The sequence below is a fragment of the Macadamia integrifolia genome, chromosome 6 (assembly GCF_013358625.1).
Source record: "Macadamia integrifolia cultivar HAES 741 chromosome 6, SCU_Mint_v3, whole genome shotgun sequence".
Lineage (NCBI taxonomy): Eukaryota > Viridiplantae > Streptophyta > Magnoliopsida > Proteales > Proteaceae > Macadamia > Macadamia integrifolia.
Window position 1 is genome coordinate 18,338 of NC_056562.1, and position 72,089 is coordinate 90,426.

The 72,089-nt window shown below is 37.4% G+C and overlaps 2 protein-coding genes across 2 annotated transcripts; one reads left to right on the plus strand and one right to left on the minus strand.

Annotated features, from left to right (window-relative positions):
* The first annotated feature begins 21,331 nt into the window (after positions 1 to 21,331).
* LOC122081441 (pentatricopeptide repeat-containing protein At5g06540-like) lies at positions 21,332 to 24,556 on the plus strand. The gene has a single exon (XM_042648586.1). The coding sequence runs from the start codon at positions 21,534 to 21,536 to the stop codon at positions 23,412 to 23,414; it is 1,881 nt and encodes a 626-aa protein (XP_042504520.1). The 5' UTR covers positions 21,332 to 21,533; the 3' UTR covers positions 23,415 to 24,556.
* A 4,341-nt stretch (positions 24,557 to 28,897) lies between these two features.
* LOC122080783 (protein downstream neighbor of Son) lies at positions 28,898 to 54,567 on the minus strand. Its single transcript, XM_042647633.1, has 15 exons — positions 54,286 to 54,567; positions 53,070 to 53,238; positions 51,531 to 51,604; positions 51,305 to 51,449; positions 51,067 to 51,155; positions 50,830 to 50,983; positions 50,538 to 50,740; positions 47,089 to 47,303; positions 46,897 to 46,992; positions 42,642 to 42,763; positions 38,740 to 38,841; positions 38,087 to 38,196; positions 37,868 to 37,955; positions 29,842 to 30,035; positions 28,898 to 29,311 (listed from the first exon to the last, which is right to left on the minus strand). Exons 2-15 carry the CDS (start codon positions 53,193 to 53,195, stop codon positions 29,098 to 29,100), a joined length of 1,932 nt encoding a protein of 643 aa, XP_042503567.1. The 5' UTR covers positions 53,196 to 53,238; positions 54,286 to 54,567; the 3' UTR covers positions 28,898 to 29,097.
* Positions 54,568 to 72,089: the final 17,522 nt, after the last annotated feature.

The following is a 72,089-nucleotide window of genomic DNA, read 5'->3' on the forward strand; positions in this document are numbered from 1 at the left end:
ACGTAAGGGAGATTGATTTGGATTCCATCACAAATGCAGTAGGTGATATAGGCTTGAAAGGGGCTAACGGCATCTCGGTGTTCACTCTTGGGAAGGATGTTGAGTGAGACAATGTAGTAGATGATCTTGGCAAGTTTGGTTAGTTCGTTGTTTTTCGAGGCCGCCACTCCAAGGTGATTTTTCATTATCTTCCCATATACCTTGTCTTGATCCATGATGTCCTTTTGATCCTTCTTGGTGATTAGGTATTTGAGATGTCCGGTAGGGAGGACATTGAGAATTGCTCTCAATTCTTCAATCCCAAACTCAATATCAACACCCTTGACCATACTCTTGATCCTAATGTTCTCTTCGTACCCTTCAATCCTTAGGTTGCAATAGAAGAGGCCAAAAAGTCTAGGATAACATCGGAATCGAAATTGGAGTATGCCAGCCCAACTAAGAATACCATAGTATTCTTCCAGACTAAAAGTGTATAGGGATTGAGTATCAATGTCCTTACCGCTCTCAATCTTGCGGTTCTCGAAAAAGTCCCACAATTCCATTGCTTCCGTGGAGATAAAATCCAACTCAGTGGCAGGTCTCTTCTTATCGGCACGAACCTTCTTAGGAGCCATGGAGATGGAAGAAGAGATAGGGTTTGGGAGGAATGAGGTGAGAGTTGTTGAGAATCTAGGGTTTTAGACAAAGGGATTTGGGCTTCTCTGATTTCGTTTGGGGGAAATGAGAGTGGAAGGTGAACAATGCTTTGAAATCCCTTAAAAAGGGTTCAAAAATTACTTGTCTGATGGGTTTAATTCGTAAACCCGAGACAAACTGGTAGTTGTCGGTTGTAAGTGGCAAGTGCCGGTTGGTATAGAAAAATTGATTTTTGAGTATTTTTCAAGAATTTTTTGGATTTTAAAGTAAGGGTTTTTCAAATATGAAATGCAGTGAATTTATCCAAAATGATTACATATGCCCAACTCCTTCCTTAGAGTACAAAAACGGTCTTCACTAAGGGGTTTAGTGAAAATGTCAGCTAACTGTTTTTCAGTTTCAATGTACTCAAGAGTGACATCTTTGTTTTGTATTGTATCTCTTAGGAAGTGATAACGAATATCGATGTGTTTGGCCCTTGAGTGTAAGATGGGGTTCTTACTCAATTTTATGGCACTTGTGTTGTCACACATGATTGGGCATGCATCAAACTTAACTCCTAGGTCTTGGAGTGTTTGCTTCATCCAAAGGATCTGAGCACAGCATCTTCTAACTGCTAATACACAGCCTCGGTGGTGGAAAGAGCTACAAAATTTTGTTTCTTGCTGAACCAAGAAACGAGGCAAGAGCCAAGGAAATGAGAGGTAACATTGGTGCTTTTTCTGTCAATGTGGCATCCTACAAAGTCAGCATCTGAGAAGCTGACGAGATCAAGAGGTTGGTTTTTAGGGTACCATAACCCAACATCACATGTGCTCTTTAAATATTTAAAAATTCTTTTTACTACTGTGAGGTGTGATTTCTTAGGATCGGCTTGAAAACGAGCACATGCACATACACTGTACATAATGTCTGGTCTGCTAGCAGTTAGTTATAGAAGGCTTCCAATCATGCCTCTATATCTAGTAACATCCTCATATATGCCTTCTTCATCCTTGGTCAGCTTCAAGGATGTGCTCATCAGAGCGTCTGAGGACTTTTGACTATTAATGTCAAATTTCTTTAGAAGCTCCTTAGTGTATTTACTTTGATTTATAAAAATTCTATTTTTGGATTGTTTTATTTAAAGTCCAAGGAAAAAGTTTAATTCTCTCATCATACTCATTTCAAACTCATTGTGCATAATGTTACTGAATTCAGTACACATATTCTTATTAGATTACCCAAAAATGATCTCATCAATATAGATTTGAGCAATGAGTATGTCATCCTTTAAGTTCTTCATGAACAAGGTAGTATCAATTCTTCCCCTTGAGAAGCCACTTTCTATTAAGAAGGTGTTTAATCTCTCATACTAAGCTCTAGGAGCTTGTTTGAGGCCATAAAGGGCTTTCTCAAGTTTAAAGATATGGTTTGGAAACTTTGGATTTTCGAAACCAGGGGGTTGAGCTACATATACTTCCTCTTGAATGTAACCATTCAAGAAAGCACGTTTTACATCCATTTGATATAATTTAAAGTTCTTATGGCATGCAAAAGCTAATAGCATCCTAATGGATTCTAATATTGCTAAAGGGCATAGGTTTCATCATAGTCAATTCTTTCATGTTGGTTATATCCTTTAGCAACTAGTCTGGATTTATTTCTTGCAATATTGCCATCTTCATCCAACTTGTTCCGAAAGACCCACTTGGCACCGATGATGGTGTGGTGGTCAGGTTTTGGAACTAGTTCCCAAACCTTACTTCTTTCAAACTGGTGAAGCTCTTCTTGCATTGCAACAATCCAGTCACTATCCTTAAGTGCTTCTTTTATGTTCTTAGGTTCAATTTTGGAGATAAATACAGTGTGACTGCATATCTCACGAGATTTAGATCTGGTTTGCATTCCTTGGTTCAAATATCCTATTATAGCATCTAAGGGATGGTTCTTATGGGGTATAATGTCCCTAGGTAACGTTTCTACTTCTTGACTAGGAATATCCTTTTCTTTAGGTTCTTCAAGAGAGATAACATCTATTTTATCCTTTAAGAGCTCAATACCATCATCATCATCAATAAGAGGTTCATACATAGTAATAGGCAAAGATTCATCAAATCTAACATTCATAGATTCTTCAACCATTAGAGATCTTTGGTTAAAGACTCTATATGCTCTACTGTTGAGGGAGATCCTAAGAATATCCCTTCATCAGATTTTGCATCAAACTTTCCATGACGATTTTTAGTGTTTAGGATGAAACACTTGTAACCAAACACCCTAAAGTAATCTACCTTAGGTAGTTTACCGAAGTATACCTCATAGGGAGTTTTGAAAAGTATGGGTCTAAGAATAATTCTATTAAGTACATAACAAGCAGTATTAACGAATTCAACCCATAAGGTTTGGGCAAGGAGTACTCATTGAGCATGGTCCTAGCCGTCTCATGTAGTGACCTATTTTTCCTTTCAACAACCCCATTAGATTGAGGTGTCCTAGGAGCGAAGAAGTTACAGTCAATGCCATGTTTGTTCCAATATACATCAAATTGATATATATTGTCAAACTCTCCTCCATGCTCCTAATAGAGGTTACTTTATAGCCCTTCTGATTTTGTAATCTTTTGCATAAGGTTGCAAACTCATCAAAGGCGTCATGTTTATTTCGAAGAAATAAAGTCCAAGTAAATCTTGAGAAGTCATCCACAATGACAAAAGTATATGATTTACCATTTAGACTTGATATATTGATAGGACCAAACAAATCTAGGTGAAGGAGTTCCAAAGGCCTTGAGGAAGAAATAATGTTCTTAGCCTTATGGGATACCTTGGTTTGTTTGCCGTTTTGACATGCATCACAAAAATTATCTTTATTGAACTTAATCTTAGGAATATTTCTAACAAGGTCCTTAGATGTAATAGTTTGGATTAACTTGGCATTTACATGTTCAAGTCTTCTATGCCATAATGAAGACTCACTATGGTTAAAAACTAAGCAAGCATTTAAGGAACTTGTTTTATTAAGCATGTATACATACATGTTGTTCTTCCTAGATCCCTTTAATATTAAATCATTATTAGCATCTTTTATATAGCAATGAGATACATCAAAATCTAACTTATAACCTATTCCACACAATTGACTTACACCAAGTAGGTTATAGTTTAGGTTTTTGACATAGTATACATTTGAGATAGAAATACCGTTTATCTTGATCTTCCCAATACTAGTAATTTTTCCTCTACTGTCATCTCCCAGTGATACCCATCCTTTGTCGTAGTCCCGTAGGCTTGAGAATAAACTTCTGTTGGATGTCATGTGGAGCATCTGCTGTCAATCACCCATTCATCTTGAGCTTTATTCTTCAAGCAAATCTATAATAGAAGATCAGTTATACATTGGTCCCCATAATCTCATGGGTCTGTCATTGTTAGTGTCAAATGTCCCTATGGGGACCCAAGTGGTCTTGTATCTTTTAGGTCTTTGTTATGACCTTGGGTTTCTTTGAGATCTCTGAGATTCATATGATCCATAAGACTCTTGAGATATATAGGATCTTTGAGGTTTGTATTTCCCATAAGGTCTATATGACTCTTGAGGGAAGGCTCTTTGGCGATGCTTATATGATCTTTCAATAGAGTATCCCCTTTGAGGTTGGGGTCTATATCTAGGTCTAGGTTCCTCTTGTAGCTTATATTGCCTTCTTTGAGGTGTGTAGTAGTAGGCATAGTTTACCTTTGTCCTAAATCTCTAATTATGAGAGGTAGTGGGATTTTTCTTCTTAGTATTGCATTGCCTTGTTGAGTGCCCTGTTTTCTTATAGAGGCCATACTTGATATAGCATGTGGATGCTTAATTACCTTCATTCCTTCTTGGATTCTCCTTTTGTTTTTTTTTTTTTTTTTTTTCTCTTAGATGGGTTTTGTCTATAACCCAATCCCTCTCTATCATTAGGATTTTTCCTTTGAGATCCAAGAAGGTTATCAAGGTTCTTTTGACCTTGGGTAAAGGTGCACAGAGTAGAGTTTATCTTGAGTTTTCTTCCTTAAGTTCACTCACTTAGGAAGTCAAGGCATCCACTCTTTTATTAAGTGTGTCAACTTCTTTCTCTAGTTTATGTTTTTCCACTTCTAACTTAAGACTCTCTTCATATAAGTCTTCGAAGGCTTCTTAAAGTCCTTCGTTAGAGTCATTTTCTAGAGGTTCAGTTTGAGTTAGTGGGCTTACCTCTTATTCTTCTTCTCCAAGAGCCATCAAGGCTAGGTTGGTGACTTCTTCTTCTAAATCACTTTTTTCTCATCACTTGAATCTTATGTGGCTGTGTATGCTTTCTTCTTTGTCTTATGTGGACACTCAATTCTAAATTGCTTGATTTCCTACAATCAAAACATACTACATCCTTCTTGTTTGATGAAGATTCTTTAGTTTTGTTCTTATATTTACCTTTCTCACCATAAGATTTTTCACTAAAGGTTTTACCTTTATATGGCATTCTTCCCTTCTTCTTGAGAAACTTATTGAATTTCTTTGTGATGAGTGATATCTCCTTTTCCATGTCGAAGTCTTCCTCATCATCATCACCTCTTCAATGTTTTGAGACGATTTCAATGCTATGGTCTTCCTCCTTCCTTCTGAAATTTGCTTATCAGCTTGCAATTCGACTTTATGGGTTTGTAGAGAACCCAACAAGTAGTCTAGGGAGATCTTTGTAAGATCCCTTGCTTCTTCAATTACAATTTTCTTAGGTCGTCATGAAGTTGGTAGAGATCTTAGTATTTTTTTTACTTTTTTTCGCATTGGTGTAGGTCTTTCCTAGGCTCTTAAGACTATTTACAATATTGGTAAAACGAGTAAACATCTCAGTGATAGTCTCATTTTCATACATAGTAAATGTTTCATATTTTGAAACTAACTTATCTACTTTTCTTTCCATTACTTCCTCTGTTCCTTTATGAGTAACCATGAGCATATCCCAAATTTTGCTTAGCTGACTCACATGTTGTGACTCGATCGAATTCTTCTTCGTTGAGTGCATATTGGAGACAAGTGATTGCTCTGAAGTTGTATTAGATGAGGTTCACATCATCGGCCGTCCATTCACTCTCGTCCTTGGGTACCATTTTTCCTTCAACTTCTTTAGTGATGAAGCATGGTCCTTGTTCTATGGCCCTCCAAAAAAATTTATTATGACCACATACAAAATTCTTAAATCTGCACTTTCAGAAAAAAAAAATTGTTCTGTTAAAGTAAGGGGGTCTTGAGGCATTCATGCCCTCTGGTGGTCCTTGTGAAGTGGTCATAGTCTTTGACTCACGTTAAGACTAAAATAGTCCCAAAACTTTTGAGTTCCCGCTCTAATACTAATTGAAATAACCTAGAGGGGGGTAAATAGGTTATCCTAGTGAAATTTTAAACATTTTCGAATTATGGTTCCCAAAGTGTGATTGCAGAATAAAAATTATGGAATAATAAAATACTCACAATCACATAACACCAAGGTTTATAGTGGTTCGACTCAACTCGAGTCTAGTCCACTCCCTACAAGTTCCACTTGTAAGGTATTACACTAGCTCTCCCTTTTAGTACAATAGGTAGGGTAGAAAACTTTTACACAATCTTGTTTAGGATAAGATTATCCTTACAATCTCTTTTCAGGTAGAGAGGACCTCTTACTATCCCGTTTTATGGTGGAGAGTCATCCAACTCTTTTTAGGATAAGAAGATCCTTACACAATCCTAATTATAGTCTAGGAAAATATAAAACAATAGAATTAACAAGTAGAATAAATTGGTTCAAGTTTATCTCGTGCGGTGCGTGCAAAAATGAATATACAAATGTAAACTTGAATACACCTTTTTTAAGTCTTTCCTAGGTATGGTCTGATGAGAGAGACTTAGCTGAAGTCTTTGAGTTCTTGGAGAATGTGTTGACTTCAAGAATAACCCCAATAATAATAGCAGTTGAATACTCACAGTTGACTTTGATATAATTGCTTAGAGCTCTCTTAATTGTTAATTATTAAAGTCATTAATAGAGTATTTATATAGGTAAAGGCTAGGCTTAATTAGGGTAATAATGTCACCCAATTTGGAAAGAGAATAATTTCTAACGGATAGAAATTTTCCCAATCGGCAGTTGCCGCTTCTTAGCCCAGTTGTGTGAAACTAGCCATTAGACTTATAAATATATCCATTATATAGCCATTGGAGTCTTTGGAGGTCAACCGGCAGTTGCCGCTTCCAACTGAAAGTTGTCGATTGCTCTCTATGAGCTGTTTACAACACAGTCTAATGATCCGAAATTGATCTGACTAGCTGGTTTAATTTCTAAAAAAATCAATAGTTGTCAGTTCCCATCTGGTAGTTGTCAGTTGCTCTCTGTGGATAGTCTCTGATGAAAATTCCATCACAGATGTGAAGCGATAGTTGTCGGTTCCCATCCGACAGTTGCCCGTTGTCCTCTATTTTATGTTTTGACAGTCTGACAGTCACACAAGAGGGTTATAAGGCCTTGGGATGATTAATATGTATGAGTGTAGTGCGTGTGGAAGTGTGTGAATTACATCTTAATCTATAAGTGTTCAATCTTCAATTTCTTCAATTGAGTTCTTCCACTTCTTCAATGTCTTCAATTTGAGTTTTTCCACTTCTTCAATGTCTCTTAGAGCTCTTCAGTAAATCTTCGTGTTCTCCATCTTGAGTTCTTCTAAGTTGTCAATCCCACTTGCATCTTGGGCTTCATTGAAGTGGTCCCTTACATGGTGCTTCCACAAGGTGATCCTTTACATGACACTTAGAGAAATAGTTGTTAGAGCCTGACTTGTTTGTTATCATCAAAACCTTTATGGAGAGGGATATTCCCAACACAAATTGCCCTTAACTATAAGTTTCGCTATTAGGATAGCAAAGATCATGACTTTACTAAGCCAATAGGGTTCCATCTTCATTAGGTTTAAGAAAATGGTTATTAGGTATCACCTAGGGACTTTCTAGGTTAATAATCGTACACTCATGCTAATGCATATGTTGTGTAGTGCGTGTCAAGTTTGTGCTAATTACACATGACTAGACTTAAGGTCTTTGATCTTGGTTTTCTTGCCAATAGCCTTCAAGTCTTCACTATCGTCATGGCTTTACTAAGCCAATAGGATTCCAAAATTAGGCAAGGCTAAGATTGGAGTTGTAGTCATATTCTATTGTAAATTTTCAAAGTTGTTTGACCACAAGGAGTCCACTAAAACGCTCCACTTTGAAGCAAAAATCTGTCAACGGAGCTGTAATATTTGAATAATTTCGAATGAATCTTCTACAATAGCTGATGAGACAAAATTCCCTTAAGTCCTTGATAGTGAGAGGGATGGGCCAATCCAACATTGCAATCACTTTAAATTTGTCCACGGCCACCCCTTGAACAGTTATTATATGACCCAAATACTCCACCGATTATTGACCAAAAGAGCATTTTGATCATTTGGCATAAAGGGAATGAGCTTGCAAAAGATTCAAAACCTCTTTAAGATGAAGCAAATGAGAGGTCCATGATGAACTGTAAACCAAAATTTCATCGAAGAATACAAGTACAAACTTATGCAAGATTGGAAAAAAAATTGTATTCATTATTGCTTGGTAGGTAGATGGAGCATTTATGAGACCAAAAGGGATAACCAAAAATTCAAAGTGACTGTCATGAGTGCAAAAATCCATCTTTTGAACATTCTTAGGTTGAACCTGAATTTGACGGTAATTGGCACAAAGATCAAACTTTGAAAAGAAGTAAGCACCATGGAGCTCATCCAAGAGCTCATCCACTATTGGAATGGAAAAAATGGTCTATAATAGTAATGGCATTAATGGCCCTATAGTTGACACAGAATCATGTGCCATCTTTATTTTTAACAAGAAGCAGCAGAGAAAATGAGGGCTTACATTTGGTCGAATGATGCTTGTTTGTAGCATTTCAGAGACAAATTTTCCCTATCAGATTTCTAAAAATGTGGATAATGGTAAGGCTTGGCATTTATTGGGGTTGTGTGTAAAATTTCCAATTAAGTAAGCTAGTATAGCCCAAGATTTATTTTCAAAAATGGTTTGGTGGTGTTGACTACAGATAGAGTATATAGAAAGGATCTAATATAATAAGTGATCTCTATGGAAATATTGGATTCCATTAGCATACCTTAATGGTATGAAATATTTATTATTATGTGTAGACCTAAGGTATTATTTCTTTAATGGGGAAAAAATCTTAATTTCCTTGCAGAGTTGGTCCCTACCCTCACCCCTATATGTAGTTGTCACTGACCCATTAAGTGAGGTTAATAAAAAAACAAAAGGAAAAAGGGTAGATCAGACCAACATTGATCGTGTTGTACAAGAAATATATGAGAAGATATTTGAGGAGTTGTTATTCTTCAGCCATGGATTCCGGTATGTCTAAAACATATCTTTGTAGTATTTATCATGCATGCTCATCGATCTCTATGAATCGTTTCCGCATTTATTTTCTATCAATGGCATCAGAACCTAGTTCAAAGAGATCGATAGGTTGTTAATTTTATTAAGATTTTATATATGATTTACCATGGTGACTTTATGTCAATCATGTTAGTTATTCTATTTTCAAATATGATTTAGAACTCCACTAGAATACCATGATCACTTCGATTGTCTAAAATATAAATAAATAAAAATAAAAAATAATAATAATTCTAATAATTAAACCAAAACCAGATGATTCCAGACTACACTTTTATAAATATTTTAAGTCTTATCTATTTATATGGTTTCACAATTAGGTTTCATTAAAATTATAAATGAAGTAGTTTATTCACCCCCAATTCATAAGCCAAAGCTCAAAACAATTTAAAATCAACTTTAAAACTCATTACTTTGGTTTTCACTAACATCCATTAAATACTATTTTAATGTAAGCCCATTCCACCCTGAATTCTATCCTTCTAATCTAAATCCAAGTCCAAGCCCAAGCTTGATGGTGCTTAGTTCTTTTCATAGCTTGATCATTGTACCGATGTGCTCTTGCCACCACAAGTGAGTCTTCGTTTGGTCGATTTTACTTGATAGTGTGAGGGTGATGTTTTGGACTTCATAACTTTGGAGGTTCTTGTCTTGCCACCACAGGTAAAAAAATCTTCAGAGTAGTACATAAGTGAGTCAAGAACACCATATGGCAAATGATGTGCTCTTGCCACCACAGGTGAGTCTTTGTTTGGTCAATTTTGCTTGATAGTGTGAGAGTGACGTTTTGGGCTTCATAGTTTTGGAGGTTCTTGTCTTGCCACCACAGGTGACAAAATCTTCAGAGTGGTGTTGTTTTGAGCATCTTGCCTTGCACGTGAAAGATTTCAATACGTGTTGGGCAATCTTGCCACCACAGATGTGACCCCGATGACGCTAGATATTTCCCTAGTTTATATTTTTCTATAGTTATTGAAAATAATACTAAGATAAATCTGATTAATAGCCCAAATTAGTCAGGTTTAATTATATTGTTAGGATGTTAATATGCCTTCTGTTCTTGCATATTATATATTTTGGTAAATATGCATGATTATATTTGCTCACTTTGACTTCCCATCCATTTTCTATTAAAATTTTGAATGGTTCCAATTTTGAAGAATGGAACTAATCATTTAATTTTTCCCTGGCTATTATGATAATGGATTTTAATTTTAGAATTGATGGGCCTCTCAAGCCAGTGATTGTTAATTCTGTTCAAACTAAGGTTCTTTATGAAAATGAGAGGAATCAAATAGGCTTATCTAAAGATCAGTGGGGGTAAGCTCATGAATCATAAATTTCTTTAGAACTACATATAAAATAATTATTTGTCAAATAGTTAAGAGTTTGATTCCAAAAGTTTTCCAAGAGCATGTCACTGATAAGAGATTTGTTAGTTCTTTTGATGTATTTTATTAATGGGAATTTTGCTCATATATTCAAGTGCATCTGACTTTCAATTTTATTGTCTTTGTGATGCATTATTATTGTTCTCAAGAATATACATGCATCTTTATTATGACCATTTGTTTATGTGTATACATTTGTTTATTTGTCTCTTACATAAAAGTGAGACTATATATGTGGTGTATTTATCTCATTTGGTATCTGAGGTTTTAGTCAATACATGCACATCCAGTCACTAGTAAAGCCTTATTTTAGTTTGAGGCTTGATTTTAATGTATTGGGACATTCAGACCAAGTCCCAATGAGCTTCCTTGAGCATTTGGGAGACGCTTATAGTTAATGAGACCTTCAGTATCTGTCTCATAGGGCTCATTCAGTTTTCAAGTCTAAAGCAATTTGGAAATAGGTATGATGATCACTATTGCATGTTATTTTCATATCACACTTTCATATTATTTAGCCTAAGTCGGTGAGGTTATGAGAACTTTGACGTGTTTGGTCTCATATCGCTTTAGATGTGATGATCAATATGGTTGGGTGTTTGTAATTCTCATTTGGACTAAGGCATTTGGTTTAAGGTACACTCCATTCAACACTTTTCTTATTTGTGGCCACATTCAGTTTATCTAGACCAGAGAGGCGTTTTAAATAAATATTTAAAAACTAAAAACTTGTGACATATGCTGCCCAAGTGGGAGATTGTAAGATTTCCAATTAAGTGGGCTAGTATAGTTCAAGATTTGTTTCCAAAATCGGTTTGGTGGTGTTGACTATAGATGGAGTAAGCAAAAAGGATCTAATATGGTAAGTGATCTCTATGGAGATATTGGATTCCATTAGCACACCTTAATGGTATAAAATATTTATTACTATATGTGAACCTAAGGTATTGTTTCCTTAATGGGGAGAAAACCCTAATTTCCTTGCTGGGTTGGTCCCTACCCTCACCCCTATATATAGTTATCACTAACTCATTAAGTGAGGCTAAAGAAAAAACAAAAAAGAAAGAGGGTAGACTAGACCAACATTGATAGTGTTGTACAAGAAATATACGAGAAGAGATTTGAGGAGTTGTTATTCTTCAGTCATGGATTCAGGTATGTCTAAAACATGTCTTTGTAGTGTTTATCGGTCATGTTCATCGATCTCGATGAATTATTTCCTCATTTATTTTCTATCATTGTGAACCCGATTGTAAATATGTTGAATGATCTTGTGCAAAGATCAAATCAAAAGTTTGAAGTTGCTCGTTGAACTCGACATTATCACAAACGGTGGTGGTGGGGAGGCTGGATGAATTCCAAATGATATAAAGTTGCAAATGAATTGATGTCGATAAGGCAATAAATATAGTGACACTATAATTGAGAGAGAGGCTATTGGAGTCACCAACCAGTGTAACATTTGTGTCACCTGCCTTGAATTCCAATGTCAATTTACTATAATCAAACAATACGAGACCCAACTGAGCTTGCCATTGAACCCTTAAAATCACAGATACTCCAAAGAGGGGAATGTGAATAGTCATAGGCAATTGCTTGATATCCCCCCTCACTTGGGAGGCATTCACCATTACCCACTAAAACTGCAATTTTCGATAGTGCTTCAACAACTATTGCTTTGTATGAAATAATGAGTACAACCCCCATCTATTAGAATTTGAACTAGAGAACTTGTAATGATCCTGTTAAATGTAAAGTCTTCAGAGAGGCCTCCAACACCTCACTACTACATCGTTTTAGGGTTGCGTTTCTACAACTACGAATATCTGAGCGAAGTCCAGAAACAAAACAACTAACGAGAAAGGAAGGGGAAATACCAATAGAGCGATTAGCTAGGGCTTAAAATTGGGATTGATACTCTGAGACTAAAGATGTTTGAGTGAGCTTTGAGAGGGCACATTGATGATCTTCAAACTCAGAGGGACCAAAACGTGCCTCTAACGCCTGGGTAAAGGCAAGCCAGATGCGGAACTGACCATTGTGATGCATCCATTGAAACCATTAAATAACCTTGCCATCCATATGAAAAGAAGAAATTAGTAGCCACTGATCATCCATAGTGCTATGGTAGTCAAAGAAAGGCTCCTCTTTGAAAATCCACCATAAAGGATCGAGCGCATCAAAGTGAGGAAAATCCAATCTAACAGTGCGAAGTTGAATCTGATGATGTTTGGTAGTAACGTGAGTGCCAGAATTTGGTTGCATAGGAAAATAACACGAGTGAAATTCTTGTGGTGGAGAAGAGGTAAGCATGCAAAGATCTTGCTCTAATCTCCCATCCATGGATGTGAGGCGAAGAACCAGTTCCTTCATAGCCTTTTTCTGGTCAAAGAATGCAAATTGAAGGGATTCCAAGTGTTCACCATGCGTTGCTGATGATTCTTGGAGAAGCTTAATGGAGTCCTTGATTTGTCGAAAATGAGTTTGATTTGCCGAAAATGAGTTCCCTCTGCCATGGCAGAAGGACAATGTAAGCACCAATTTCTTTTTTTTTTTTAACCTAACACTTTATTAACTTGCAAAAGTACTTTTTTTAATATAAACAAAAAAAATGTATATATTTATATAAATAACCTAACACATGAGTTTTTGGTGCATTTGGCTCTGATACCAGATAACATGATCGATCTATACCAAAATCCAGAGAAATAGGGATCTCTTGGTTCTGTATGGTAAGAAGATCGAGATAGGTGCAATACCTTACTCCGATCCAACAAGGAAACTAACACTAAGATAGGTGCGATACCTTACTAAGAACTAAATCGTGCAGAATTAAGATAAACAAATAAAGGAACAAGACCATGAACTTAAAATATTTAAAGATAAAAGGATATGAAATTGCATAAAATTAAAAGCTGTTTAACCATATCTATTTCTCAGAATCAAGAAGCACGACTGTAGGCTTTGATCCAAGCATAGAACAAGAAGCAAGCTTTATGCAAGATGAGATGCAGAAAATAATGATGTAATTTGAAAGTAAAAGTAAACTTTGCATATAATATTTGGAGATTTTGATACAGAGTTCTTGGGTTAGTTTGTGTTGGAAGGTTTGAGAAGAAGAAGGATATGTTGATCTTAGAGGGACCTTTGGAGTTTGTTGGTGCTAACCTTTGAGGGTGATCGGACTTGTAGGGACGATCAGAACCTAGAGTTGTTTGAAGACCGACGGAGCACTTGGAGGTCCGGTGGAGCTTGGATGATTTGCAGAGAACAGGGGAGCGGCGAAGTTTTGCTTCGGAGCTTCTCTCTCTCCAAGTTTGAATTACAAGTTGGAACTACAAGTGGTTTGGGCAATGGGGTAGTGCTCCTTTTATAATGTAAGGAAACACATTTGAATTACATTTGAGTTTTCGGTGCATTTGGGTCTCATTTGGCACTGTTGGAAATTATAATTTTGAACAGTATATAATTTCATTACATTTGATACTGTGCACTTGAATTTTGGATACTGTTTGCAGCACTATAGGCGCCGAAAGTTAGAGTTGTTTCTGTCCTTTGATTTGGAATCTTCTATGATCGCACCACGACATTTCAAGTGTCAAGGACACTATTCTCCGTATTGGTTTGATCAAGGGTATTTGTACCATATTCATTTGAGCCTGGTATTAGCCTGACTGTCCTTTATCTTGGGACAGTAACAGTACCTCCTTTCCTTAATAGGTTGTTCGAGGTTATTTGACTAGGTGAGTTTACGACTGCACCAGTCGGCTAGGTTAAAACCATCCTAGCAGACGTTGGGGACCAAATCAGGGTTTGGTCCAAAAGGATTTAGATTTTGTGGCCCGACGAGATCTTTGGGAGGTTACTTCTTTGAATTTGTTTGAGGAAGATACCTTAGAGTTGGCAGGTTCATAACCAGGATCATCTTCATATGGATCTTGGCCATAGCATTGGGCTGGCATAGATCCTTTGATAGACCCTAGACTGTAGGCACCATCGCTAGAGCCTTCATCGTCGTCTGAGTCGGAACCGAGCTCAGCTAAACGTGCCAGAAGGGCTTCTTTTTCGCTTTTGATGCTTGATTTGGATGAACTTGGAAGGGTCGAAATTGGTTTGAGACCCGTAAGACTTTGAATGAGTACAGTTTTTTCATATTTGGAGACGTCACAGTTGTCCCACCATTTGACGTTGAAGATCCGGCAAAGGATTGGGGCGGTCCAGTCAGATGTCTGGAAGTCATATATTTGGTATTCCCAGTAAAGTATCCATGCCAGGCGGCAATGGAGAAAGAACCGGAGAAGGTCAGGTTGGTGTGGTTGTGGTGTTGAATTTTGACAAAATATTTGGAATGAATTTTGTATTTGTGGTGGAAGGATATCAATCATAGGACCATATTGACCCCACCACCGGGGGAACTAGAGGGGAGTTTGGTTATTGAATCTGTGTTCAAAACTGAAAAACCAAGAATGGCGGTGGATCCTATTTTAGAAACAGAAGGCTTTGTACCAGGCTTCCTGGTAATCACAGTATGTATAAGTTTGAGGGTTAAAGGTCACTGGAAAGTTTCCTGTGGTGAGTGGGTGACCACCCCAATCTTGAAGGGTAAGGATTTTATAGATGGTTACCGTTGTGTGGGTAACCAGAGTTTGATCCTTTCTGTCATAATTAAGTTTGAATTTGACAGAGTCAGTGTCTACTAGGATAAGCTCATAGAATTCTTGATTTTTTGCGGCGGAATCCGAATGATGGTGCCATCCTTGAAAGAAAACATTTTGAGCTATCTTGACGGGAGAATCCGTCATTTTGAAAAGAGGTTCCTCAATAGTAAAGTGGTCTTCTTTGTATGGTTTCTCATGGTATTGGCTTTTATGTATGGGGCCTTGAGAGATTTGGAGAGGTTTTGCTTGGGTAGTTTGAAGGCTAGAGCTTGCCTTGTTTGTGGTTTGGAGAGGCCCTGTAGCTGAGGATAAAACCACAGCATGGGAATGGGGTTTATTTGAGGATACCAATTGAGATTGGCTTCTTGTGACTATTTGGTTTGACGGGGCAGCAGAGGCGCCGTAACTGGATTTGGTTTTGACAAGGGAATTTGAGGAGGTGGACTCCTTGGGGGGAGCCATTCTAATAAGGTTAATTTGAAGAGTCTGGCCCTGTAGGAATTCACAGGTAAGAAAGTCAGGGACAGAGTTTGATTCTCTTTTAATATATTATATTTGAAATTCAAAAATTGAAAGTAAAGCTTGCCATCGGGCAAAAATTTGTTTTGATGCAAGGTTTGAAACATCATTTTGTAAAACATATTTAGCTGCGCTACAATCAACATGAACTAAAAATGGTTTATTTAATAATGTATTTTGAAATTTTTGTATGCAGAGAACAATTGACAAAATTTCCTTTTTAATGGTACTATAATTCTTTTGGGTAGAATTCCAGATACCAGAAGTGAATTGGACTAATTGTTCTTTGTTGTCATTTAAAAGCTTTTATTTGAGAATTCCTCCATACCCAATATCTGAGGCATCGGTTTCTACAATTTTAAAAGCCTCAGGATTTGGGTTAATAAACAGGGAATTTCTTTGACTAATTTCTTGATAGTTTGGACGGCTGTAGTTTGGGCCGAAGACCAGGGGGTTGGTTTCTTCTTAAGCCGAAGGTATAAAGGTTCGACGATTTTACTAATTTGAGGAAGAAAATCATGAACGTAATTTAAACTTCCTAAAAACCTTTGTAATTGGGTTTTGCCAAGGATTTGGTTAGGAAATTTTTCGCCAAAGGTAATGGCACGGTCGATAGAGGTAAGGGTACCCTTTTCGATCGATGGCCAAGAAATCTAACTTTGGTAAGGAAGAATTCCATTTTTCTTTTGGAAAGAACTAGTCCATTTGATTTGATTACTTGGTAGAATGTTCTTAAATGTTTGAAGTGCTGCTCTATTGAATTTGAGAAGACAAGGACATCATTAATATAGACAATAGTGAACTGTTCATAAGAATTGAAAATGTCATTCATGATCTTCTGAAATTCACTAGGAGCATTTTTTAAGCCGAATGGCATAACATTCCATTCATATAGGCCAAAGGGGGTTGTAAAGGCAGTTTTATATCTGTCTTTCTCATGGATCTGGATTTGTAAAAAATCAGATTTCATGTCAAACTTTGAAAAAATCTTTGCTTGGTTAATTCTTTGTAAAAGGTCCTTTTGGTTTGGGATAGGATATCTTACCCACTGAAGGGCATCATTTAAAGGTTTATAATTAAAGACTAACCTGGGGGTTCCTCGTTCAATTTCGGTAGCCTTATTAATGTAAAAGATTGTACAACTCCAAGGAGAAGTACTGGGCCGAATAAGTTTTTTAGCCATGAGGTCATTAATCTCTTCCTTGCATGTTTCCAAAAGATTTTGATTCATTTGGGCCGGTCGGGCTTTAGTTGGGATTTGAAGGTCTGAAAATCCTAAAGCATAAGGAAGAGAAACCATATGTTGTTTACAATGCCAGAAGGCATAAGGGACGTCAGAACAGAGATTGGACTCAAATTTAGACTTGATTTGATTAATTTGATGAATGGTTTTGGGATTTTTAATTTGTTCAGAGATTCGTTGATGAAGAAGCTCTGTTTTAAGGAAATTTAATTGTTTAATTTTGTTAATACTTTGGTTAGTAGATGTTTGAGCTTGTAGGAAGGGGAAAAAAAAATTTGTCCTTGGAATTTTATTGAAATGCCATCTTGAGTTATTTTGAAAGGTTTGATTTTTTCTAAGAAGGGTTGGCCAAGAATTATGGTTTGGTCAAGATCTTTTGCTAGGATGAAAGTTTGGGGAAGGCAGAGACCTTTGTTACAAACATGGGTATTTGAGAGTTGTATTGGACATTCAACCCAGATCCATTAGCCGTGTTAAGGTGTTAGGTCGGTGTTTCGTTGAACTAGGTTGGAATGTCACCTTCGTTGATGCAGTTGGCATTAGCTCCTGAATCAACTAGGGCAATAGCAGAGAATTTGAATGAAGCATTGATAACCAAGGTTATGTGAATATACCAGTTTTGACAGGTAATAGTAGACATAAAACTAGGGATTTGTGGGTTTGCTTCGGATGGTTCTTGGTTTGCAAAAGGATTTGTTAAAGGTTCATTATTTGAAGTTGAGGCTTGTTGATTTTGCCGATTGAGGAAGGATAATTGTTGTTTAATATGTTTGATTTCATACTGCAAAGATGCAGTGGTAGTTTCAAGGGTTTTGATCTGACTGGAATGGTCGGGTATGTATGGTTTTGATATTTTTTCTAACTTTTGCATAATTTGTTGAAGGTTGTAAGGTTGAGGAGTATTTTGCGAAGAAACATTTTGTTTGAGATGTTCAAGACAGACCTTCTTATGTTCTGGGTCTGTCAGATTATCAATATATTCGAAAATATTTGAATTGGGTGATGCACGAAGCATGCAGACAGATTTGGGAGCACAATCTTCACAACTTAAACCAATAATACAAGAATCACAAGCATAGGCTTGAAAATTCTCATTATTAGATGAACTGGAAGTAATATGCTCAGAAGCTTGAATTTGATTAAGTTTGTAATCTTCTTCTCCAGAGGACGAAGAAGATGTATCTTGAAAAAATGCAAGGATTTGAGTTTTATCTTGCTCAGAAATTTGTAAGGAATTAATTCGTTTTGTTACTCTACAAAACTTAGCAATGTGACCTGGTTTGCCACACTTAAAGCATCCCTGAGAGTTAGGATTTTGTTTAAAATCATTTTGATTTTTAGGTGCCTTGAAAGGCTTCTTGTATTTATTATATTTTGGTTTTGAAGATGATTTTTGATAAAATTCTGGGGTTGTAAATGGTTCGCGAGAAACATATTTTTTGGATTTGTAAAAATTTTTGTAATATTTTCTTGAAGATTTATGTTTATGTTTGGTCGGTGGTTTAAGGGGAGCAAAGCTGAATTGCTCACAGAAACCTCCTAATTCTTTTTTGTAAAATTTGTTTTCTTTATTAATTTGTTTTCTTAACCTAATATCAGTGCAAGGGACTAACCCTTCTTCATGAATTAAGTTAATAATTTGGCCGTAAGTCATTTGGTCGTGTGGGATAATCCCATCATTTTCTTTTCTGAGTCTTTGTTTAATTTTCTCAGAAAAAAGGGTTGGAAGACCTGTAAGAAATTTCTCTTTCCAACAAGGAAGATTAGCATCAAGTCGGGTAAGGACTTTGGTTAGGAATGTGTCTTTGTACCATTTGAAATCATGAAGTTTTTTGCATCTAAGGTTTGATAACTGCTCAGCAGATCTATCTTTGAGACGAAAGGATTTCCTAAGAAGTAATTTTCTATGCTGAAAATAAGAGTATTAACAGCATCTTCAATGGGTTCCCCTAAGTGGTTAAGCAAGGGTGTTCCATCAGGAGAAGTTTGAATTGCCGTGAAAATTTTTATTTTTTATCGTCGGTCAGGACATAATCCCACCAACCTTTGAGTTGGCCAGTAAAGCCGGAAATAAGTAAAATAGCAACTGCACTGTCCTTAGTATTCTGAATCCAGTGTACATTGCTGACCATAGTCATTTCCTGTAATTTGTTCATGAGATTATGTTCAAACAGACCATCTATGTTCCATTCATAGATGGTACCACTTTGGTAGGAAGCTTGAGGGGGTTTTCCTCGTGCTTCAATTTGAAGGTCTGGAAAAGTTGGGTTTTGTGTAGAGCTTTGACCAATTTGATTAATTTGAGGATTAATTTGAGAGAAAATATCGGACTCAGAATCAAAAGATGAATCCGAAGAATATCCTTCAAGAGTGAGAATGCCACCATTACGAATAGCAGACTCAGCGGTTGGTTGGCTTTGAATTGGTGTTTGAGGAGTTTCTAAAGAAGTAAACCGATGATTAATTTGGTCTAGGATATAAGATTTGTTAAGTAACTTTTGTTGTTGTCATAGAATATTATAAGGTTTGAATAAAGGTGTTGAAGGTGGAACCTGAGCCGGAGTCATAGATGACGAGGCAGAAGGTTTGGTTTGAACAAGGCATTCAACTCGGGAAAGTTGATCACCTAAAGTTTGAAAACTTAAATGCACTGAAAACTCAAATGAGACCCAAATGCACCGAAAACTCAAATGTAATTCAAATGTGTTTCCTTACATTATAAAAGGTACCCCATTGCCCAAACCACTTGTAGTTCCAACTTGTAATTCAAACTTGGAGAGAGAGAAGCTTCGCCATGCCCCTGTTCTCTGCAAATCATCCAAGCTCCGTCGAACCTCCAAGTGCTCCATCGGTCTTCAAACAACTTCAGGTTTCGATCATCCCTACAAGTCCGATCGCCCTCAAAGGTTAGCACCAACAAACTCCAAATGTCCCTCTAAGATCAACATATCCTTCTTCTTCTCAAACCTTCTAACCCAAACTTACCCAAGAACTCTTTATCAAAATCTCCAAATATTATATGCAAAGTTTACTTTTATTTTCAAATTACATCATTATTTTCTGCATCTCATCTTGCATATAGCTTGCTTCTTGTTCTATGCTTGGATCAAAGTCTACAGTTGTGCCTCTTGATTTTGAGAAATAGATTTGGTTAAGCAGCTTTTAATTTTGTGCAATTTCATATCCTTTTATCTTTAAATATTTTAAATTCATGGTCTTGTTCCTTTATTTGTTTATCTTAATTCTGCACGATTTAGTTCTTAGCAAGGTATCGCACCTATCTTAGTGTTAGTCTCCTTGCTGGATCGGAGTAAGGTATTGCACCTATCTCAACCTTCTTACCATACAGAACCAGGAGATCCCTATTTCCCTGGATTTTGGTATAGATCGTTCATGTTATCTGGTATCAGAGCCAAATGTAATTCAAATGTGTTTCCTTATATTATAAAAAGAGCACTACCCCATTGCCCAAACCACTTGTAGTTCCAACTTGTAATTCAAACTTGGAGAGAGAGAAGCTCCGAAGCAATGGGGTAGTGCTCCTTTTATATATATATATATATATATATATATGTATATATATATAAATAAGGGTCATATATTTGAAAGGAAACGCTTCCAAACAGACCCTTAGAAGCAGATACTTGTAATGTTATATTAGAACCGTTTACCTTCCTAGCTTCAAAGCAAGTCGACTATCCTGGTTGGTAAGCGTAGCACTGAGCAAGATCTGCACATTGTGGGCTATCTTCAAGCCGATGGTTTTTTTCGAATTAATAGTTTAAGAGGATCTAACAGGAAATCTACATTTAGAAGCAGAGGAGAAACTAGCTAGGGGTGTCAATTCCTAAACCGAACCGGTAAAATCGGCCGGACCGAACCGATAACAACACGGACTGAACCGAACCGAAGCCTTATTGGTTCGGTTCGGTTTCGAGTATTGCAACCCCAAAACCAAACCGAACCACACCGAAAACCGGATGAACCCGAAACCAAACCGAAATCGGCTCAAAACCCAGACCGAAACCGAAATCAAACCGGTAAGAAACCGAAACACTCCAAAATTCATTAAAAAAATCAAAATTTGCATAGTTTTGTATACATTTGTATGGAAAGTCGAATCCAAACTAGACCAAAATTCAAAACCAACCCGGTTACAAATCGATTTAAGAAACCGAAGTTCAGCAGTTCAACATTTGGTTGTTTCCTAATGGCTCCATACCGGTTTAAAAAATCGATCCAAACCGAAATGAACCTGATAAATCCAAACCGGTACCAACCCGAACCCAAACCGCACCGAAGCCGACACCAGACCGAAATCGATAAATCCTTAATGGGTCGGTTTCGGTCAGTTCCAAAATCACACCGAAACCGGTGAAACCGGACCGAAACCGCACCAACCCGGACCGTTGACACCCCTAAAACTAGCAAGTAGCATCACATTCATTCGTTAGCAAATCTCTGATTGAAACTAGAGGTTCCAAAGCCATCTAGTTAGGACAATAACAGAATCAAATCAAATCAAACAAGAACATCTGGAATTGGTGGAAAGAAAAATCCCCCTCTCTGGTTTGATCACATTTTTAGGCTTTCTCTAAAGATGTCCCAAACCATTGCAGATTTCTAACCATGAATGGTTGTATTAGCAGTAGCAGCACCAGCTCACTGGTCAGGACTCTAAGATCAAAAGACCCAAAGCTCCTATTAGTGGAAACCTGCTCCAACCTTTCTCAGCTGAAAGAGATACATGCCCACTTGATCAGAACACAAATCATTCCAGATATACTCGTAGCCAGTCATTTGATAGCCTTCTGCACTAACCCCAGATATGGAACAAGCTTACTTGATTACGCACAACGACTCTTCCCCCATATTCAGAACCCCAATCTCTTCATCTACAATGCAATGATAAGGGCATATGCAAGCAGCAAAAATTCAGAGCGGGCCCTCCTAATGTACAAAGAGCTCCAAAGGACAGGTCTTCTTCCGGACAATCTGACCTTCCCTTTTTTAGTCAAATCTTGCACCCAATTTGGTTATCTGCGAATGGGTACACAAGCCCATGGTCAGATCATCAGACACGGCTTTGAATTTGATGTGTATGTGCAGAATTCTCTGGTTCATATGTATGCAACATGTGGTGATATAAAGGCAGCGAGCCAAGTCTTCCATAGCATAACTCATTTGGATGTAGTTTCTTGGACATGTATGGTTGCTGGGTACAGCAAATGTGGAGATGTTGAATCGGCACGCAAGTTGTTCGATAAGATGCCAGAGAGGAACTTGTTTAGCTGGAGCATAATGATCAGTGGGTATGCCCAAAACCATCATTTTGACAAAGCGATGGAGCTGTTCCATATCATGAAATCAGAAGGTGTAAGAGCAAATGAAGCAGTTATGGTTAGTGTGATATCTTCATGCGCCCATCTGGGTGCCTTGGAACAAGGAGAAAGAGTCCATGAATATGTGGTGAGGAATAACCTCACAGTGACTCTGACCCTTGGAACTGCTCTTGTGGATATGTATGCAAGGTGTGGAAGTATTCAGAAAGCCATCTGGGTTTTTGAACAACTTCCAGAGAGGGACACGGTGAGTTGGACGGCTATAATTGCAGGGCTGGCCATGCATGGCCATGCTGAGAGGTCACTCCAATGTTTCTTGGAAATGGTTAAGACGGATCTGAAACCAAGGGACATCACCTTCACTGCAGTTCTGTCAGCTTGCAGCCATGGGGGGTTGGAAGAGAAAGGTTTCCAAATTTTTGAGAGCATGAAAAGAGACTATGGGCTTGAGCCTAGGTTGGAACACTATGGATGCATGGTTGATCTTCTAGGGCGAGCAGGGAAGTTGGAAGAAGCTGAAAGATTCATACTTAAAATGCCAGTGCAACCTGACCCACCAATTTGGGGGGCATTGCTTGGAGCTTGTCGCATTCACAGAAATGTATATATCGGGGAAAGAGTGGGAAAGATTCTGATTCAGTTGCAGCCAGGCCATAGTGGGTACTACATGCTTCTTTCCAACATCTATGCTCATGCAAAAAAGTGGGACAATGTCACTCAATTAAGAAAAATGATGAAGGACAGAGGAGTTAAGAAGCCACCCGGTTACAGCTTGATTGAGATAGGTGGGACTGTTCACTGCTTCACTATTGGAGATAAATCACACATGGAGATTGAGAAAATAGAGGCAATGTGGGAAGAAATTGTCAGGAGAATAAGATTGGTGGGATTTGCAGGGAATACCATGGATGTACTGTTTGACATAGATGAGAAGGAGAAGGAGAGTGCTGTGTACAGGCACAGTGAGAAGCTTGCAATGGCATTTGGCATGATGAAAACTGATGCTCAGACAACTATCCGGATAGTCAAGAACCAAAGAGTATGTGAGGACTGCCATACAGCAACAAAGCTTATTTCCAAGGTCTTTGGCCGCGAGTTAATTGTAAGGGATCGGAATCGGTTCCATCATTTCCAAGAAGGTGCCTGTTCTTGTAAGGAATACTGGTAAAAAACAGGAAACTCGACATGTTCCATCTCCTCTAACAAAATATCAACGCTTCTTTCATCTTTTCTTTTGGGGGGTGAAGGTGGTTGGAGGACGAAAATTCGAATTTTGATTTTAGCACAAAGAAAGAACTATTTCCCCTATTAACAGATGTGAGAGATCGAAAGGAAGGAAAGAATAATAGTGGATGTTAACCAAGTAAAGATAATTTCGAAACCCGGAGCACCTCTGGTTGTAAGCATACAGTAAGATACACGAGACAAATGAAAGGAGTTGCAACTGGTCGTTCAGACATAGAGTCTCAGGTATGACAACACAGAAGAAATCATTGGAGTGGAAAGTTCAGACCCAGTAAGCATCCCACGATGAGTTGCAGTCAACAGAACAACAGGCTCTATGGGAGTAGAGCCAGCACAACACAGCACATCATCATGAATGACTTCAGCCTCCAATTGTGGGTAGATCAACATTTGCATTTCCTGGCTTCCCCAGCAATTTAAAAACCATTATCTTTCCTGGTAACAGCATCTGCGCCAGCTTTGTCAAATGCTTGATCCCAGAGCTGTACGTCACAGAAAATATTTAATTAGAGGTTGGACAGTTGCTTAGAGTGAGAAAATCATTCATTGAATTTAGACCCAGAAGCTGCTTCTTTTGCTCGACTAGCAATAGCCTTCAGAAACTCTATTTGCAATTGAAGATGTATCCAACTTGCTTTGTTTAAAGATGGCATTGTTTCTTGACTATAGCTTTCTACCCACCCTTCAAACATTTCATGGTTAATGTCTTCATTTCTGATAGCTAGTACTAAAACAAGCCAAGGATTATTGCACATTGGTAGTTGGCTACAGCTTAGAGAAATTGTTTGACTCACAAGGCAAAGGTTTGAGTAAATCAACAGAAGCAAGGTTCCAGTGGAATCTCTCTTCATTAACTGCCACAGCATCACAAAAGGAATTAATTTTCCTTGGTACATGATATGCAAAATTGAGAGAAAGGCCCTGTTTGTTGAACCTCAAGAAAGATCCCTTCTTTCTAGTTGGTTATATCATCCAATAAAGGTGCGTTTTTCAGCTCAAACAATCTTGGCTTAGTTTTCTGAAAGAGAATCAGTTGAAGACATCCAAATATAAGGATTCTATGTATGCTCATTGTTGAATTCTTATAAATACTAAGCCTACTTTATTATAGTCCGTCGGTATAAGTCTGTGGTTGATTTGTAGTGGTGCGTCAGGTTGACAGTCGGCACTTATTATAATTGTCATAACCCGTCAATCTTTTTGCATGGATCCTCGCTTTAGTCCTTACTTGGAATCTCCATGTAACCAATTTCATTAAGTTGGGATAAGGTTTTGAATGTTGTTGTACTAAGCTACCATTCAATCCATTCAAATAGAGCACATCACTTCTCCTCCACTTTATCATATGAAGGTCTCAAATTGTTATGGAAGTTCATCATTAAATTTTGAGTTCAATATTTTTAGGGATAGATGGAGAAATGCACACCCTACAAGGTTTAAAAACTTGGGGAAAAAAAGAGTTAAAAGACTTAATTTCATTGCCTACACGGAAACAAGTCATTGGCTGCAAGTGGATTTACCAGATCAAGCATAAACAGATGGCTCTGTAGAGAGATAAAAAGTATCATTCGTAGTATTGAGTTGATAAATTGGATAGATTTGCCTCTGGTTGTTAATATGTCCACTATTCATGACATTCTTTCTTTGGTTGCAATCAAAATATGGTCCTTATTTCAACTTGAAATATCAGGATCTAGCTCAGTTTCAGCCGATTCCAATCAGGATTGGATAGGATCAGTATTAGTTAGGATCAGTGAGAAATCGATCAGAATCAATCCAAAATTACGCAAACCCTAGATTTGAAATGGAATTGGCCGACCAAAATCAGCCAAAATTGGGATCAGTCTTGACTGAATTGACTCATCCGATCCTATTTTTTAAAACCATCTCCTTACTAGGCTTGTCGTAATAGTTTCGAAATGATATCCAATAATAAGAATGTCATCTACATACACTAGAAGAACATCATACAAAGAGTAATCACTTGCCCACTGTTTGCAAGGATCCCATTTTCTATTTCAACTGATAATTCTCTTAGCAGAAGCTGAAATTTCAACTTTTTTAGAACTTCATAGCTGCAGATGTAAAATGTGCGAGGGACGACATACTCAAAAATTTGTGCACCAACTTGCAGCATTTTGGAGGTGATAAAGAATACATTATGAGTATAAATTTTTATTCTAATGAGATTGTTCAGATCTTTGGCCCAACTAATCCCCTAGATGCACATTTATACCCTAACACATGCGAATCGGATCAACGCTAGCTCTGAGAATCATAGAAAGCTTGAGCATAAATGATGCAAGATTTCAACATAAGGTAGGTACTAAGGCCCTTCAGTGGTTATTAATATGAAGAGAAGAGAATAGGGATCCTTTTCCATAATGTCTTCTCCAAATATTGTACCATTTTTTTCACCATTAACCATGTAGTTCTTAATGCATTCCATTGCAGGCTAAACACTTGGATCTAGGTATGGGGTCCCCTTCTTATCTAAATAAATAAAAACACTTGATTTATTTATTTTTTTTCGAATATAATTTTTTCTTTCAAGCAAAAGGTTTTGTGCAAGACCACGCACATGATCATTGAATGGGGATGAGGGTCTACAGTGCACCCCCTCAGCCCCATCCGACGATTTGTGCATGAGTGCGCAAAACTTCTCCCAGTCATTTATTAACAAAACCTGAGTGCATGACCATTGGATGGGGATAAACCGGTCCAATATGGTTGGCAAAAGCCGCTTTTTTGGATCAGCCATTATATAGCCAATAATATTGCCTGAAAATAATAGTATTAATCATAGTTTTTAAGGCGGTAAGGCAACGAAAGCGTTTGAGGGTCTTTCGGAGCGCCTTAGCGATAAGGCGGGCATAAAGCGTCGCTTTATTGACTAAAGCGTTCCTGTGTAATTTTTTTTTATAAAACCAATCTATTTGGCTCAAATCCTAGTTGAATCTTATTACTCATATGTTAAATAAATATTAAAGGTTCATATTCATACCAATGTAAGATATTCATCAAGAAAACAAATCAATAAAATGAATAAACTAAGTTCATCAATCATCAATCATGAATCATCATAACATATTAACATATAATATAAATACATAATTATGAAACCAAATTATAAATATAAAGAAAAGAAGACATAAAAAATACAAGTATTTATTATACTTACCTCTATGATGTAAAAATGAATGCTTAAGCCTTAAGGTCATCCATTATATTTTTACTCCTGTCAAAGAAGAATGAAGTTCACGGCTACCGGAGCAAAATGGTTGTCTGGATCAGTGGTTCTTCCTTGTTATTTGATTCCTTCTCAAAGCCCTTTCTTAAAACCCTTGAGAAAATCCAAACCCTATTTGTGAATCGTGTTTTTGTTTTGTTTGTTTTGGTTATTTTTGGTGGAGTAAAGCTGATCTCATACGTCTCAAGTATTAAAAAAACCATACACCTACCAATAAAAAATCTCTATTTGGAATCTCAATCAAGTAGTTTTAAAATGTGAAAAAAAAAAAAAAAAAAAAAAAAAAAAAAAACCCATAAGGCGCCACTTCACGTAAGGCGGAGCACTGTCTTACCATCTCTAGACCGCATCAGTGCCACCCTTAGCAGCGCCTTAAAAACTATGGTATTAATAAAAAAAAACCAAAAAAAATTGAAAAGGAGAAAATAAACTTTTTTTGTGTGTGTGAAATGTTACGCAAAATATAACCAAAATTACAATGCATGTGTAAGAAATTTGAAAAAAAAAATGTGAACATCCAGAAAAATATCATCTTGTCACATGTCTTAGAACTTGAATCTTTGATGGCCGAAAGTCTAAAAAGAGAAGTCTTTCAAAGAAAATTTCAAAAAAAAATGCGAACTCCTAACAAATCTTCAAATAACTAGATCTATGTGATAACAGACTATGATCCATGCACCATGTAAACACAGAAAAAAAAAATCAAGTTGACTCTGAAAATTGCATCCAAGAATTCAAACTATATTCACGTGATTTAACCATAGCTTGATGACTTCTTGCAACTAAGAACCTTGTTTTAGTTTTCTTTTTCATTTTTCTGTTCTATTTTTTAGGCTAAGTTTGGTTGCAAGGAAAATTTAAAGAGAAGGGAAGTGAAATTTTCAAACTTAAAAAAAGTAGTTTTTGTGATCATCATCTCATGTGATTATATAAACTATTTAAATTTCTTATCATATTTAGTAATGATATATTTTATATTTAATTTTTATTTTACATTTTATAGAAAATGGTTTTGGATGTAAAGTGAAATTTAATAACCAAATATGGAATGATTTGGAGTTTATGATATAGTCACATGGGCTATAGAAGCAAATGTGGTTCCAATGCCTAGCATACTAGTAGTTGAACCGGCTAGTAGAAGTTGGCACGTAGAGGTTTGAGGATCAACTCTAGCCACATGCAGGTGTGAGTGGGTGTGTATGGAAGTGCTCCCCTCTTTAGGAGAAGGTTGGCCATTGGCCCTACAATGCTTAATAGGGGGTGCTAAATTTGAAATTTTCACTTCCATTACTTTTGATTCCCCTTGCAACCAAACGGAGCCTTAGTCGTAGATTTCATTTCATTTTACCGAACTGAATTTTTCTGGTACCAATCCATTGACTGAAACATAACAGGTATTCAAAACTTTTCATTTTGAATTTGGTCAAATTTCTCACAAATTTTAGTCAATTTCCAAAATTTCAGTAAATTTCATCCGAAATGTGATATGGCTTGGGCGGCTTGGGCCTACCGCTAAAAACTAGAAATAAATTGTCTGTCTTTGAATATTGACTCAAGATGTGTTTTTTGTCGCAATGAATTGAAAACTGAATGGTATTTGTTCTTATCTTGTGAATTTTCTAAGAGAATCTGGACTGCAGAGCCAGTGGGATTGAGAAACCTGAGCACTTCGATTCTAATCTTAAACATCTTACCCTATGAAATTACCAAGATTTATATGATGATCAACCTATTCTCAGTGGCATTGGCAACTTTAACCTCTCCACAGGAGAGGCAGGATGGACCTCGGTTCTCCTTTCTAACCATCAATTTGTTTTAACAAATATAGATTTTGATTTTTCAGGTTGTGCTCAAGAGGCAGAAGTCAAGGGATTGCAACAAGGATTGTAAGGTACACTAAAGCTAGGATGGAAAACTTTAAAAGTTTGGACACTGTCAGGATATGGTTGAATGAATGATCCAGGGCACTCGCGCTGGTTGGCCTCGCAAATCAAACTGCCCAATTTTAATGGCCAAAAAACAACCGAAAATAAATTTACAACTAAAATTTTTTCTGATGATAGATTTACATCCAAAATGTGAATGCACATTTTTCTTCAGTTATTCTTTATGAGGTGTTAAACAATGGTCAAATCTACCCTAGGAATAACGAACTCACAGAACAGACCTTGGTATATTCATATGAGTAAATTGTTCAATGATTAATTTATTACCTCAAATTTCTATTTTTACATTTAGAAAATTTAAATAACCATTACAGTAGCCTGTATAGGTTTTTGGAATTGAACAAGACAACAAAATTTACCCCAATACAACAGCTCAATATAGCATCTGTGACAGATGCTCTTTGAACAAGTCATATAGGTAAAAGGGAAGCAGTGTAAGATCCATCACAATACTTGAGGCCTCGTAATGAGGCAGAGTGCAAACGAGGATCAACCATTGATTCTGGGACACCAAAGGCATTCGTGTATTCCAACAAGCCTTCACCTTCCGTTTGAGGATCAGATTTGCAGGAAACAGAGTCAAGAGCAACATTTAAGCCAATAGAGAGAGGTTCAGTTGTAAAGCTGCATAAGCAAAACAATGCAATATATAAGCCACTGCAAATGAAAGCAGGTGGGAGACCAATATGAATGCATACTGATGCTTCTAAGCTCTTATTCCCTAAATGATTTACAATTACATGATACCAAACTGAGGATGTTTCAAACCACATAATTGCGTATATCAAAGGTATTGACCAAAAACAGACTAGCTAAATCCTAATCCAACGGGGAAATAACAGGTCAAAGCACTCCGATCACATAATCCATTGTTACAACATGCTGCCATAAACACTATATTTTCTGGCTCCTTCCACAAGTATGAACCCAATCAATAGTTGGATAAGAGTTGGAAGTGATGAGGACAATTCACGCTCTCCAGTAACTACTCTAGAAAGATTTCAAGCCTCCTTTCCCATCATTTTTAAACCACCTTTATCCTTGTTACTGTAACTACATAATAAGTGAAGAAACTTCCCAATTTCTAAAGATCTATCTGACGTGATTATACACCAAATTTCTGCAATACTAGAAAGTAGGAGAATTTACAGTACCTTGCCTCAAAGCTTCTCCCTTCAGAACCCATGGCCGCACATACTCCACTGATAATCCATGGGGGAAGGAATGTATCTTTGATTTCAATACTATAGCTGATCCCAACTGATGAGCCTTGATTGGATTCATCATCATCAGAAGCTCTTACAGGGAAAGCAACAGTGTCAGCTCTCTTCATCTCCTGGCATTTCACCTACAAAACAAAGCTAATATTAGGCTATTCCAAGCAGGTCTATCAATGGAAATAGAGAGGAAAGAGTTTCAATTCATAAACATCAGTAAATCTCAGATAACTTTTCTAAATCTCTGGGCAATTGCTCAAGTTAGTGGCACAACCAGAGCACCATTACATTATATATGCATTAAAGTGAAAACAAATACGAATGCTGTCTTCACCCTGCAGCAATATTTAGTAACAGAAGTTTATATCACAATTGGTACGGCACATTAGTTATTTGAAGAAACAACAAACAAAACAAAGATAAAGAGTCAACATTAAAATTGTGAGTAAAAGAATGACGTCGAAGACATATTGCACTTTTGCCCATTTCTGAAGCCCCATTGCTTCTCGATGGTTTTATAATCACGAAATTCGTTCCAACCTACTAATACCGCATTTCAAATGAATTATTAATTGCAATCAACACTAAGTTTATCAAGCACCTCTTTTCATTTATGCCCCTTTCTTTCTTGGGAGAGAGCACTGGGGGGAATAAGATCCATAGTTGTCAAGGCAACCCAAGGTGGTGGAGGGGGCAAGGATTAAAGTACCAGTATCGGTTGCCGTATCAGTCGGCGGCCAAATTAAGATACATATCCAAAGGGTATCGTATCGTATCGAAGATACACTAAGATACGCTAAAAATATGTACATAAATGGATAGGAAACACTTTCTTATATACTTTAGCATACAAAAATGTTAAAAAAAAGCTATATATAACATGTGTTATGCATAAACACTAAAATGGAGAGTACTGTACTGAGAGACAAGTATATTCAATTGAAATTGTTCAAAAAAGTAATATGTTCTTCACAAAATTTGAATTGAGGGCCTTCAGGCTTCGAATCCTTGCTTTAAAATTTGTTGAATCCTTGCTTGGTAGTTTGTTTATGGCCAATAATATGGAATACCAACCATAGTTGTCACGCCGCTAAGTCGAACCAAGGCGAACAAGTGTTATTTTTTTATTTTTCCTCTTTTTTAACATTATTTAGTATGTTACATACACCTTGTATCATGAAAAATCAACATTAAGCCACATCAAGCCATCAAAAAAATCAACATTAAGTCATTAAAAATCAACATTTAAAGAAATGTTTTTTTTGTTCTATAATAAGTTTGACTAGTCAAATGATTTTATTTTTACATGAGACTTTTTGTATAAGGTATAGCACAAAATCAGCTTTCCAACAAGTCTAAGAATACTTAAATCTAAGTTGTAATGACAAAGTTACATTACGGTCAAACTTATTTTAAAGTATGCAAATACTGTTATAATCCTTTGAATGAAAATAATTTTATGGACATAAAAACAAAAAATTATTTTTACCATACTTTTGGTTTTTAGCAATGCTTAACCATTATAAGATTTATAAAATATTCAGAATTGAGAAAAACTCGAGCATTTGAAAGTTGAAAATCCCTCCTAAACCAAAATTTTAGTTTTTGCTCTTGGACTGGGTGGTTGACTTTTTATCATTTTGGAATTTGATTTTTAAACTATTATATGGATTCAAATATAGGGTATTTGCTTATTTATTAATAATATCTTAAGTAAATGTTGAGATGACCGTAGTTATTGGTTAAGACTTATATACCATAGTAAGTCTTGTAGATAGGAACGCTTTGTCAACGTTACCGGACTTTCCTTATTCGGTTTATTATAATCTCCTTATAAATAAGGACCTTTGTCATTACTGACAAGTCAAATCATTCTCTAATCTCTGATTCTCAACTTAGTACCAGTGGCAAAAACCCTAAAATTATTTTTTCTTTTTATTTGGGTTTTCTTCTCCGCCTCTGATGGCCTCGCCTCCCAGTCTAGCATGGTAAACTAAACCCTATTCCATGCAAACCTAACCCTAATTCACCATACTTCCCACCGCGCCTACATCCATTGTCGCCCCAACGCCGCAACTCCATGTACCTTGCCACTACATGTGCCTCTTCGCTCCTCACTGTTGCATACGCCTCGTTGTTGCCCTCTCTCTCCTATCGCTGTTGTTGCTTGTCGTTGCCGTTGCCTACGCCTGCTGCCACCAGCACCTGCCTGTGCCTGTGCCTGCGCTTGCGCCTACCTGCACCCACTACCACCTGCGCCTACACCTGCCTATGCTTGCGCCTGTTACTGTTATGCTCCTTTTTTCCACATGTTTCTCTCTTTAAGCTATAACTACTGTAGGTTATGATGCCAAGGATGTTGTTGTCCCTCCTGAAGCCCCTGATGGACGTTGTTCAAGTAATCAGTCCATCCCTCATCCTGGACCCATCAAGCTTAATGGTCAGAACTACCTCACGTGGTCTCGTGCCTATCTTCTTACTATTCGTGGGAACTTCTCCAATTTTCTCACTGGAGACACAACTCAACCAACTGATTCTGCTGCCGCTAACACCTGGTTAGCCAATGATGCCATTGTTATGTCCTTTCTGATAAATTATATGGAACATGCTATTAGTCCAAGCTTTGTCTTGTTCAACTCTGCTAAGGATCTCTAGGATGCAGTAAAACAAACCTATTCTTTGGGAGGGAACTATACTCAAATCTCTGAGATTCACCGTGTTGTTTGCTCCACTACTCAAAAAGGGTTGTCTCTCTCTGCTTGTTATTCCACCTTATGCAGCTTTTGGAAATAACTGGATTTCTATCATCCAGTCTCTATGGCCTTCCCTACTGATGCTGGTACACTTCAGACGGAGCGCGAAATGGAATGGGTATATGACTTCCTAACAAGTCTCAACCCCAAAAATGATCAAATTAGGTATAGATACTGGGTCATGAGACTTTTCCGACTCTTCTCCAAGCATACAACTTGGTTCTATCTGAAGATCATCATCGCTCTATTATGCTACCCTTCATTGTTCCTGTTCGGTCTGCACTATTGGTGACATCAATTGCTGAAACCCAGTCTAAGGGTTCTACCCCTCCTCGGGAACCTGTTCAATGTGACTATTGTGGTCACCCTTGACATACCAGGGAAACATATTGGAAGCTCCATGGTCAAACCAAGGATGGGCAAAATAGCAAAATTGGAAAACAAGGTCCCCAGGCTCATCTGTCCGAGTCTACTGACAGTACCTCTGCTCTTGCACCATTCTCTCCAGATCAAATGGCTTCCCTGAAGCAACTAATGACACAGTTAGACACTTCTCCTGCTCCTGTGTCCAACCTTGCTCAAACAGGTAGTTTCTTTGTTTCTTCCTCTCATTCTCCCTTACGGTTACTTGAGTCGGGTGCTACCGATCACATGACAAGTAGTTCTGAGGTCTTCCATACTTATATTCCTTGTTTCGGTCGGTTTAAGGTACATGTGGCTGATGGTTCATTGTCCCCTATCTCTGGTAAAGGATCCGTTTCTTGTACCTCTACTATTTCTCTTCCATTTGTTTTGCATGTTCCCAAATTATGTGCTAATCTACTTTCCATCTATCTTTAACTAAGGAGTTGAATTGTTCTGTTCACTTTTTTCTACTCATTGCCTTTTTCAGGATCGGGTGACGGATGCAACAACTGGGTATGGTTAGGTCCGTGATGGACTCTACTAGGATTCTCCACTGGCTATGCCTCCTGTGGCAACACATATTCTCCGTTCTAACAGCTCTCTCTCAACTCCACCAGTGGCACCGTCATCTAGGACATCCTTCTTTTCATATTTTACGTTGCATGTTTCCTTCTCTAGTAAAACATTGTGGTTTGGAACAACTTAATTGTGATGTATGTGAATTTTCTAAACATACACAGACTTGTTACTTTCCTATTGAAAATAAAAGTAATATTCCTTTTTCTATTATTCATTCTGATTTATGGGGTCCTTCTAGGAAAATTAATAGGAATGATTTTTGTTGGTTTATTACTTTTCTTGATAATTGTACTCGTCTGATATGGATGTATCTTTTGCATAATAAGTCAGATGCCTTCTCTTGTGTCAAATCTTTCCATGCCATGCTTCGTACTCAATTTGATGCCACTGTACGAGTTCTTCATAGTGACAATGGCACTGAGTATATAAAAGATGTGTTTTAGCAATACCTTAATTCTCAGGGTATTCTTTCCCAAACAGCTTGTGTTCGGACACCTGAACAAAATGGGATCCCTAAGCAAAAAAACCGTCATCTCCTTAATGTTGCCCGGGCTCTAATGTTTGCTACTGGTGTCCCCAAGCACCTTTGCAGCAATGCCGTTCTTCTTGTTGCCCACCTTATTAACCAGGTACCTTCTAGTGTCCTCAATTTCAAGCCCCCTATTTCCTTTCTCCCTGATCCTACCATTGTTTTGAGTCTTCCCCCTCGGGTCTTTGGTTGTGTCTACCTTTCTCATAGTTCCTCACTTCCTCTCCGTCAAAGTCCAAGCTTGATCCACGGGCTCTAAAGTATGTGTTCTTGGGTTACTTGGCTTCTCAAAAGGGATATAAGTGTTATCACCCACCTACTCGCCATTTATATGTCACCATTGATGTCACTTTTCATGAGTCTGAAGTGTATTTCACGTCACCTCTTCCGAGGAGAGTCTTGAGGAAGAGCCTCCTTTTATTGATATGACTCCTCTTCAAAGTATACATCCATTCAGGGGGGGAGCCACCCAAGGAGCAAGATACCACTGGTAACTAGCCATACCCTGCTGCGACGCCTCCATCAAATTCGCCAGTATTAGGTAATACTTCTCCCATACTTGATATTATACTTGTTGCTTCCTCTAAGCCTCTCATACTTGATATTGTACCCATTGCTCCTACAGTGGACGATCTCCCTATCACTGATAGAAAAGGAGTTCATTCCTGCACCAAGCATCTCATCACCCATTTTGTTTCTTATACATCCTTATCTCTCTCCTGTATGGCCTTCGTTTTTTCATTGTCTTCTAAGTCTACTCCATAGGGTTGGAAGGAAGCCATAAATGATCTGAACTGGAAGGTTACAATAGTTGAGGAAATGTTGGCATTAGATAAAAATGATACATGGGAAGTGGTTCTTCCTCCTCAAGGAAAGAAGTTAGTTGGGTGCAAGAGGGTTTTCACAGTCAAGCAAAACACTGATGGGACAGTTGAACGATACAAGGCATGTTTAGTGGCTTAGGGTTTCACCCAATCCTACGGGATTGATTACCAGTAAACCTTTGCCCCAGTTGCAAAGATTAACTCTATCAGGGTGTTGTTGTCTGTTGCTGCAAACCTGGGATGGAATCTTCAACAGTTGGATGTTAAAAATGCGTTCCTGAATGGAGATCTTGAAAAGGAAATCTATATGGAAGTTCCTCCTAGTTTTGCCACTTCCTACACTGTTGGATGTGTTTGCAAGTTGAAGAAGTCATTGTATGGCCTCAAGCAGGGCATAGTTTGGCCGGTTTATGAAAGCTATGATCAGCTTAGGACACAAACAGAGTCAAGCAGATCACACCATGTTCACAAAGGCGTGAGGTAACCAGGGTACTACTTTGATCGTCTATATTGATGATACTGTGATTACTGGTAACAATGATAAGGAAATCTCCACTCTGAAGGCCTTACTAGCAGCAGAGTTCGAGACTAAGGACCTAGGACCTCTTCAGTATTTCGGATTGAAGTGACTAGATCTAGCAGAGGTATATTTATTTTCCAAAGGAAATATGTTCCGGATCTCCTTAGTGAGACAGGTATGCTTGGGTGCAAGATTGCGGATGCCCTTATTGGGAGGTTAATCATCAACTGAGCAGTGGATGGGGGACACTGTTGATAAAGAACAGTACCAGAGACTTGTTAGCCACCTGATCTACCTATCCCACACTAGGCCTGATATTGCCAATGTTGTTGGTATTGTTAGTTGATTTCTTCATTATCCCAGGACACCTCACCTTGAAGCTATGTATCAGATCCTTCGATACTTGAAATACACTCCTGAAAAGGGAATTCTGTATTCTAATCAGGGACACTTGAAGATCGAAGCCTTTACTGATGCTAACTGGGCTGGATCTATTGATGGCCGAAGATCTACGTCTGGGTATTATACTTTCCTTAAAGGGAACCTTGTTAGTTGGCGTAGCAAGAAACAATCTGTGGTATCTCGGTCTAGTGCTGAAGTTGAATATCACGCAATGGCTCAAGGGATTTGTGAGCTAGTCTGGCTTAAAAGCTTATTGCATGATCTCTGAGCTAATGTTGAAAATCATATGCATCTATATTGTGATAACAAGGCAACCATCAGCATCGCCCACAACCCCGTTCAGCAAGATAGGACCAAGCATATTGAGATTGATAGACACTTCATTAGAGAGAATCTTGACCAAAGGATAGTTTGCATTCCTTTTGTCAGTACTGCAAATCAGTTAGTTGATGTGTTTACTAGGTTGTTCATTATAAGGCATTTCATCCTCTTGTCTCCAAATTGGGCATGTACGATATATTTGCACCAACTTGAGGGTTACTGACAAGTCGAATCATTCTCTAATCTCTGATTCTCAACTATAAATAAATAAATGATATTTGGCATAAAGCATAAATAAGTACCCAAATATAAGGCAACATGCAATGCAATAAGACCAAACCGCCTTGACAACTATAATCCCAACTTAATTTTCACTTTTGTTAAAGAGAAAAATGGCTAGCAGCAAATAAGGAAGAAAGGCACCTCTCAAAAACTCGTGTTTTGCTCTAAAATAAGGTGAAAAGTAAGTTTCAATATGTATTGGTACATACCGGTATGTATCGGCATGTATCTGTATGTATTGTACGATACATATCAATACGAAAGGATTTAATTTTTTTTCATCTACTACATTGATAGTATTGTATCGATAAGGGCCAATACTGATACGTATCAAACGATATGGTACGATACGTACTGATACTTAAAACCCTGGGAGGGGGTGCCTAAGGGCAACAAGTTGCCCGCCTAGGCAACCAAAAAATGCAACTGTTATTTTTTAATTTCCCTCTTTTCTAACATTATTTGGTTTGCTACATATACCTTGTATCATCAAAAATCAATAGTAAGCCACATCAAGTCATCAAAAATCAACATTTAGACAAATGTTCATTTTCCTTAATAAGTTTGACTAGTCAAATGATTTTATTTTTACATGAGACATTTTGTATTAAGTAGAGCACAAATCCAGTCTTCAACAAATCCAAAATTTCTTAAATTTGATTTATATTGAAGGAATAATATTCCGGTCAGCCGACTACAGTTAGCTGGGATCATGCTGGGTTGTTGTTATGTTTCGGTCAAACTTATCTGGTGTGCACAAGAAATGTCATACCCAATGCAAAGGCTCTCACTACAACAAGGTCTAGGAGGGGCATTGTTTAAGCCTTGAATGGAAATAATATTTAATCAACAAAAGATTTTGGCACTCTTTTGGTTTTTAGTGATGTTCTATCACAATAAGATTTCTGAAATTTTTAGATTTGAGAAAAGCCCTAGCATTTGAAAATTGAAAATGACCCCCTATAACCGAAAATTCAAGTTTTGTTCTTGAACTAGGGAGTGGTCTATTTATCCTTTTGGAATTTAAAGTTTTAACTATTTCATTAGATTCATATGGAGGGATGTTTGCTTATTTATGAATAATATTTAAATAAATGAAATAAACCTTATAAAATCATTTATTATGAAAAGATCAACAAATCAACTCTTTTCCTTAATGGGTAAAATAAATCAAACTTCTTCATGAAGGTTAGTCCAACAGTAGCAATTATTATTCATACAGCCAAGTAGGGCCTGATCAAATTTCTCATTACATTTGGCATAGTAGTGGTTCACATTTTCAGGGAAAAAGGAAGAGGAAGGAACCAGCTCATTTTACTATTTTAGTGACAAGTAAAAATATACTAACCTCCGGAGCACAAAGTGATGCATTTTGGAATGGCACTGGTCCATACAGCAGCGGAACATCAATTCCAGTCAAAGAACTTACGATAGACCTGGTAACACCCACTGATTTAGTAAATTGATATCTAATGGGAAGGTCTTTAAGATATACACATCAGGCTTAGATAAATGGTATTTTCTCCCCAATCAACTACTAATAATGGTACAGATACCTGTCATTTACCTATAATTTAAGATAAAATCATATAATCCATGTACATTCTCATTTCCCCTGAAAGCCAGAAGAGACTGAGGACTATTATCCACATCAGACATGGAAACCTGGCGACGTATCTGCATTAAATGAGAAAGAAAACAGTTGAGTAGAAATATCCATTAGAACCAAATATTGAACAATTTCCAATATGTTAAGATATATCCATCATTGAGATGAATAAATAACAAGAAAGAAATACAAAAGTCAGGTTTGGAGCATAAGCCTAAATGTCCCAAAAATATGGCATGCATCCAAGGGAGCAGACAAACAGTGCCTAGATGGAGAAGACAAAAGAAATAATCCAACTGAAACGCTTTATGCTCCACACCCTGATCTCCAAGTAGGCAAGTACTCATATGACCATTAAAGTTCCATGGTTAGAATCAGCATGGGGGTCAACCATTAGATGATAGGGCCTCCTTGGTGGGAACAAGGATGACAAGTCCCTGACAACCCTGGATGTGCCACATATACAGAAGCCATGCAGGGAGGTTGGATTCATCCATTTCTCCTGTCCTAGTGTTATTAAAATGGCAATTGAACTGCAATATAGACAAACCATGCCCCCTCCCTTAGTGCCATATTGCAAAATTTTGTAGGATTCTAGAATAGAATGAAACCTGGCCCAGGCTATGTTTCTCAATCTCAGAAAGCTCAACCAGGTCTTCAGCATCATCTTGTTCCATTTCAGAGTGCCACAGAGGCATGGTAAAACAAACATCCTGATTTTCGTAATTAACAGAAGGAAGGCATAATTAGAAAACTATGTAGAGGTACTTAAAAAAAAAAAAAAAAAAAAAGAATAGAGATAACAGATGTGATGAAATAAAACAGAATATATCATTTTTGGGAAAAAAAACAAAACAAAACAAAACAAAACAGAAGAAAACAAATTATGTGATCCAATTGAACAGAATATATCAGTTTTGAAAAAGAAAAAAAAATTATCAATTGGAACAGTGTGAATGAAGTCCATAACTGAGATGTAAAGGAACTTACAAAAAAAGAATAGAGCTAACAGAATTATCATTTTTGAAAAAGAAAAAAATTATCAGTTGGAACAGTGTGAATGAAGTCCATAACTGAGAGGTAACTGCATGCACAAGAAGCATCTTTTTAACCCAATTCATATTTTTTGAACTTTGTGCTATGCCAGTATGCCTCACAGAAAAGAAGTTGTATGTTGTACAGTCAATCAGAACATGAGGATAGCGGCCAATTCGTATCAAATGAATAAAGCTGAACTAATAAATACACAAGAAACTACTAAAAAATTATATTATGATAGCAGCATAACCAAGTCTACCCAGGGAGTGGTTTTTCCAGACATCCATCCACTATGAAATCTATGGATGAGCAACTAATTCTGCCCATAGCGGAGGCCAGATGAGGCAAAATTTGTGGACAGGTAGACCACAAGGTTCCCTTCTCACACATAAAGTTTCAGTCCAAACAGACGTGTAGTGGCATAATAAAGCATTGAAATATCCCGGACTACTGAGACGATGCATGCAGCATGCCAATACTTGGATTACCAGAGGGTGCATACCGATACATGGGAGGGTATGTGATTGAATTTGACCCTGAAATTTGACATATGGCTAATCCAAAGTCCAAACCGTTCCTTATAATATCCAATTGTCAGAATCACTACATCAGATTCCACATGGCACAACTAGATATGTAGCCCATTGATTCCATACTGGACTGTGAAGTGTATGAAACGGAATTAACCAAGTTTAACCAAACACACAAAAAAGAAAATTAAAGACCATTACCATTTCCTATTCTTTATATTTGCATCTCATTGAAAAGTTGACTACTCAATGATAAATGGAATGCTCCCTGATCATTATCTTTCTCATGATATATATAAGTCTTGATGTGCCGTTATAACAGTATTTAGACCTGCTACAAAGTTTTATAGTCTTTTTATATGGTAAAAGGTTTCCAACATGCCTTAACAGGAAGCCTTTCAATCATACCTGGTTTCTTAGCCATATGGACTGATGGTTTAGCAATCTGACCTTCAGATACATATAAATGTATTGATGTGACAATCATTATAACATTATTTAGGGGACAACAAGGATGGGCTTTACCTGTCAAATTAGATGGCTACTCAAGGGTCTTCCTTGTAGGGCTTTCTTCCCAGGAATTTCAACAGTCCCTGTTCACATATTAATAAGGTTACTTGTTTCATGGTTCTTCATGGGTTTCATGTTTCAGTTTCGTATTCATAGAACGATTTTAGGGCTAATTCAAGGTTCAAGGTTTCAGATAAGGTGGGTTCAATTTGAATGGTTTCAAGCACCAAGCAGTTTCCGGACTCCTCCCCCTCTTCTTCTCACTGTCCCTATCCCTGTCCCTGAGCTTTTCTGGCCATTACCAATCAGCATAGGATGGGTTCTAGGTAATGGCAGTGTGGAACCCTACCCCCCTTTTATATTGTTGTGACAACCAAGGATCTGTAACCAGTAACTGCAAGAGAGAGAGAGAACAGTCGATGTCTTGGCAGTCCTCTTCATTTTGTATAGGCATTGATGAGGAGGCACAAAAGAGGGGATTTGGTGAGGCCCGCAATGATAAGATTTGCCAAAATTAAATTGCACTTGATAGCCTCAAGTCCCATAAGGATCATCTGCTATAGATGTTCAGCACCAGACACTAGTTGTCCAATCCTTATGCATGGATGGAGGTTGGAGAATATGTTCAAGACCTTGTCACATCGTTGAAGTTTTAGGATTTCGAATTTATCGATTGAGTGTGAGGGAGAGACTTTCACTCAGCTGTCTTTATGTTATTTTTCTGGTGTATTTCCTTCAAAGCCCTTAGTAGGGTTAAGTTCTATTATATATATATATATATATATATTGACTCCCAAGGTTACAGCCAGCTCTTGCGCTTCTCCTCTCCTCTTTTCCTCTTCTTTTTAGGAAAGGGTGAACAGACTCTATAACATTATGATCCACTCTTGTCTCCTAAAAGAGGTTGATGGGGATAAAGAGCAGACCATGGAATTATGGGAAAGATGGTTTAAAACATGGCAATGGTGAAGCAGAAGATATGACTCTAAACAAACGAGAAGCAAGAAGTTTTTGAAGGTTATCGAAGACCAATGATAAAGAATGGTGCTTCAAGCCATTCACTCGTGCATGTCAATCGAATGGTCTATGCAAAACTGGATATGTTAGTGTATGTCCACTACAATATGAAGTTGAAGATGAAATATCTCGAGTTGAAGAAAGGAGATGGTGTAGATATCGACCCGATTGACACCAACCACATCATGGACGAAGAAGATCCAATTAGAGCATGCATAGAAGGACATTGATAGAGTGTTGGCGATGGATCAGTTGATTGAGAACTGTCAAACAGCCGTACCTGATCTAGTTGTAGAGAATATCATTAGACAAAATGATAAAGATGAAACATAACCACCATCACGGACACAAGCACAAGACCTTGGTGACGGTAGCTCTGATGATGGTGATGCTAGTAGGACGTGGTCTGGTGCTCAGTATGAAGTAAACCAACAGGATAGTGATGATAATGATGGAGATGGAGATGGAGATGGAGATGGAGATGGAGATGGTGGTGGTGATGATGATCATGGTGGTGGTAGTAGTTGTGGTGCTGGTGGTGCTGGTGGTCGTATTTGTAGTGTTAGTAGTGTTAGTGGTAGTGATGGGGCTTCACAATCTTATGTTGGATTGTAGTTCATGTGAGGAAGAATAAGAGATAAGGATCATGGTGCTTGCCAAAAGCCATATATGCTTATGAGGGGCATGGTGTCACTGAGCATGAGTTCAGATCACTTTGGTGTTTCTTAAAGCCATGGACATATACTTCTTCAGAATATGGACATGAGGCCTCTTCGAGATACAAAAGTTATGGGTATGGCCAGGCACAGCCACAATTGAGTATTGTACTGACATTGGCCAATCCAGAGTAGTACATTATGAGTGGAAGTCGCATTACCATCACTATTTCGACTGGGATCAGTATTGCGGGTATGTTCAGTCTGTACAAAACATCATCGTGGTCACTCCTTTACCTGAAAACTCTACCACCTTTGAGATTGAACTAGCCCAAACTCTTTATAATATTAGACTATTAGCACATGTAAGAAGCTCCATCCATTATACAAAATCAATTGACTGAACCAGTCTCATCGTACATTGTTCACCTTTTTAGTTTTTTATACATGATATATTTTACATATTGCTTATTCATGGTGTTTTATGCTTCAAAAGTATATTTTACATGTATCTTTCCATGCATTTCTTTAGTGTATCTTTCATTTCTCTGATATGATACAATATGTCTTTTCAATTCAACCCTCCAATACGATACCCTATACTAATACCTAAAACCTTGCTACTGTTCGTACAGTGGAAACAGCACATGCAAAAGAAACATCCAAGACAAATCATATTTAAAATAGAACACAACCACCAACTGCAGTTCAAATACCACTACCAGACAAAATGCTCTAAAGAAAGGGACAGCATTATCTTACGTGCTCTCTCAACAACGAACGTAAGCCTCTTGTTGATTGGGAGACATAGGCATTGCACGAGCGCTTTTTCTTCCCCAAGCATTCGCCACCAATGAACATCACAACAAACTGTGAAGTACAAACTAGAGAATTGACCAAGAAAACATAAATGAATGTCTTGGATCATATATACAAATCAAACAAGAATAAATGCAAAGAAAATTTTACAAATCCATGTCACAGAGGGTTGAATCCATTTGTCCCCCCATCCAATAAAACCAGCAATTCAACAGATTATTTACTCATGTCATATAGAAGATTGATACCATAAAGCAAAAGTTCAACAGAGCCATAATCTCATTGCAGACCACAAATCTGACTATGGTCTATTACTACCTGCATGATAATGAATGGTTTATAAATGCCCTGAACAGCCACGCACAAAGATAAAATATGTGAAGAAATTTTTCGTAGGTCCAAAATTACAAAGTTTTAAACCATCACTAAGGTAGGAAGTTCCATTAGTACACCATCATGTACATCCCTAACCAATACATAATACCATGTTGCAAGAAGCTTTTGTATGTGCGAGTGTGCTTTTGAGATGACAACCTTTGAATCTAATTTAATATCTGTATGCCAAACATCTGGCCCAGCACTAAAAATCAGTTGGAATTTAAAGGTTGCAAGAGAACAAGAGAGGAAGAGGGCAGATGAGAGTAGAAGGTTGAAGAAGGAGGAGGAGCAAGGTTTGAGTTCTCGGTTTCACCCAAGATAAAAACAAAGATCTTGGTGAAACCATACATTTTTAACAGGACAACTCGAGAAAACTCAGGGATGGGTTTCGGTGGCCATGTGGCAAAGTTAGCCCATGAAACTTGTCATCTAGCCTATTTTAGGCCTTCTAAACACAATGGAAAGACATTCGATTTTTAAATATTAAACCCAAAACTATACATTGACTTCGGACCTTAGGTTGATAGCCCATGTTTAGGTCGACCTTAGGCTATTCTACACAATATCTAGTACTTTTAGAACACATATAATTAAAATAAAAGTGTAAAACAACTTAAATAAGTATGAGGAATCAAAAGACATCAAAAAGTGTTAATCTTCAATCTCCAAGTGTTGAAGTTGATAATCTCTTTTGTAGAGGTGAGATTTGGCAAGAAGAAGCACCAAACACAAAGTCTTGCGGGGTTTTTCTTCATAGCAAGGCAAGACATTGAGAAAGGTTTTAAATCTCATTGGAATGGGGTTTAGAACATCATATGACTTGGTTGAGTCGATTTGAAACTGAGAAATGAACCGAAATCTCGACGAGACACCGAGATTTTGAGCAAGAGATTATCGTTTTCCAATATCACCTATGGTCTCCAAAGCCAAAAAAGAGATTTTAGCATATGAGAAAAAGAAAAGGAGAGACATGGTGGTAGAATGTTGTGGGAGATGTTGTGGGAGAGAATTTATTCTCTACCCTATATTGATTTTCATTTGACAAAAGAATTTACAACCTAAATCCCCCAATGCTAATATAAGATAGCCAATGAAGGTAAAAGGTAAAAACATATTACAATATAATAGCCATGTACCTAAAGTACCCTTATTACATGAACTCTAACACTCCCCCTCAAGCTAGAGAATAAATGTCATAAATTCCAAGCTTGCATAGAAGGGTACTAAACTAATGAGGAATGAGCCATTTGGTGAAGCAGTCAGGCAACTGATCACCTGTTCACACAAAAGGGATGCATATGTAGCCAATTTCAATCTTCCCTTTAATGAAATGTCGGTCCATCTCAATATGCTTTGTCCTGTTATGTTGCACAGGGTTGTGAGGTATACTCGTGGTTCTAAATCTCAGGTTTTGACCAGCTTTTGACCAAGGTCGAAACAAACTTTAGGCCAAAATTTCCTCAACCTGGTCGAAACCAGGTACTTTTTAGCCCTGGACTCTGTCTCTGCACTAGATTGGACCATATGTTTTTTGCTCATCCACATGACCAAGTTACCACCGACAAATGTACAATAGCCCGATGTAAACCATCTATCAGAAACTGAACCAGCCCAATTGGCATCAGTGTAGCCATCTTTTCTCAAATGGTTGGGCCTGGCATATAATAGTCCTTTCCCTGGGGTGTACTTCAAGTACTTGAGAATGTGATAGATAACATCTAACTGCCCACTGTACATAAACTGACTCACCACCCTAACTACATAGGTGATGTCTGGGCTAGCCAAAGAGAAGTAGTCAACTTCCCCACTAGTCTCCATTCTCCAATACTTCCTTGCATCGATAAGGAGTAAACCACAATTTTGAAGAAGATTTTGTTTAATAGGAGATTTTTCTCGTTTGCAACCCAATATTTTTGTTTCTTTCAACAATTCGAGCACAAACTTCTTGTGGAAAATATTTATTCCCTTCTTAGACTTTGCCATTTGATCAACACATGCAATATCATATTCCAATCTCTACCACTTGGTGAAACTTGACTTTAGTATTAAGGATTGACATACGATTGCACTAGTATCACTTGCACAATTTCATCACTCAGATCTCAAAAAGAAATAATTGTGTTTGTAGTAGAATAGCAGTACAGGCTACCAATGCCTGCGCAAGTGAAGAAGGGAAGAACGAAAGAAAGGAGAGAAACAATGGAAAAGGCGAAGGAGAGGGCAGATCAATTAGAAGAGATATATTAACCGACTGCTAGCCAGTATATTTATAAGATAATAAAAATCAAAATTACAAATACCCCCTAGGCTTATGAGTATTTACTCATAAAATACTCATAAGCCCATAACAAGAAAACATTATCACAAAAAGACCCCATGCAGTATAACTTCAACACTCCTCAAGCTGGAGCATAAATATCACTCATTCCCAACTTGGAACAATCTTAAAGAAAAGCAGGCCAAAATAAAGCCTTGGTAAGCATGTCACTAAGTTGATGTGCAGAGCTAACAAAAAGAGTAGATATCAACTTCCACATCACTTCATCCCGTACAAAATAATAAACAACATCAATATGGTTGGTCCATTCATGAAAACAAGATTGTCAACAATATAAATAGCAACCTAATTATTACAAAGCATATCAGTAGGCTTGTTAATCGAAAAACCAAACTCCTAAAGAAGTGACTTTAACCACATCAACTCTGTCGCAGTATGAATCATAGCTTTATATTCAGCTTCAACAATAGATCTAACCATTGGAGTATGTTTCTTAATCCTCCAAGTAACTAAACTACCACCAACAAACGTACAGTAACCAATAGTTGTCCTTTTCTCACATTTTGCTCTAGCCCCATTAAGCATCGGAATAACCCAAAATGCCAATATGACTTTCCTGACTTGCTGGTGTGGTGCTATTTACTCTCACTCTTCCTCTTATTCTCACTTTGCCTTTCCTTTTGTTTTTGCACGGATTCATGTAGCCGACCCCATTAAGTTGGGATAAGGTTAAGTTTATAGTTGTTTTTTGTTGTTATTGACAAGTGGAAGTCTACTTGAAAAATCCTTCCTAAACAAGGATTTCTCACCAGAAAAGCAGATCAGATAAAAAAAAATGAACCACTGTCATCAACTGATTATAGACTGTCAAAAACTGATCAGATCACAAGCTGAACCATGCAAATCACAGCAAACTAGTCTTCATCAACATAGATCCATGCATGATAAACCTTCATCAATATCTAAATCCCTTGATTTCATATTTTATCTTAACAAGGGATTAGGTGACAAACAGAAGCAGCAGTAGCTGCTGCACACCACAACTAATCACCCTAAAGATTACCAAAACAGAAAGAATAGTTGCAGTCACTGGTTAATAATGCTCTGATACCATGTGACAGTAGCAGAACAGAACTACCAGTACCTGCACAGAGGAAGAAGAAGAGAAGAATAACGAAAGAAAACAGAGGAGAGAAATTATGGAAAAGGAGAAAGCTGATCGGTTAGAGATGAGATATCTTAACTGACAGCTAAACAATATTTATATTATAATTGATATCAGAAATTACAAATATCCTCTAGGCTTATGAGTAAATGAGTAATTACTAATAAGCCTCTAACCAGAAAACATTATTACAAATATTACCTGGCGGAAACTAAACTTGCAACACTTTAAACTTAATAATGTGCTAATGCAATTCACAGAGAGACTTATAATTCTTTAGAGAACACAATAATATCCAGAAATTGCATATGAAGTAGCTCCACTTGTTATTCATGGTTTTGCAAAGAAAATACTAAGCAGTAACTAAAGGTAATTACCATAGAAAATGTCACAAATGTTCTTTCTAAGCATGTAATAAAGATTCTGAAATGAAACCTCCCAGGCAAGCTGTCTTTTTGATAAGAAATCAGTATCTGCTTAAAAGGAAAACCAGTTAGTAAAACAAAATGAGTAACTGACTAGGAAAAACATAAATTCTACACAACTATTCAACAGGTTATAAAACAAACCTCCCTGAGCAGCAGCCAAGGTCAATGCTGATATTACAGAAGGTGGTAGAGAAGACTGAGGATAAACCCATGAACACAAGGCTTTTGCATACATGTCCTCGAATTTGGAAGTACAACCTAACAAGTGGGAAACATTTTGATCCCTAGAACCATGCACTTGAGAAATGAATTGGACCACAGTGCTGGGAGTACTACTCACAGCTAACCTATGACACCTAGAAATTGCAAATAGGAAGTGATTGATTAGCTTCCACCATCAACATCCAACATAAGCAAACAATAAAATCAAAAACATAAACTATAGCAACTAACTTAAAATACACCCATGGTTATGTCAAACGTGACGACCCAACTGCCATCATTATTGTTAAACAATTAACATATAACAATAGCATCGAAAGAGGATTTGGACGGCAACAAGTTGCCCATTAAATTCATAGTATCCAACCACTGCACTTTCTCAACAAATTCCCCTCCCCCTCCAAGACAAGAAGAAAGGTGGAAAAATGACAGATCAATCAAAACCAAGAATGCCCTTATTGTTCACCATAAAACATAAATCTGAGTGAATTTCCTTTCATTCCCCACAAGAGAAGGAACCATTGCTATAAAAAAAAAAAGGAAGAAGATGAAATGCATCCAAATGATCATTTCAAGTGGACAACAAGTGAAATCTTCTCAAACGAATTCAGAAGTCAAAGAATTTAATCTAAAGGTTTACAACCAAGAGTCCATGGAGTTCAATTATCATGGTTTCGAAATTTAGTGCCAGCATATTCATGTTTTTTAGTAGGCTATGATATTAGACAGATTAAGGTGATAAATAAGTTCCCAAGAACACCGAAAATAGGGGCTAGTGCATAATCTAGGTTTAATGAGACTTGCTATTTTTTCCCTCGGTTAGGGTTAAAGATGGTTAAATTTAGGGCTTGTTTGTTTAGGGGGGTTTTGATGGGTGGGATTTAAGGGGTGGGAGAGTTGTACTTATTTTCCCAAAAGCATGGTAAAGTTATGGGTTTGAATATAATGGGGTGGGAAATACTCTAGACAACATTGGGAGATGAGCTTCCCTGTCTGCCGATGTGGCTTTCACCCCATCCCCTTCCAAAGTCCTACCAAATTGGTGGGACTTTGTGGGGTGGGAAGCTATTGCAATTAATAACTCTCTTTCTTCATTCCTCTATTCTCTCTCTCCCACAACTATGTGCTAACCAAACAAGGTTGGGGTGGGAAAGTCCAACTTTCCTCCAACTTTACTTTCCCTGCCTTTAACCCCACCAACATGTGGGACTCAGTGGTCAGACATTCCCACCCCAAACTCCACTCTAAACAAACGGGGCCTTAGGGATGTTAGTATGGTTAAAGAAAGAAGGTTTTATGGATCAAGGTTAGGGAAGTCCCAAGTGCATAGAAAGATGAATGAATAAATGGAAAAGATCAATGACTTAATAAGAACATATGATAAAAAGGTAACAGAACGAGAATTAAGCACAGAAGTAAGAAACAGATGGAGGGTAGGATGACACCAATTAAATCAGAAGCATATGTAAAAGGAATCAATTGGACATCTCAAACTTTCAGCTTTGTATGGACTCATGCAACGTCTCTCGAATATTCCTAGCTACCATTTTGTTATTTTCTTAGCAAACAAGTTGTTTCAATTAGGAAGGTTTGTTTCCTAATTGACAAGTCACATTTTCTTAGAAGCTTCATATCTTGTTACTTTCAATTTTGTAACAAGCTTGGCCAAAGCTACAAATAGGCCCTTACCTATAAGGAATCAACAAAGTTTATGAATGAAATTTATGTAGTTTTTCTGTCCTTGTTCACATGATTTAGCCTGAGAGAGGTTCAGTTCAACAGCTGAGGATAGCTGTGGGTGAAAGGCCCAAGGTTTAGATAGCCTACCCTGACCCACAGCTATCCATCGATCCTTGTTCTCTCATCTTTCTCTATTCTTTTTGCTATAGATTCTAAGTGATATTATGTCTACAAGCTCTCCGCCAGTTGCTGATCAGAAGACCTCAGATTCTCCCCATTGATTTCATATTTTCCAGATTTCAGCAAGAAGTTTCAAAGCCTGGTTCTCCCAGACCTGTAGCATGATCACTACAGGATTTTGAGGGCTTGAACATCATCCGAGGGACCTTCAACCAGTCTTGAAGTTCAAACCAAGGCCCTGCTACAGCTAAGTTTCTCCCAAAAGTATCCTTTTTCAAGCTCCAATTCAAGAAGTTTCAGATCTCACAAACCAGCCAGAAGAATTTGATATAATTTTGAGGGTTTGTTCTTCTCTATAGGGCCTCCCTTCAACTCCAATTTGAAGTTCATCCGAGCTTTGATTTCAGATATACAAGTTACCCTAGCTCCACCCTTATCTGCATTTTATTTTCTTATACTTCTGTCCACATCTGAGCCTATTAATTGTTTACTGTTTAGAACCTATTGTAAGCTTTCTCTGGGGTTGATTATCTGTAATCCACCTAACATCGAGATCTTTCATGGCACTCAATATATTTATCTCGCATATCTTTGAATCTGTATGCTATTGTGTTATAATGGATTTGGGTTGTATAATGTTTAAATCTGTTGCTACCCAATTCACCCCCCCCCTCTCTTGGGTTGCATTTTTTATCCTACACTATGCTTAGAGATAATTAACTAGGCTATTCCAGGAGTTTCAGGCCAAAATATAACCATTTGACCAATGAAATGGCCAAACAAAATGGCCAGCCGAACATGCAGACTTACGATTGAATTTCAGTTGAAACCTGAAATGTTTCGAATCTTGGTTTAGATAAGGAGCTGGTGCCTCTTAGTGCCTTCAGTGCAAGGCGCACAGTAAGGAACAAGTGGCTGAAAAAAGGCACAGTATTTATCAAATGAATATGATAAATAACAAAATGATTACAAATATTATATGATACATACAAATCATAAAAGTAGTGCGATAAAAATTAATGGAGAATAATACAAACAGCAGGTAACCTATGACACTATAAGCAATCAGTCCTATGAGAAACAATAACAAAGCTCAAGTTCTATAGCACAAAACTAATGGGTAAGATAAGAAAGCATAGACTCAATGGCTAAACCACTATGCAAAATAAAAATAAAAAAACTAGGCTATGTTTGCCAACCAAAGGAAGGTCCTAGCCTGCAATGGTTAAACCAATAAAGGCTCAGGCTCAACTTCAGTTAGAGCAGTAAAAGATGAAAGCAAATAAAGGCACACAACTTTCTGTTGGGCACCAGGTGATGAGATGCCTGGAATGCTCCTCAAGCATAGTGAGCAAGGTGCACATATATAGCGATTGCCTAAATAAATTGCTTTAGCTAGCAGCCTTTTCAACCTTTTAAGCAAGGAGAGCATTCTCAACCACAAAATATGAGCAACAATTATACTAGGACTAGAAGTAAACCTTAATAGTGATGTTCAATACACTCACCAATTGACCGAGGAAGAGGAGGCCAGCCGCATTGAAGTTTTTAATGTAAAATCAAGAGGAATCTTTTGACCAGGAATGTGGAATTCAGAAATAAAAGTCCTGGATTTGATAGATGGAATGTTGCCAAGCTTTTCATTAGAATCACCAGATGGATGCGAAACAGCAGAGGGTTCACGAGAAAGCAGTCCTTTCAATGCTTTATCCTACAAATAGCATTAAAATCCCATTATCTAAATAGATATATCAATTTACTGTCAACTGAAGCGAATGTATCTGTGGAGGGAAAATTTACCATATCAACAGCGGCCAGGCCTGATAACCGTTCATTTCCAGAAGAAAGTTCTGCAACTGTGCGAAATGTGTTTTGACTATATTTTTCAGTTGTCTGATGGGCTCGAGTCATGCTATCCTTGGCTGGTACACCTGAAGCTTCAAAACTTCTGGAGCTGTCATGGTTGATGGAGGAAAGAATTAGTAACTATACGTACAAATCTAACCATTATCAGCACAATGGATCAAGAAAGAATACCATGGAAGTTCTGGTTGGCTAGTGGAAGCCAAATTTGAAGTAAGAGCAGGCTTCTCCAAACTGGAAGTCTTATCACTTGAAAAATTATCCTGCAAGCGGTGTGATAAATGTAATTTCATAAACTCGCTATTGATTGGACAATTGCAAGCTGCAATTAAAGACCACAAATGGAAAGGCTGCAGTAATAAATACTAGAATACTAATCTCTACACAATTTTTTTGGAAAACCTGAACAGACCTTAGCTTTTTCTTTTCCATAAAGTACTTTGAATCTGTCACTAGATTTTCTGACAGGAAATACTTCATTAACACGTGTATCAATGTATCTTGGAATCTTTGCTGAATCTGTTTTTCTGATCCCACAAACTTTCCTATTACTGTTCCTGAAAGCACAAATACTAGCACTCAATAAAATGTAAATTAATTATGAAAGAGTGATAAATATAGCAGGTTTAATCGCTTACCTTTCATGACCAAACAAAGAAACCACAGATTCATCTACATGCTCAGTGCAACTCCTTCGATTTAACTGCTCCCCCTGCAGTATATAAACACATGAAAGAACCCATGAGGAATGTCCCTTCTAATGCATGTTAGTAATCGAAAATACTGAAAGACTGAGTTACAAAACAGGAGAAGGAAAACCACTGTTTTTGTCCCTCTTGCAGATAAAATTAAAAGGGGAAAAAAAATCTTAGCATTGGTAAATCTTAAAAATGAAAAGCCTCACTGGACTATAAAGTCATGTAAGTATAAATTAACACCATCATCACTATCCCTAAACCCTTCGTCCAATAATTTTAGATGATTAGATCTCTCTGAATACTCCACAAATTAGATTCCCTTTTTTGCAATTGATTTACACTGGAAGAAGATCAAACACATGAAAGAAAGTAAACCTTTCAGCAAAGCTTCAAGTTACTGAAACATTTTGAACAAAAGTATGATACGAAAATTCCCTATATTACACTCCGTTTAGTCAAAGCTTCTAGCAGATTTCTATCTGATGCGACAAAAAGATGTTTTGGGTACAAGATATTCAAATTGTTAAGAAAAATTATTTCATTGCCAACATATTAGTAGAATTTATTGCCAACAAAGTTCACATTAAGCACAATATTGTGAGAGAGAAACAACATTCAGAAAAACAGCAACAGCAGTCAAACAGATCATACTCATCCGTCAATCACAAAATTTTTCATTCAGAACAAATAAGTGATAAAAAAACTTGAAACCAGTAGGCCGAATTTCAAACAATATTGTATAGTTTCTACAATCAGATCAACCAAACCTCACAGGAACCCATTGCAACTGCTAATTTAAACTCCTCAAACAAGATAACAAATTACATGACTATACATCAAGTTTACAAAACATTCAAGAATTTAAAGATATCCCATATCCAGTTTTGGCGATATACTACTGGCGCAGATGGGAAACTTTCATGCAAAAAGGAACAAACAAAACGGGGGAAAAAATCCATTGGAAATAAGAAGATAATTTTGAAGTGAAGATTAAAATATAAAACTAAAAAGACTTGTTAGGAAAACATCAGTGATCAGGCAGCAAGTGTTCACAAACATCAAATATGCACATGCACGAATAGCTTGATAATAAGAATGACAAATCAATCAGATTAAATGAAAATAAACAGAATGATGGCATAAAAATAATTGCTGAGTACGATTTCAGGAAACATAATCATATCACAATTATATCACTTGAGTAATCATTCATAAATTCATAAAATTTAAAATGGAGATCTGAATCATAGTTGCAAGCTGCAGGTTCTCCCTACCAGGTCACCAACACCCCCCACCCCAATAAGGGAAGGGGGCGAGGGAGAGAGAGAGAGAGAGAGTGAATTAGGAACAGGTATTCTATCGAGAGAGTGATGCATGTTTACAGTTACATCATTAAACATTAGATACTGCATGCCAAAGACCAGATGCTATGCCTAGAAAACAAAAGGCAGGAAAGAGAACATAGGTTAAAAAATTTACTCTCAATTCCAAGGGTGTCTTCCTTTTCATTGTGGCATCAGGTTGAAGCTTTGAAGCATCTCTTTTGAAAGAAAGGGAATTAGATGACAAAGAACCAGGAACTGCAACCTCCGCCATACTTGTCATCTAAAATTGCATTCTGTTCTCCTTATACGCTTAAATTTTTTTCCTGTAACCATTGGAAGCACATGCATAAACCAACAATTGGCAGTACTACTAACAGCAGTGGCAAGAAAAACAGGTAGTTATTTAGGTCAAGATTGGGAATAATTTTGTTCCACAGAAACGGTTCCAGGTGCGGTGCAATCTAAAACCATTCCAAACACCTGCAAATGATTCTTCAAATTTGAATCATGTCTGGTTACGGCTTTCTCAAAGAGAAACGAAGAGATTAAAGTAACCTATCAGCGCAGAGCACATTCATATCTCATGACTGAATTTTTTTCTGCAAGAAACCTATCTCTTGGCACCTTAACTGCAGAGACTTGAAGTTTGAGAAAGCCCATATCGTATCTTCCCAGGGCTATAGTTGCAGAGATGTGTCGGGATGGAAGGGAGGTTTGCAGAGGTTCAAGAGAGAAATACAAATGGAGAAAGATATATATATATATATATATTTATTTATTTGTTCCGCCAATTCCGCTCCCATCTCCTAGTTCATTCACGGCGTTGGATCACCAACGGACCATTGCAAATGTCATCACTTCCTCAACAACACATCTTATACTACAACAGAGTGACCCTACAGTCCCCACTAATTCAAAGCAACAAGAATATAAGTTGTAGCATCTTCTGCCATGGACAGTCTCCCCCACTTCTCCATCGAAACGTAATTCAATTTCTTCAGACCACAACTTGTAGAATTTCCAAGTAACACCTTTTAAATGTTATCTTTTACCCCAAAAAAAAAAAATATTAAAAAAACTGTATTTTTTTGTCTTCTTTGCATTTCTTAAACATTTTATCCAGAAAATCCAAATCTCCAACGCATCGAGCTTTTATGTTTGAATGGAACTATTCACAATCATCAATCATTACAGTTGCCTCAACGGAAAGGGAAAGAAGGATTTTCCTAGCCATTTCATAACATCGCGAAGTGACAAACAGTAACAAACCCTAATTCCTAGAATCCATTTCAAGAGATTAAATCAAAATCAAAATCAAAGCAAATTAATAATATTATAACACCACACTATTTACAACATCAGAGCCATACCTCAACATTGGAAAAGAAAAACAACCAGAACCGCAAATAAGAAAGAGAACTTAATAATCGAAGTCCAAATCTCGATCAGAATATGAGACCGCCAGAGCCTTTGGCTTGCACCAATTTGCCCTAAACAGTATGCTTTAGGGAAATGGGACAGATGGGAAAGAAAAGCGAAAGAGAGAACTCGTGGGCTTCAAAAATAGATAATAAATGCAAAAAAAACAATGCAAGGACCCGAATCAGTGGCCTCCAGATTTTATTTGAAAAATAATGTTTCCCTCCTACAACTCGTCGCTTTTCAGCTCACAATTTAACGTTCCCTTTGAACGAGACCTGGTTTTACGGTTTTACCCTTTTTGATGGACTTTTTTGGGGGGATTAGAATAACATCCTCCGCAGAGAGCTTTTGGCGCGGTGAGGCTGGAGATGAAGACACGTGGTAAAAATGATAGAACTGTTGACGTGCAGTGCCCGCTCATAGTGGAGACTATTTTAATTCCATTTTCATATTTCTACATAGTCCTTGCGTGCGTAACAGCCCTTTCGGGCTATGCTAGGACACAACTATACGTTGCTGGCATTCTTCCTCTCCTGTGCTATAGTTTTTCAGTTTGGTTCTGGCGCGTTTAATTCATAATCGGACTCATCTCTTGCGTGTTCTTACACGTTAGTTGTTGTATATAATCGGGCTCAACGGACCAAAATTGAACCCTAACCCGATAAGAACGTTCCCATCTCAGAAGCAGAGTATAATTGATGATTTGATGATTTCAGCTCTCCAGAGGATAGCAAGGAATTGTAATTTAGAGAGAGAGACAGAGGAAGAACCAAATTAATAAATCTGAGACATTATTTATTCCTTAAATGAACACTATAATTCATTACATTTCAACGAAGATTGATCTCCACAAAGAAAAGAACTCTGAAGGGAAAGACAATTTTAAGGTAGACTGATCTACAGTAAGAAAAAAAACGTTTTAAATTGACCTTAGGGTCCGTTTGATAACGTTTCTTCCGTTTCTATTTCAAAAAACGACAGAAACATAAATTTTCATTTCTAGAAATAGAAACGGAATTGAAGGTGTTTGATAAGTCATGTTTTTAGAAGTCGATAATAACCAGTGAAAAAATGATCACAAGTCGTTTCCATAAACGGAGAAACAAGTTGAACTTGTTTCGCCTGGGTCGTTTCTTGAACCATAAATAAGTAAAAAATTCTATTTCTATTTCTGAAAATAAGTGAAATGAAACAGTTTTATCAAATGTTTTTTGCTCTGTTTCTGCTGTTTCTGGAAACAGAAACGACAGAAATGCGTTTCTTAAAACGTTATCAAACGGGCCCTTAGAGATAGTCTAGAAGTTCTGGTTGCCGGAGCGTAAGAGAGATAATTCTTGATGGCATCCCTCATGTCTTCAAAGCAATCACCGAATCCGAAGAACCTGATCACCCATTGAAGCTCTTGGTCTTGAAGATCATCGATGAAGGGATGAACAGCGAGTGCATTCTCAGGTTGGAAGATATAAGTATTGCATTGTCTATTAACCTGCTGGAGTAGTGTTCTCTAACAAAATTTTGGTGGACCCTAACCCTGTACTTGGTAAGAAAAAAAAAGGCAAATGTGTGAGGAGAAGCTCCCTCCAGAGACTTTTTTTTTTTTACTTACAGCAAGCAGCAGGAAAATCTCGCAGGTCGCCGACTGGTCTCTCTGGTCACTGCTCCGTTAGGTCGCAGGAAGCTGGTCGCTCGTCCGTCATCGCTGGTCGAAAGCACAGTGGAGAGTGAAATATATTTCTTCACTATAACTTTTATACCCATGGCTTTCACCCATCGTATTCAATATTTTTAGGGTAAATATGTACATTCACAAAATAACAACACTAAAGAGTCTCTCTCTTTTTCTCTCTCTCTCTCACTCTCTCTCTGATCGAGACTGGGTGAAGAACATCCACATCATCAGGATTTTCCAAATGTAGAGGAAATTTTTTAGTAGATAAATCTATTCTGGAACAAACTTAAATCTCAGCATTTGACTCAAACCTTCTCAACGGGCTTTTGTTCTGTCACAAAAATATTATCCATTTTTTCTTCACCTCCTATAATTTCTTTGCCTTGGGAGTAGCCCACCTCTTTCTCTTCTCTTGTATAGCTACCCAATTTGAAATTCATGATTAATGAAGCGGATTTCACAATACTAAGAAGAAAATAAGTGAAGAAAGAAGGTGGTGTTGGATATTTTAACATTTGATTCGTGTGTCCATGAAACCCAGTTTAATGAGAGTAAATTTGTTTGGATGATTTACATCAATCTCCTCTGATGTTTGCCTATATTACATCATCCCCCCTAAAAATCCACTTATTACATGTAAATTCACACAAACTAACACCGTGAGAGAAGTGTTAGTTTTTGAAGTTGAAAAGATGATATTACCCTTCTTCTTCCTCCCCTCAATTTGCCCTTAACTCGCCCCTCTCTATCTCCTCCTTTCCATTTGCCCAGAACTCACCTCTCTCTCTCTCCTTCTTCTTCTTCTTCTTCTTCTTCTTCTTCTTCTTCTTCTTCTTCTCTGACCCCTTCTCACCCGTAAAGTGTGCTGCCCACTACCTCATTGCCTTTTCTCCCTTGTTACTAAAAAACAAACCAGACCTTACTCTTTCCCCACCTCATCTATCGCTTTGCCCGCTTCCTTGTTTCATCATCTCTCTCCTCGATGGGCTCCTTGTCTGTCATAGAAGAGTTGTCCTTAAAGTATCCTTTCGCTCGGAGGGACGAGTCAGTTGTGGATGACTATCATGGTCTTAAAATCTCTTATCCGAATCGATGGTACTGTACTGTAATGGCAGAATTTCTGTTTCTAATTGTGGAAAATGAGCTAAATTGAAATTACATTTTTTCGTCAATTGTGTTTTCTTTGGTCAGGCTTAAGGACCCAGATGCAGACAAAGTTAAAGATTTCATCCAGAAGCAAGCGAGTCTAACTGAATCTCAGCTTCGAACTTGTGATACGAGGGAGAAGTTTCTCCAACAAATTACCAAACTATTCGATCACCATCGGTTTGGTGCTCTGGTTAAGCGACAGAATAAGAGCGCATTCGGTATCGTTTTTATTCCAGAAACTCCATTTCGTGTCAAAAACAGAAATTTCAGTTTCTGTGTCAAAATGCCGTTTTTAAACGATTTAATGTTGTTCGGTGAATCTGTTTCTAGAACAGTTTCAGAACAAAAAAAACGACAGTTCTGCCATTTGGTAATGGTTGTTTCAAAAACGATTTTTTTTTTCTCTTTTCTTTTCTTTTAAGTCAATAATTATAGAAATAACATTAAAATACTATAAGCATATAAATCCTTTGGGACAATAAAATATTACAAACCAACTAAAAAAAACATGGTTTCAAAAGGATGAATAAAATACAGAATTAACAATACCTTGTCCAAGTTAATTATTACATAATTCCCCAAATTTTCACTTTTTGTCCAAGTCTAAAGACTTGAATGCATGGAGGATGTCTTTCATTTTATTTGTTTGGTCCTCTAATCCTTTGTCCCTTCCAGATATCCTTTTATGTACTCGTTCGAAGTGGATGATGGTGTGGATGATGTTGATGTTGAGCTTGAGCTTTCTGAACATAATGTATGTTGTATGATAGAGATATGTGTTTCATCTTTCAACCATACAAACATACCACATCCACGATTATCAGCCTATATCAAATAATAGATGTGATTAGGGTCGTTGAAATTTAACACTGAATAAAAAAAAATATAAAATTATCTATAGGTATAAATCAATCGTAGAAATAAATTATCCCAGTTGAATTTGGGCAACATAGAAAATATTGTCCCTTGTTTGGACCTTACGTTGCAGTTTGTACTTTGCATTGACCTTTACCACATCTACATAGATGTAGTTGAACCACCCACATGAAAAAATTACAAGAATCTTGACACTTGAAAAATTCTCTTCCAATATTTTTACCCGACTTGGTTGTATATTTACCACAACTCTTCCCGTAAATTTCATAATTTGCTCTTATGAGTGGGGGCATAGAAGAAGTCATATGTAACAATAATTTAAATATCAAAGAAGTTAATATAGCATCCAAATATATGACATTCATAATAATATATCAACTTGTACCACATACATAAATGTAACATAAAACAAGTACTACATCACTTGAAACATCAATTTAGATTTTCAGTTTTGTTAAAGTAGTTACCGGTTTTAGTTTTCAACTAGTTCTGGCATCCTTTGTTATCTAGCTATTGCATTTGTAATTCTTAGCTTAGTGGCATTCATCTTTTTTGCCTGATTTCGTTGAATTGATTTTGTTGTAGAATGATCAACGAAATCTTTCGTTGAGTTGATTGTGTTGTAGAATGATCAACGAAATCTTCATATGGCGGATTCAAGTAATCTTCTTCAACTTTTAAATCATCACTTATCCCCACGAATTCAGCATCAGCAATATGCTCTTCTCGAATATAGTTGTGTAGCCCACAACATGCCAGTACGATTGATGTCTAAGCTTTCACTTGGAACTGGTGCATTAGCCTTAAAATTTGAAATTTGTTCTTCAATACCCCAAATGCACGTTTAATGACATTCCGAAGTGATGAATGTCTATAATTGAACAACTCTTTTGGTGTTCTTGGGGATCTTCTACGCCCTTTGTAGTCCGGTAGATGGTATCTCTCACCCCTAAATGGTGTCAAAAATCCAGATTGGCTAGCATACCCAGAGTCGACAACATAATACTTTCCTACATATAAAAAATAATATATGTTATTATGTATATACTCAAATAAAAATCTAATATACTAGTATAAAGTTAATACTTAGAGGTGGATGTGGAAAACTCAATCGAGGATCACTCATTGCCTGTTCAAGTACTCGAAAATCATTTGCACTACCTTCCCATCCCGCATACACATATGTGAATCGCATGTCAAATGAACATACACACGTCACATTTTGAGTTGTGATCCCTTTTCAATTCCTATATCGAGTTTGATCCTCTCTTGGAACTACCGCATGGATGTGAGTACCATCTATGGTGCCAATACAGTGCTATGACATATAGTGACAATTAAATGGTCATTACATATAAGAATATAAATATTCATATTTAATTACAAATATATATCATATTAACATATTTACCTTAAAAAAAGGGTAGTATTTCGGGTTCTGTGCAATCTCTGTCGGTATCATATTGAAGTCTGACGATCTGATTTTCTCCTTAGCCAGGCGTTGCATTGCAATCAAGACAACATTGAATGTTCGACTAACTATTTCTCACGAGTGGTTGAAATGATTTTGGGTGTCCCTATTACTTGAACCCTTCCCAATAATCCATAGGAACATTCCAAGTTGTTCATCCACTCGGATATTGGTCGTGTCTTTCAACCACCCCCTGTGTCTAACATAATTACATAGGTTGAGGAAGACATGACGTTCCATCCTAAACTCTTCATAGCATTTGTTGGCATGCCCATTCAATACCTCATGCATCATGACAGCACCTAGAAATACACTATCCCTACATGGTTCTCGAATATATACAGCCTCACCCAGTAATTCCATTCCCATATGAAACATTGTATCTTCTTCATCACTAGAAATAGAACATAATGCATTTGACATAACTGCAATAAATTGACAACTGCATTTAGTTATTTGAAACAAATAACTATAAAACATAACAATCTAACACATCGTCTCAACCCAAAACACATGTTCAACATTACCCACGTCAATAAAAAAAAAAAACAAAATAAATAAAACACAAGTAGCCATCATTGAAAGTATTGTCCAGGATCCAAATTTATCAAAAGTAGCATTCGAGCACAACCTCAACTACTCCAAAGCATCTAAAAGCTAAGTCCTCTTAACAGGCTCTACACAGACAAACAACTCCCTCCAACTAGGATCAGCACACATACAACTGGTGGCCTTTAAGTATATCTCCTTTGACATATCCGGTATGGAGGATAATACTGCCTCACATGCACTCACACTGAAATCTTGAGGATGAGATGCACCTTTCCCACCATGAAAAGGAGATGTAACGGAAGTACTAGATGCTTTCTCAATTTTAATAGATAAACACTTCCCATACAAGTCCTTGACGTGGCTATCTCTCTTATTGGCACTCTTTTTTCTTCGTTCCGTGGGTGTCCCATCAAGATTTCGCTTTGTGGTGGTCTGAGTTGGAGTAGGAGTATCCTCATGGAAGGGGTCAGTCATGCCTAAATGAACGGGAGTACTAGGGGATTCAAAGACTTGCTCAATATCAGCAGTATTAATAGCTTCGATGTCATCCAAATCTTGAGCGCTGTCAACCCCTAAGTTACCTTTAGCATAGGCATCCCCAAATACCATGCTCAAATTTGGCCAGTTGTTTAGTCCATACTTTTTACATTTCAACCAACCTGGATTTGCCTGTATAAGCAGTCATTGTATCACTTAGATGTACTACTCATTGCAATCTAATTTTGAAATAATTCAACTAGCTAGTGAGATCTATTGTACCTGTATTGCTCTATCCCATACGGACTCATCATCAACTGTGACTGATTTTGTCATTGAGTTCTACCCAAATCCAGTTGTGTCAAGTAGTATCTTGAATTGTTGGTACTCATGTTTCAACTTGTTCATCTTGTTGCATAATTGTTCTCTCCCAACTGTACGATTTAAAGCCTTCTGAAATTGCTTTGTAATGTCCTCCCATCCAGTTTTGTTAAATGAATTACCGGATTTGTGACCATTTTTTACAGCTTCTTTCATTGCTTCAATGAAAACAGTGGTCTCAAGTTCTGACCACTTAAAGGTAGAGATATTATTTCCAGACATAATAGCTAGACATTATAAGTTAGTGTACAAAGTTAGCATACTGGGTTAAAAAAGACTGAACACTAAAAAAGAAATAACAAAGCTCATCTTCTAAATATGATACAAGCATTTGTGAATAAAACTTACATGCATGAATACTAACAATTTCTTGTACCAAAGAAACAAAAAATAATATAAGCAACATAATACCAAGCAAAGTAACAAAGAAACCCAAGTAACAATGTCTTATTACAATTATCAAATAAAAATCACCAAAGAAATCTGAAAATCAGATTTGGAATCATACCCAAGCAAAGTAACAAAGCTCCAATAAAATCAGATTTGGGGAGAGATAATGGAAAGACCAATAAAACCAAGCAAAACAACAAAGAAATCAAGCTATCCAAATTATTAGTAAGTGCTAGTGTGTTTATTATAATAAGTTGTTTGAAGTACTTATTGTTTATTCTAGAGATTTTCCTTTCAATATAATACAAATTGTCAACCTTTTTGAACTCCACAGAATTTAAAATGCTCACGCAATGGCCTGATTTTCATAATCACTAAAATTGTGCACAATTGCATGATCATATGGTTGGACTTTGTAATTTGCATTTTATTTCTGAAACCCAACTTCTTAACAGGACAATTAAATTGATGGTTGAGAATGATCTTTAAGATGACATACCAGTTGCATTAGACAATGGGGAAGAGGCTATAATTTAACTAAATTCAGAGGCGACCTCATTGCAGGACTAACCATTGCAAGCCTTTGTATTCCTCAGGTAGATAAAACGCTCTAACATATACATGAACTGATTTGTGTCTGCAAATGAACAATCGTAACGCTTTTTTTAACTTTTAATATAGGACATTGGGTATGCAACGCTTGCAAATCTTGCTCCTCAATATGGGCTCTGTAAGTTTTTACATTACTGGTCAATACCTTACATTGGCTTATAGACCTGTAATAGATTTATGTGTTATGTTTGTTACTTTATTTATTTCTTACTTGTTGTGTAGTGTTAGAGATTCCAGCTTTGTTCCACGACTAATCTATGCCATCATGGGGAGCTCAAGAGATATTGCCTTTGGAACAGTTGTTGTGGTTTCTATTTTGCTGGGCACTTTGCTCCAAAATGAGATTGATCCAAATCAAGTTCACATTTGAAGAAGCATAATAGAAATGGGAAGATGAATTTAAGAAATAGAAACAAAATCAGAACTAAAAGTAGAACTCAGGAGAAGGAAGCATTGCATTCCATGAAAAAACATCTCTGTGAGACATTTTTTTGAACAGGTCTTGAGCATCTGAGATGTAGCCAGATTTAGCATAAATCTAGAGAAGACGATTGTGAAACCCTCTTTGGTTCTCTCTGGTTCACAATGAGGTGCTAACCACTAACCCTCGAAAAACCCAAGTCCAAACTCTCAAATTGCAGAGGCTTTAGAGGTAAACAATACTGAACTCTCCAATCTTGATTTGGGTTGTAGATCAGGGTATTATAAAGCTTATTGAGGTCATGATCCATCATCAACATATCAGCGAAGCTGCAAAGAGCTAGGGCATGCCTGTTTGAGAGCAAACGAACAGAGAGCTAGGCGTACCTGCTGAGTCAAGGATTCAAGGTCGATCGTGCTTCTCTTCTTTGGCCATCGGTCTTCTTCTTCTCCAGTTCTGTGTGTGCAAAGGTGAAAGGCAGAGGTAAAAAAAGAGGGCGAGTGTATTTTATCGGGAACTTGAGAGTGAAGTCGACGATTCAAGGTCTATCGGGCTTCTCTTCTCTGGTGATTGGTCTTCTTCTTCTCCAGCTCTGTGCGCGCAAGGGTGAAGGCAGAGGTGAAAAAAGAGGGCGAGTGTGTTTTATCGGGAACTTGAGAGTGAAGTCGAGGATTCAAGGTCGATCAGGCTTCTCTTCTTCGGCGATCGGTCTTCTTCTTCTCCAGCTCTGTGTGCGAAAAGGTGAAAGGCAGAGGTGAAAAAAGAGGGCGAGTATTTTATCGGGAACTTTGGAGAGTGAAGTTGTAAAATAGTTCATTTTTTAGAACGTTTGGAATGAAACTTGTTGGACAGAACGGGCTCTTGTCGTTCCGTCTTCGGTCATTCAAATCGTTTTTTTTTTTCAACTTTTGTTTCAAAAAAACTGAAATACATCATATGGTCGCCAAACAGTTTTTAGCGTTTTTCCGTTCTATTGAAAAGAAAAAACGATAGAAACGTTTTCTAAGAACAATACCAAACGGGTCCTAAGTGCTTTTACTCCTATAACACAGGACTTCAAGCGCAAAATGTCCTCTATGTGCACGTTGTCGGCTCAAGGTCAGCTAAAGAGTTTAGGGAGGAGTAGGTCAATATGGTGGTGGGAAGCACTGTTTTTCTTATCTCATTTGGGTTTTTTCCCCCTTGAAGGATAGTTTGGATGGAAAAGCAAAGGTTTTTCTTGACCCAAATGGGCCCAGTGAAGATGGAACAGTCACTCTCAGTGTGTATGCCATTAGTGAGGATGCCAAGTTCATGGCTTATGGGCGACGGTTGAAACCTTAGCCATCGAAGAAATCAAAGTCGATGGATAAGCTCCTGAAATGGGTCCCAACTACCAACTTCCCCTTGCCCTTATCTCCGGTGGTGGAATCAACGGTCATGGTGACATTAACGAGAGAGAGAGAGAGAGAGAGAGAGAGAGAGAGAGAGAGAGAGAGAGAGAGAGGTGAGTTATGGGCAAATGGAAAGGATGAGATAGAGAGGGTGAAATCAGGGCAAATAGAGGAGAGGAAGAAGAAGGGTAAAATCATCTTTTTCATTTCAAAAACTAACACCTCTCTCATGGTGTTAGTTTGGTTGGATTTAAATGTAATAAACAAATTTTTAGGGGGGATGATGTAATATAGGCAAACGTCAGGGGAGGTTGATGTAAACCTCCCTAATTAATTATATATTTTTATTATGTATTTGTTATAATTATTTTTTTATATGTAATTGCCTAATATTATTGTATATTTGTTCTCAACTGTGGACAAACTTGGCATTCTATTCTGGTGTTGTGATATTGTGTATTTCCCCATGGGAATTGGTACGAAAGTATAAATGCAGACACTTAAAGTGTTGAACACTGATTTCGGTAGTTGTTTTGTAAAAATGTTTGAAAAAATATATTTATGTTGTTATTATATTAAATAAATATTATTTAAAAAGTGTTTCAAATGTTTTTTTGGTCCAAGAGTGTCTTGTAACTTTCAAATCGATTAACAATGGACTAGGTTTATAGAGATGGTTTTATTTTGTGCCTACAAGATCCATTATGGATATTAGTGTTTTTTTTTTTTTCTTTTGTTTTTCTTTTGTTTTTTTTTTTTTTGTTTTTTGTTTTTTGTTTTTTGTTTTTTTGTTTTTTTGTTTTTATTTTTTTTATTTTTTTTACATTATGGATATTAGTAGTGTGAGGGAGAGAGTGTAATGAGAAGTTTTCTACCCCCGAGGGTTTTTAGGTTCCACCTATTATAATGTCATCTTTAAACGCAATTAAGGATAACTTAAAAGGCTATGGATCACACCACTTAGATTGATTGTGTCTATTACAATTCAATCTTCATGACTAGCTTTCTGATAAAAGATAATAAAAAAAAATTAGGACTGAAACCTTAATTGCACCATGCTTTTATTTTTAAGATTTGAAGAGAGAAAAGAGTCTTATTTTTCTTCTTTATGCTTAAGATTCAACCATTTTAGAGGGTGTGAATGGAGATCAACTTCAACTTTTACATTCTTTTATAGGAACATATCATCAGTGTGTTCTAGTTAACTATGAATACTTAGTTCGAAGTTTTCATTAATATGTTCATCGAGATCCTTCGCTTTTTTTTTTTTAATGTATATAATACCTATTCACTTCTGTTGTCACCTTCAAATGGTATTAGAGCAAAGTTCTTCTATGAATTGTAATTAAAATTATGATTTTATCTTTATGTTTTAACAAGAGGGGATGCAGTTTTGATTAAAGAGGAGGATAGAACCTGCAGCCATAGTAGCTGCGACTTCCCCCTTGAAACCGAGAAGGGAAGGGAGGGAGGAGGCCACTACCACACAACCTAACTTAGTTTTTGATAGAAAATCTCAATGATTTAGTTCTTCTCGCCTTTTATGGAACAAGTTCCACTCTAGTATGCACTTTCCTTATTGGACCATTAAACATTGGTTGATAGTCAATATGTTTCCATAAATATGAAGGATTATATCGCCTCTTAAAAAGATTATTGGGTGCTTTTAGAAGAATATTGGCTGTTTTTAGAAGAGAAGTTACAAAATAGTTATCTATATATCCTACAAAATAAGCGTCATATTAATTATTGAACATTTATGTTCTATGTATCTAATGTCTCCTTATTTATTTATTTTCTTTTTGTTAAAGATTTTATTCATTTTCCTACAATTTTTTTAATGGAAAATCAGACTTCATTATTCTATTTCTAATATTTTTTTAGTTTGGAAAATCATCCTCCATTATATCGCCTCTTAAAAGGATTATTGGGTGTTTTTTAGATAATATTAGCTGGTTGTTTTTTTCCTAGAAAATTTCACCCTCCATTGTGCTTTTCTTCATTGTGCCATTCAACATAATCTAACAACTGATATTATACCATATATTTCCTATTGATTCTAGTACTTTATATAAGGAGTGGTCCATCTCAAACTAGACTCATAGAGAATTCAACCTTCTTCAACTCTAAAGTATTAGTTTACTCATCGTGAACTATTTCATGCATTTCTTTATATGTTGTTTAATTCAGGAAATATTGAGCTCTATGTCGAACAAGATCTATGAGATAATATTGTTGAGCTCTACACATAGACATCTATTCATCTAGAATTTATGCATTTTGATTTCTTTACTGAATTTTAATATGTTTTGTTCATTTAGGAATGGTAAATAGATTAGTACTACAGGGTAGACCACTTGTTCTAAACCCTTGATCTATATCAAATTTCACCTTCAATTCACAAGAAGGTATAGAAAAGAAATAGTCCTCAAGGAGAAGTCATGAATATTGTCGCATGCCTGTAGATGCATTGAATGTAGAGAAATGGTGGTACCTATTTTGAGGAGAGTGCCTGCAGAACAAAATTTTATACTACCCAATAGTTGATATACCTAATTATAGAAATACAATTTGGGTTTTGCATCTTTACACCAGTTTGGTTCAACGGCGAGTGATGCAATCCAGCACATCAAATGGTGAACACCTACTTAGACACCCAATTTTGCCACCTGCCTCGACAATGATGACAAACAGGGAACGATCGAAGTGTGTGCTCTACATCAGAAGAGAATCTAGGCCTTTTGTGATAAATCGGACTCGGCAGCACTCCCAAACCCTAATCAAACCCTAAACCTGGAAATATACCCAAACCCTAATCCAACCCTAAACCTCTTAGTGATTCAAAACCCTAATCCAATCCAAAACCCTAATTCAACCCGAAACCCTAATCCCGACTAGGAACCTATTTCGTACATGATCTTGTGGCACGTGATATTAGCATGTTATATATTGAAGAATAGATTCTAGTATTTTCTAATTGTGCGGGAATGGCATGAATAAGAATTTTCGAAAAACCCCCATTTTGTAACAAGGTAGAAAACTTTCTTTTCTTACTAACGAAAATGAGCTCAAAACCTAGGCCATTGGATAGTGCTCAGAAAGATGATTCCAATGATATATCACACGCAAAAATTGGACCACCAGATCTCCCAAAATCACTCTCGGAGGTCAAAACCCGACCGATTGGACCAAGTTTTGACATAAAATTTCCCAAGTATGCCAGTTTTTTGGCGGGCCCCCAAATTCCCCTTTGAAAACTTGCCATTTTTGGCCGGGCCCATGAAATATTGCCTTTTGTGGTCAGCAGATCGGCAAAAAAAGATTCTATTTTTTTGTAGGCTCACCAAATTTGGTCTGAATGCCTATCCTTTTTTATCACTTTTAGTTTGTAAAAGGAATATGGAGAGATCCCCCTTGTTTTGGTTGAGAGAGCTTAGTGTGAAAGGAATGATCCCTTCCCAAAGTAGCAGCCTCCCTTGCCATTTTTGGTATCATCTTTCACCCAACTACCAACCCTTGCCTTTTTTAGCCTACCCCGATGGTCCTAACTCGACGTTTGATACGAGGTCGAAGTTCTACCCGACTTGGCACAACTTTTGTTTTATCACGTCGAAGTTCTGCCAAAATTCCCTAGGTCCTAGAGACGTGCCAGAGCTTTGAAATATTATTCCCACTTGAGTCGGGTACCTTTATTAGAATCACATATGCATCAACTAGGGCCTCTCCCTCTTGACCCAAGTTAGATATAATTTCTTAATAGAGTAGCATAAGATATTTTATTTGATATAGTACTTGTATAATGTTGTATATTAAATGTTTAGTCATATATGTGGGTTAAGATATATTGGGGAATATTTGAATTTATGCATATAAAGAAAGACCGGTTCAACCAAGTGAAGTGGGTGCCTAACACCTTTCCAACTTCATAACTTAACTCTTACCCTAATCTCTGGACCATAACGAGTCAATTTTGGGTCCATACCAATGGAACAAGCCCATATCTCGGGTCCTAGGCCCTAACCCTAGGTGGCGACTCCAAATTTTATGATTACCAATCCCCGAATTGGTCATTAGATTATTATTAAAAAATCAACCCAACAAAAGGGAATGAGCCCATGTTTCCCCGTGAAATAGGCCTTCATGTATTCTCCAGAGCAGTGATACGATGGTGCGGGCCTGCAGATGTGCCTTTCTTTCACAGTGGTGGCTCATTATTACCCTTACACTTGTAGCGTAGGGAAAAATGATGGACAAACAAGGTTCACACCACACAACAATTTCAAGTCTTTTGGACAGGGAGTTATTCGCTCAAAGTTAGAAAGCTTTTAAGACCCTAGGTGTTTCAGTCTATGTTTGGAATGATGCATACAATAGACCTTCAATAGGTCATAAAGATTTCTCAACTACAACAAGGAGCATCGGATATACCTAAAACTTGACCTTCGTTGTCGGTGTTCAAAATGGTATGTCCATGCATCCCTTTAATATTCTCGAAGGCACTATTCTAAAGGGTTGTGAGTTCACCTTGGGGGTGCTGTAAACCTTCATTCTTGTCCTATAACTATTTGTCATCTATGCGAACGACTCTCTACGATAACCATCTTCGAACGGCTCTCTGCAATCACGAACGATGCCCTAAACTACTAATCGTCGGCACTTGAACCCAGTTCCCGTCTCCGATAGTGGTAGCGGTAGTAGGAGTTGAGACCTAAAATAGAAAGATAGGTATCATAACTAATCTCCCAGATTTCCCCTCTCCCATTTCCCCCCTTCCTCTGTCGCTGCCATACTGCCTTATCCATTTCCTTCTGCCAATCACCTATCTCCCCTATTTTCTCTCCTGATTTTGCATCACCTATTTTCTCTCTTGATTTTTCTCAACTATTTTCTCCCCCAAAATTCCTTCTCAGACCGTCTCTATGGTTTCCCCTCCTTCTCTTTCCTTTTTACCCTCAGTTGACCCCCCCTTCGTTGGCCTTATCTCATTCTCAACTGATACCCTCACTCCAAATTTTTCTCTCTCGTCTTTAATCGAGTCTCCCTACTGTCCCCTGAGAGCTGAACCCTATCAACTGACTGCTAGTTCGCCTCTCTATTTTAATCTCAACAAATCCCTCTCTCTCCTTCGACCCTCCCCCTCCTGGCCCTCTCTCTCCTCAATAGATTCCACCTCCTGCTATCCCTCCACCCATAGAAACCTACACAACTCTCCCTTCCGTCCAATTCTCTCTCTCTACTCCACCTATATCGCCTAACTACATTTTTTCTCCGCCTTCTACCCACCTTCCCTGATACCTTCCCATTGCATCCTAGAACATATGCTTCCCCTACTAGATACCTACTGAAAAAAAAAAATTGTTTCGAGCTACACACCACTTCTGCTGCCGTTTGCCATTGCGCAACAACATATGGGGTTAGGGTTGTTTTGGTACGGCACTGATTGGCATCCAGGCCACCATAGTTTGGAGTACCTTGAGTAGTGAGAGACACCTCCGATAGTTTTCGCTTTATTTTATTTTGCTTATTCTTAGGAAGTTTATGTACTTACTTATAACTGCCTTAGCCTACTCTTCTACTGTATCCACCCTGTCTAATCTCTTTTTGTGTGTGTTCTATGAGCATATTCGTGTCTTGTTGTGTGCATGCTATGTGGTAGGGGGATAGTATCATATATGTTTTATTGGCCTATTGAGTTGACGGATTGCATACATTACATATTTGCTTCTTATCCCTAGTCATCCTAGTACTTATTTATCTATATTTGCATCTTTACTACTGGTGCGTCAGGTAGGCAGCCAACACCGTATCTAATTATACCATCCAATCACTTGTGCATGGATCCTATTTTTATTTTACTACATGTTTGATTGCTTGATCCTTTTCTCGTACTGTTTATAGCATGTCTTGTGGTTTTAATCTTGTGGGTAAGCGCAGATTTAGATTTGCATCATGGAACATTGGATCTCTGACGGGTAAGAGTATGGAGTTGATTAACGTTAAGCGAAAAAAAAAGGATTAATGTTTCATGTATTCAAGAAACGAGATGGAAAGGTAATAAAGCTAAAGTGTTGGATGTCTTCAAGCTATGGTAATTGGAAAGTGCAAGTGGGAGAGGGGGAGTGGGCATAGTAGTTGACAGAGATCTTAACAATAACGTTATAGATGTTATGAGATGCAGAGATAGGATTCTCGCCATTAAATTGGTGCTTGGTGATGAGATTGTTAGCATAGTTTGCGCTTATGCACCCTAAGCAGGGCTTGATGACATAGTTAAGGTACAATTCTGGGAGCATGTGGATGAAATGATGCAGGTTGTCGGGCAGACAGAGAAAATTATTATTGGTGGGGACCTTAATGGCCATGTGGGCAAGGATCGTAGAGGCTACGAAGAGATGCATGGAGGATACAGAGTTGGGGAGAGGAATGCAGAGGGGACCTCAGTGTTGGATTTTGCGATAGCATATGACCTCTGTATTGCAAATACTTTTTTTTGAGAAAAAAGAAGAACATGTAGTTACTTATAAAGAGTGGATTGCATGCAAGCCAAATTAATTTCTTTATGACTAGAAGATCCGACAGACTGTTTTGTAAAGATTGTAAGGTTATATCGGGAGAGAGTTTAACGACACAACATTGACTGGTGGTCATGAATATGCAGTTTAGTATGAGGCAACACAAGAAGGCAATGCACTTATGCCCTAAAATAAATTGGAGACGACTACACGGAGCACCCCTAAAATCCTTTACTGATAAGGTGATCGCATGAGGTACATGGGACTATGTGGGAAATATTAATGAGATGTGGACTGCAATGATAACTAGCATTAAGGAGGTGGCTAAAGAGGTATTAGGTTTAACTAAGAGGGGGTGGTGTACCCCTAGAGAGAACTGGTGGTGGAACAATGAGGTCTAGGCCGCCATTCAGACTAAGAATGATTGTTTTAAGACTTGATAGAGACTAACGAGACTAAGGATAGAGCAAGATATCACACAACTAGGAATGAGGCAAGGAATATTGTGGGGAAAGCTAGGGCAAAGATATATGATGACCTGTTTGAAAACCTTAATACAAAGGAGGGAGAATAAGAGATTTATAGGATAGCTAAGGTAAGAGAAAGGATGAGTACGGATTTGGACCATGTTAGAAGCATCAAAAGTGAGGAAGGCAGAGTGCTAGTACGGAATGAGGACATTTTGAGGAGATGGAGTGATTATTTTTGTAACCTACTAAATGGAGATACTGTTATTGATAGGGTGAACCCAGAGGTGGAGGGGGATAGACATGATGCCGATACACGAGATGGGCATTCACTGCAAATTGGCGAAATCGAGGTTAAAGAGGCATGCGAAGGATGAATATAGGTAGAAATATGGGACCGAATGAGATTCCAATCAAAGTTTGGAAGAGCTTGGGAGGACATGGAGTGACTTGGTTAACCAAGCTGTTTAAAATAAAAATTGATTACAAAATCTATGCCAGATGAGTGGAGGAGAAGTATTATGGTTCCGATTTATAAAAACAAAGGGGATGTCCAAAATTGTAATAACTATAGAGGCATAAAACTTATAAGCCACACCATGAAACTATGGGAAAAAGTTATTGAAGCCCACCTAAGAAAGGAATCTAAGGTATCGGAGAACCAATTCAGATTTTTGCTAGGGAGATCCACAACAGAAGTTATTTACCTCTTAAGGAGGCTTATGAAAGTTTTTAGAGCCCACAGAAAGGATATCCATATGATCTTTATTAACTTGGAAAAAACATACGACAGAGTACCGAGAGAGCTAATTTAGTAAGTCCTAGAGAAGAGAAGGGGTAAGATTAACTATGTAGATATAATTAAGGACATATACGAGGGAGTGGTGACGAGTGTCAAAACGACAGTAGGGAAATGTAATGAATTCTCAATCACAATTGGGTTACACCAAGGATCTGCTCTAAGCCCTTATTTGTTTGCACTCATCATGGATGATCTAATCAGGCACATCCAAGACTCAGTTCCATGGTGTATGCTATTTGCAGATGATATTGTGATGATAAATGAAACTGTGGATGAAATTAATACTAAACTGGAGCTATGGAGATCAAGCTTGGAATCAAGAGGTTTTAGGTTAAGTAGAATGAAGACAGGATATATGATGTGTCCCTTCAGTCAATCTAGAGGAGGGGAGGGAGTGGTGAAGCTAGGGGAACAGGAACTACCCCAGAGGGACTGTTTTAAATACTTGAGGTTTATCATTGACAAAGAGGGGGATATAGAGGGTGATATTGCCCATAGGATGAATTGGTAAGGTGCGACAAGAGTGTTATATAACAAAAGAATACCTATTAAACTTAAGGGAAAATTTTACAGGACAGTTATATAACCAGCTATGACGTA

What these genes read in the sequence shown, in the direction of transcription:
- LOC122081441 (XM_042648586.1), top strand. Translation starts at nt 21,534, where the DNA reads ATGAATGGTTGTATTAGCAGTAGCAGCACCAGCTCACTGGTCAGGACT.
- LOC122080783 (XM_042647633.1), bottom strand. Translation starts at nt 53,195, where the DNA reads ATGACAAGTATGGCGGAGGTTGCAGTTCCTGGTTCTTTGTCATCTAAT. An exon ending in AGAAACATAGCCTGGGCCAG is followed by an intron (nt 38,197 to 38,739) that starts GTTTCATTCTAT and finishes CATTTAATGCAG; the next exon opens with ATACGTCGCCAGGTTTCCAT. An exon ending in GATTTTATCTTAAATTATAG is followed by an intron (nt 37,956 to 38,086) that starts GTAAATGACAGG and finishes GGGTGTTACCAG; the next exon opens with GTCTATCGTAAGTTCTTTGA.